This window comes from Rhyacophila brunnea, unplaced genomic scaffold (genome assembly GCF_057557595.1).
Source record: "Rhyacophila brunnea isolate RB1 unplaced genomic scaffold, BYU_Rbru_1.0 scaffold_90, whole genome shotgun sequence".
NCBI lineage: Eukaryota > Metazoa > Arthropoda > Insecta > Trichoptera > Rhyacophilidae > Rhyacophila > Rhyacophila brunnea.
The window spans coordinates 201,743-273,831 of record NW_028233362.1 but is presented as its reverse complement, the minus strand read 5'-3'; the positions used below and the strand labels follow the sequence as shown (position 1 = coordinate 273,831).

The window sequence follows — 72,089 nt, the reverse complement described above, 5'->3', positions numbered from 1 at the left end:
GACCTGGAACTTGACTATTTTATACACAATCGAATCACTTAAGCGAGTATCTGCTATAGTTTATTCCGAAAGAACTAAATAAACTCTAATGAATGTCATTAAGAGAGTAAGTTCTGTAATAAATATGTATTTATAGAAATTCAATGATTAAAGTTTATAAATTTCCATGATAACTATAGGATCACAGATAAGTATTATTTTTTGATACTAATTCTTTAGTTCATGCTCAAAATATTGAGTAGCACAACAACAAGCCCAGCTAAAGCATCAAAAAAGAGGAAGGAACTTAGAGTTGAATGGTTGAAGGTCTTTGTGTTTTTTGATCATGATAAGCGCAAGTTTTATGACACACTACTGAAATAATTCAAATCAAAGAATAAACTTTATGCATTCAATTTCAATATTTAATCAATTTTCAACTATATTCTAATAAATTTACTAAAATATTGTCTATTGTATTATATTAACAATAAATAAATTGAATAAATCATAATAATTGAAATCCCAAAAGAAGCAGAAGCATATTTACACACAATAGTATCGAGGAAACACTTTTATATATGTCGTGAGCTTAGAAGATGTATCGAGGAAGATTGTAAGGACGATGTGCTTTGAAAGAATAAATATAAAATGTGTATAAGATCAATATAAAGTTTTTACGCGCGCAAACATGAAATTCAAAAGAAAAATTTGCTCTTAAATAAATAAAAAAGATTGGTTAATTTTTATTAATTTAATTTACTCAGGTATTCGTCTATTGATCACAAATTTTATTTTAAATGTATTTCTCTATTTAGATAACGTTAGTACATTATAAAAGAGTGCAAATATAAGACTATGATGTTTTTACTGAATTCTTAAATAAAACTTATTGGTGGAAAGATAAATTTCGCATATAAGCGCTAATTCAAAACCAGCATTTAAAGCACATTGGAAATAAACAATGGAATAGAGCAAATAAATAGAGAATATATTTGCGTACATTGTGGCTTTTTTTTTGTTATAAATTAATAAACACGGATAGCTATAATAAACATCATTTATACGCAATAATAATCTGGTCAAAGCATAATTTAAACGATAAAAATATTAATTTATCAAATAAATTATTATTGTGAATGAAAAACAGAAATATGAAAATATCACCAATGCTAAAATTATATTAAATGTGGGTTATCAAGAAATTTCAAGTTAAAAAATTAAAAATCAATTTAAAGGTTTTAATCGAAAAATCGTGAAAAAACCCTACTTTATATTTCCAGACAAATTATTTATTTTATTCAAACAGACGAATACAAGCCAGATAAACAGCTTTTTTTGATTAATAAATTCTGTTCACCATTTAGATTCTAAAAAATATTATGTATTAAGTAAATTTAATCCATTACAAATGATTTTTAAACCAGAACAATCATTCAACATGCATGTGCAACACATAGACAGTTTCATGATAAAAATTAAAAAATATCAAAAACATTTTTTGGTTCCATACAAGTATTGAAAAAGAAAAGATTACTATTTAAAATTATTACTGATTATAAAGGACATTAAACCTTCCATAAAATTATAACAAAACGATGATAGCATGTAATGCGAATATAAATGAACACTTCCCAATTTATTGATAAAAAAATCTATAATAAGTGATGAACAATCTATAAATTTTCAAGATTGTGATTTAAAGATACAAAGAAAGCCATGCAAACTAGTAAACGTCAAGATTCAATCAAAAATTTTCCTCTAAATGAGTATATTGAAATTCTTCTAATTGTAAAGAATTCTTTGAGTCGATACAAAATCAATTAAGATAGAATATAAAATTAAAGCTTTAATGACAGAGAAAACATCAGTTTATGATCGTAAATAATTTATTAATTATTACTGAAGAAATAATATTTTCTAATAAAAATAATCTTGCATGATCTTGTTTGTAGTAATCTAGCCAACACAATGATCCTTAATTATAAACTAAAACGAAAATATTACACCATTTTATTTATAAATTCAACTTTTTTCGACGCTTTAATATTTCATACATATTCATAGATAAATAAGTCTTCTATAAAGTGATGTTCTAACCGTTTTTTTATTTAATTCCATTGTCGATTAAGGAAACCTTGTGTTTAGAAGAATAAAAGAGTGTAAATATTAACACTTATAAATATTCTATAATTTATAGATCGTATTAAATACGGAATCATAATTTTTTTTATAGGGTGGAAAGGGTTTCATAGACTAATGAGGTTCAAAAAATCAAAATTACTATTTTAAGGCACAATTTATCTACTAATTACAATTTGAATAGTTTCTTTAAATAAAATAGTTTATATTATTTTAAAAAATCCGTATTTTTGTTTTGCATCTATTTATTTTGATGTTTATTTAGAATAATTTTAGCATCACTCATATGTTCTGCGGTGATTAAGATGGTATACTTGATTTAAAATTAAACCAAGAGTTTTAAATATTGCCGGGAGCTAGAAAAAAATAGACTAAGAAGTCTCAAATTCCGAGATATGAAAAGATTAGGTCGGTAAATGGGAGAAGAGATGGTTTAAAGCCTACCATTTCTTGTGAAAGAATTTATAAAGTGATAAAATTGAATAATATATGTTCCTACATTTTTCTAAATTGTTTTTTTTAATAAACTATGAAACCTTGAATTTATATTGAGATCTATATTTATACTGCTCAGATTTTCGTATTTGTTATGTTTTTAAAAAATTATAAAATTTAGATTAGACTTAAATAATCAGAATTTAGTTTTTTAGAAAGAAATCTTCGTCGAAGCTCTTTTAGTATCTGAAAAAATAAATCGATAAGTGTTAAATATCAACCTTTAATTCTAAATTAATTGTAGTTATATAAATAGCGATGAAGAAATAACGAGAAATCATCATTCTAACTTGATTTTTTATATTAGTAACCAAATTTTGATCATCTTACAGGAAAAAAAATACTTCGACAGATATCCGAAATAAGTAGAAAAGTTGTGATCGATTATATACATAGTAGATTTTTCATTCCTGAAGTAAAAAATCAGCAAAAAGTCTCTAATATTTTTTTTCATCATAGATTGAAATGTTATATCTATAAAAATCTCGATTAAATCGATTTTCAATATCTTATTTAACAACATAACGCTATTAAGATATGTAGTAGTTATAAGTGTTTTTATATATTCTCAGTTTACAAAATAATACACAAAAAAACCGCATCAATTTATAATCGATATTCTTCATAATGTACGAAAAAAATTGGATAAATATCAATATTTTTTATATAATAAAAATAAAAAAGATCGAAAAATATAATTATAGGCACAGGCAGTATATTTCAGGAAGTGAACAAAAATTTTCCCCAAATCTTTTTTTTTCTATATCATTAAAAATGTGACTTCAAAGTTCATTGATGAACGTGCTGTAACTAGAAAAAAGAAAAAAAATTCATTATTCTTGCATCATTTCTCAAAATAAAATATGAAAACATAAAAAATGATTTTTAAAAGTGAGATACAATCATTATACGTCTAGGCATATAAATTAAACTGTAAATCTTACGCTTTCTGTAAAATTTTTTTAAAAATAAAAGATCTGGGTATAAATAATTTTTATTATTTATTAATTTGATAAAATAAACAATAATTTATCAAATAGTTCTCATGTAGATCTTAATCTCGATCTTTCAAAATAGATTTAAAGGAAAATCTAGACTTAACACAACTGCTGCATAATTTAGAATCACAGGCGTGTTTCAGATATTTCAAAATGTTTAATGTGTTGTATTAAAATAAGTGGTCGCGAGAGAAACTTAATAAAAGCAAGTAAAACAACTAGCTCCCCTTTAATTTAGTATTTCGTTGAGATTTAATTTATGTGCACATACAGAAAAATGTCGGGAAATTTAATTAAATTTTTTTCATGGTCGATAAATAGGACTCTAAATATGAGAATTTCTGACCTAAATTAAAACTCAAAAAAATATTGGTTATATAAAGAGCAAAATAAAAATATTTACCTTTTAGAACTAATACAAAAAAATAATGTTGTTAAAAAAACATATTACCTTAAAATCGAAAAAAAGTATATATCATTTTAATATACTTTATAAAATATATAGAAATGTTTATCTGTAAAAAATTTGTTTTTTAAAGAGTTGAATCCTACAAAGTACAGATTATATTTTAAGAATAAAAATTTACGAATTAAAAGGGAAATTTTTGACGAGCAAGTAAAATATGCCCTTTAAGGTTACAAGAATAAGCATGTGGACCTAAAAAAGACAATATATTTAGATTTTAAATTTTTGAGGCTATACTAAAATAAAGTGATAAAATGAGTATCAATGGTTTAATCATTAACTATGAACAATTAAAAGCCAATTTTTTGTAAAAATGACTAAACTTCTATTTCAATTAGACAGAAAAAAAGTGTGTACATCACATACTTTAGAGAAATAATATAGCATAAATTAATTTTTCTTTAATGCGAATATTTTAGAATATATAAGACTATTTTATTTTCGCCTTTTTTAATCTAGAACTCTGAACTTTTGTAACATGATCTCAGGCAAAATTCCATAGAATCCCGCCTTTAGATATCGTTTTATATAACTTAACCAATTTTATATTATTTTCTTAGGTTATTCTATTATTATTGCGATAATCATAAATATAATTTAATAACAAAAAACGAACTTAAGATTAAACAGATATTTGAAAACTTTATTTCTTTGATCTTATAAATTATTCACAAAAGAATCAATAAAAAGATGTGACTAAAGTATTTTAATGATAAAAAATACAAAATTGTAATGGTGCGCCTGAATTATAAACTTGAAAATACGATAAGACTAAAAATATCTATCTATGTGCAAATGATGCCAAAAAGAATGTTTTTTACAAAATCTAATATTTCTACATTACCAACTAACATTTCAGTAATAGAATCATTATTATGTGTGTGAGATTGATGTCTTGTATGATAAATTTTATTAAAATTTTTTAAAAAGCATTTTGTATCTTTATTTTAAATCTGTTCTTCTAAGATTTTGAAGAAGCATTTTTCAAAATCATATAAAAATGATAAAGCATTTGCATTTTATATCTCGAAAGGCAAAATCCGAAAAATTACATGTTAAATTATCATTTCTGGAAAAATAAAATTAATTAAAAAGGAATTATATATTGCGAGACGCCCAAGGAAAACATATATCTGATAATATCGAAAGTTTTACGCATGGACAAAAGAGTCTTGATTAATTCTAATCCTGTATATAATAAGCATTTTTTATTTTAATTTATAAAAATAATGATTTAATAATTAATTTTTCGATTTTAGGCTTGCTGTATACATATAATACAAAATCTGTCAGGGCTCATAAAAAAGATGATATGGTTTTTTTAGATAGTATGTATCTATTTTTAATATATGAATACTGTGATAAAAGTCTAAAGCACAGAAATATTTAAACATATAAATTTTCTGCAACATATAAGATATATTTTCATAAACAAATTTTGTATTCTATCTTTTACCCGTTTCCTTGCTTGCTTTTTTCTAATGTTTACTATATAAAATATATTATAGTTTCTTGTCCTATAAAACATATTTTACTAGTCTCGCTGAGAATAAAAACAGATTCCATAATCGTTTTAATTGTATTTTCATATATAATAACTTTTCTGCATATAAAATTAATAAATTTGATAATTTTAATTTTGAATATCTTTTATTTTTTTATAATGTAATTTTTCTTTTTTTATTAGTAGCATTGCATTAAAGGTAATATACCTTAAATCAGGTCTCTATTACTCACCATAGATTTCATATGATAGATTATAAAAATGAAAAATATTAATAATACCCGTGATGTGCATTTTATTTGCATGAGTTAAAATCATATCAATGCAAGTTCAGATTAGCATAAATCTGAAGTTTACACTATCAATTGTAGTCAATTGATTTTTTTCTTAATGTTGCAATAAACATATATACAAAATGTATATGACAACATAAAAACATGAGCATTCTCATTATAAAATAAAAATAATATCTTTTTTGGGATGATTTTTATTGTCGTAGAATAATTAATAAAAAAAATCATAATGTATGTTTTTATCAAATATTTGAAAAACCATATTTATATTGATTTCTACATCGATGAAACCCCTATATATACTTTACAGTCAGATAAATATGCCCAAGGCCCTTTAAATTATTAGACAAGCTGTCTTTTATATACCATTTATTACTTTATAAACCTCTAATTTGCATGATTGACTAGATAATTATATAGCTGATTCACAATATTCGCTTCAATATGTAGATGCACCTAAAGGTGGTATATTAATAGGCCGGAATGATTTAAAAGTCTTAGATTCAATAAATTAATTTTCAGAATTTTATTTTAACCATATATTTAGCATAAAAATTTGTTATTATTATTAAGTATACCTTTTTTGTGGTCTCCGCTACTAACTTTATTTCATAATATATTTGGTAATTTTTTATAAACTATTTTAAAATAATTTTGCCAAGCGTTAGCATTTGATGTTAAAATTATTGTCGCATGAATATATGATTGGGTATAACGTGATTTGGATTTTCAACAGTAAGGGAAACAAAAAAAAATAGAGAGCATTTTCAGTAAAATAAATATAAATTTTTATTCTTAAAACACTTGATAATAGATGTATATATTATTATATTTCCTGGTGAAATAAACAATTTTTTATAATTTGCAATTTGGGAATCTGTCGATATTATTGATTGTATTGGTAGTTCTGATATTCCATTTATTAAAGGCTTCTTCTTAAGATCTTATGTAGCTCTAAAGTTTTTAATTTAGTTGAATTTCACAATGCAAATTTCTTTACCTATGTTTCTGTTTTTTTTGGGCTCCCTAACTTCATAATAACGGATTTGTGGTATTTAGTGACCCCATCTCCTTATTTGTGTATATTTATCAATTATAAAAAATATTCTATGTATAATTTAGTTTAACTATTCTATTTAAATAATTTTTAAATACATAAAATTCCTTTTAAGCCAGTTTACTTAATGTATTCGTCTGTTCCGAAATATATTTATTGAACTATATAGTCAATACGATAGAATTTATCCTACCCACCATCTAAATATGTTAATCCGGATATTCATCTATCTACATAATAGATATGGCGCTATAAAATAAATGAACACGGCAGATCGTTAGAATCAAAATTAGGGTATGCTAAACTCATAAATGGGTCTAAAAAATGTACATTTGATCCTAATATAAGTAGATTTTGCAAGGTTGGTATTGATAGATTTATAGTAGAAATTCACAAATATAAAATTAAAAAAATATATGAAATGATGTGAATAAATATACAGTGATTGACAATACTGTTAATATATGGCAAGTTTATTAATTACTTTATTCAAACATTTAAGTGTAATTATTCAAGATGAATTTATTCTAAAAGATTTCTTCTGGTAACCTATAAGCTGGGTTTGAACATTTTATTTACCTTGAACTTACATAAATTTAAGATCGAAATTATGATTAAGGACTAAATATCTAATATTTATGACAATATGATTTAGATTATGATTTTGATGTAATATATATATTATTTGGGAAATTTATTCCTTCAACAGAATTTATTTTACACTATGAATAACTTTTTTTATAAATTAAAGCTGTCCATTACGTGTATTGATTCCATACTAGATACCTTTAACCCTCGAAATATAATGAAATTTATAATTTTACAAAACACCGATTAATTTTGCAACAATATATCCAAACATAAATTTTAATTGCAAAAATTTACTATATGTGATGGATAATATAGAATAAAATGCATAATTTTGTATTTGAGGGAGTAATATTTTGTATAAAATAAAATATGAAAGGTTAATCTTTTAAATTGATTTTATCTATAATTTTGACCAGATGAGAAATTTCAGTTACGTTTTTATTTATTATTAAATTAATTTAGTGTGTTTAGTCGTTCCTATACAGGTTTTATTATATTATTTTAGTTATATTCGAATAAAAAAAACCAGTTTCATATAAAATATATACAGAAAGCTGTTTTACTTTCATTTTTCTTTAGACTATTGCAATGTTTTCATGCTGCGCTTACTTTATTATTTAAATAATCGCTATATTTCCTTGAATTATCTTCTTCTATGAATCTATAAAACGAAAAATAGAAAACATTGCTATTTCGATATGAATTGCAGTGGTCATATTAAGCGTGTGATTATTTTTTTGAGCTTGCTATTTTCATTCATTCGCCAAAAAGTTACCCTGTAGAATACCCCCTGGCTAAAATATTATCAAACAGAACACTTATTATATGGATAAATCACAGCTAGTTGGCATATAATCATGTTTATTCCCCCCTAATCATTTTTGAATTTCCTATTATAGTATTTCCAAGAAGAGTCTATTGTTTAATAAATTCTCGGGCTGGACAAATTCCTAAGGGCCTCTACAACTAATTTAAATGGTAACGCAACTCCATCACACGAATTTTATGACTTATTTTAAAAATATATATTTACTTAAGAGTTACAGTTAAATTAAAATATATTTCTGTATATCCTTTCTCAACCGAATATTTTGCATTTATGTCACAAATAGATGGACGAATCGTTTTTATAATTTATTTTAAAAATATTTAATGCATTTACCAATCACTTAAAAAAAATTAGTTATTCTTAATCAAAATTTTACTGTTTTTTAAAAATTAAATTGGTGCAAATTAAGCTATTGGTGGATTTTTCATTGGTCAAAGAAAAGAAACTACGATACTTTAATTGGATAAGTCGGTGTTTAAACCATAAATTATGTAAAGATCAATCAATTGGTTGCGTATTGTGTTTCATAAGATCGCGTATCCCAGAATTTTATTTTAAAAATTTTTGTTCAATCTTAAATTAAAGTATGAAAAATTACAAGCTGTAACCACTAGCCTTACCCCAATTTAAATTTCATCAAAAATCATTCGATATTGATGAAACGACTATTAAATAATATTATCCACAATGACTTCAAGTTATTTTTTTCGTTGTAAAATCACAACTTTTATAAAACGTTACTGATTTTTATTATCCGTTTATTTACAGTTGATACAGATTATAAACGCATCATTTAAATTAAAATAAAATGAGCAAACATTGTTTCAAATCATTATGATATTAATTAATTTGTTTCACGGATTTACCAATTAAGATTATACACCTAATAGCTCCGAACATTTAATTCCATTTCGAACTCTCAGAAAAAATCTATGCCACCAGTGATGATACTCTTGTTATTTTGTGCGAATTTTTTTGCAAAGCCTTTTATGCTTCAGTCTGCGAGTACAAAATTATTTGTTGGAAACATTGATAACATGCCAAAAATGGTAACACCAGAGCATGCTAGCACCTTTGATATAAGAACAAATAGTGAGCATGAATCTTCATTATGTACAGAAGAAAAATGTGTTTTAACAGATAATCTATTTAATCTTACTTATAGTCAAAGTCATAGCTCCAAGTTTCTAGTGATTGAGAATGAAGATGGTTCATTCAGTTTTATGCTGAAAAAGAATTGTATGGTAGAAAAGGGTCAAAACGTGGTTATAGAAGAGTGTGGTAAATATCCAGATAAATTTAAAAAAATATTTCCGGACGAAAAACTTGAAAAAGATGGAAGAATAGGCGATTCTACACTGGGTGCCATAAACGAAAAAGACGACTTGGTTTTCAATTATGGATTGGAAGATACCGATCATAAAAGAGACACAGTCATAAAAATGAGAAAAGAGGAAGAGAACTATACTTTGATACCCAAGAATAGACATCATAACTCGCATACTCATAGAGTTGGGGGCTTCGGAAACAAGGCATACTATACTTATTATAGCTATCATCCAAGTTCTCGCCATTCCGCTTATAATTTTCATGCTTCACATCATGGAATTCCTAAATCGTGGGCCGACGATCAGCAAACATTACCTATGATTTCTTGAGACAATTTTTTAAAAAATCATTTAAATAAATTTACATAATTTATTGATAAATATTTTTTTCTTATATTTTATTCATTCCGAGATTATATTTTGGAGTATCGAATATTTTTCCAAAAACAAATAAGAATTAGATTTTTGGATCATTTTATTTAAATATACCCATACTAGTAGAATCAAAATTTGCTTATTTGCTATCTTGTGAACTAAATATACTGTGCATGACACATAGGATATTTAAAAGCATAATTAGAAGCCCTAAATATGTGGAAAATATATTTTTAATGAATAAAATTATCAATTTAAATTAATTTGACTATATATCTTGCCTTTCGATTTCCTTCATCATTTATTTCAAAAAGTGCGAAGAACGTGTAATTACGAAATTTTTCCATAAATTATATGCCAAAGGATAATTATTTATATCAAAAGTATTTTAAATGCCAATGGTTTATTTTTCGCACAAATTTTAGATTATCCAAATGTGAATTTATTCTGCACAAAGTGATAGTTGTTTATAAAGGCATAAATCTTATATCCTTTAGTATGCAGAAATATAATCATTTAACCGATTATTTTTTGGGTTTGAAAAGATAGAAGTTTTCTTGAAAATTCTTGATCTCGGTATTATGTAATTTGTATTTTATAATGCATTTAATAAATTAAGTAAGCATCATTATACTTTTATATTATAAGTTTATTCACATAATGAAATCTTTTTTTAAGTTATTGATCGTTTTTATTATATTACAATCTATCAAAGAATTATTTACATTATTTTTTATTTATGGGTTAATTTTCTTTTTATCAATCCGTCTACTATGACGTAGTCAGCCCATTGGAAACATTGTACAACTCCTTGATACATTTTTGACACCTTCCACTGATCTATCTTCATCAGCTGCTCTTCTTCTTTAAAATGAGATGAGTTCAATTGTCTTGCGAATTTTTTTTAATTACAATATTTTTTCACGTGTTATTTTATTTATATTACCAATATGTGCAACAAATTCCGAATATTTTTTTTTGCATCTTTCAAAAATTTATAGAAAAAATGGATCGCATATAAAATAACTGCCATAAACTATCCTTAAAAACAATTTTTTTCATGATATGTTTCATTTTTCAGATAAAATAGCATGCGCATGGTTAAAATTAGTTTACTAATAAGTTGGTATATTTAATATTATCAGTAATGAGATGTTATGTACGCAATATAATATATAAAAGGTGCATTTTCGTATGTTATATAGCTTTTATATAATATTGTAACTTTTAACGATATTTAGGATTTTTTTAATTCAATCGAATCAAAAAGCCAAGTGTATCCTCTTCAAAGATACTAAAAGAAAAATAAGAAAATTTACTGAACTTTTTTTGTCATCGCTTAAGGGGATAGCCTGCTTTTTGTGTTATTTTTATTGCGTGAAACTGCATTTTGTATCAGTTTATATCTTCAAACTAGTCCTAAAGATGTGTGTAAATACGAAGCTACAAATATATATTTAAGACATGAAAAAAATATTGAATATTCAAAAGGTATATTAAAACCGGATATTTCATATGTTTAAATGAATTATAAGTTCTTTATGTGCTTATTTATTTTTTAATTGTAGTATACGAATAATATTCCATTCAAATATTCAAGTTAAAGTTATCATATATCAAGTGTATAGTATCTTGCTAATTAAATTAATTTAATAGTCAGATATGTCATTTTTTAGGATATTAGAATTTAATAAATTAAAAAACTATTATTTCTACACTTTATATATAACTTTAGCTTAATTATAACAGATATAAAAATAATATAATTCTTTAATTTCAGATTCTTTCAATCAAACTTATAATTAAAAAGTTGAACAGTTGTTTTTTCAAAATTTTAACCAATAATCACAAAAATAAAAACTTCTAAGCATATTGCATGATAGTTGACATATTTCATCATATAGATTATAAGTTTTTAATAAAATAATATCGATATCTACACTTTTTAAAACATAAATGCCATTTAATTGACTTCATTTTGTACTTGTAATTGCATATATTCTGAATAAAACATCCCAGTCCATATATCTTAAACTTTCTATATATTTTCTACCAGCGAAAAATCTTTTATTACAAGAACTAATGAAATCATATTAATTTATATCTAACTTTATCGCATTTTTAAATTGAATTTTCTATAATCTAAAATATGTGCTTTTCAATCATATTTTAGATGCTTTTGCAAAAAATTAAAATGTATTTCTGGTAATAAAAATTTTACATAAACTCTTATTTATGTGTTATTTGTAATATAAGAAGTTTAGATAAAATCTATAAGGATAACTGATTTATTATCATTTACATGTTATGTATATACTTATGCTTTAGCCCCTTTCCCAACTTCTCTTATATACCCCTTTCTAATCAAGGTTTATTAGTTCAAGGGGGTTCCCTAATTCAAAATTTATATGTATCTCTCGATTTAGTTTGAAACTTGTAGTTTTTTTTTAAACATATTACGTTATAATAGGTTACTAACTCATAGCAATCTTTTACGCGCAGTATATTTTGACTTAGTAACATCCGAGACACATAACTTTTGTTTTTTTATTTAATCGTATATACCTTCTTTTAAAGAAGATATCTTAGAACTATTGCTTATCGGATGTACATTCTCATGTGGCCCTTCACTTTTCTACAACACTCTTTATCTTTGTGGATTTGACCTACTTTTACCAGACTTTTGTCGATAAAGAAAGTGGATGTGATTCAATCTACTTTCATCGCTGGTTAATTATGCCGAAATTTCCCCATATACTTGCCATACGGAGCAGGTTTTATTTAAAGTTTGGGACACGTTTTGCCGTCTTTAACAGCAATCGCCTAATTTAATCTCTATTTTGCAGTCTTTTTATGATTTTACTTTACAGATTTGAAAGACTGACCTAATGCGACATTTGAATTTTCGGGTAAATTAATTGAATCATTGGGTGAATTGCGGTTAGATTTGATGCCATCTATTATAGCTCTTTCTAACTAGTTGCTCCGATGCACCATTTTCTTTCACAAATCAAAGATTTTTATTCGTATTAATTAATGAAAATTCACCCATATTACGGTTAAAAATTAAATAAATTGGTCTATTTTAAGATTTATATAATAAAAAACATGATTAAAGCTATACAAGGCGAAAACAGATATTTTGTGAAAATATCAATAGTTATAGATCAATTGTGAATATAAAGACAATTGTGAAAATATCAAAATCGAAATTTTTCATATTTTATAGGTTTTTCTAGATAAATAAGTAATTCTTTTTGTGGTAAATGTAGCTAAATAATGTTGTGTTTTGTAATTTTTTGTTTATTTGAAATATTATTATGCACATCTTCATATTTATAAAATAAATAATGGATTTAAAGAAATGTTATAAAGAGAGCAATCTAAATAAAACTGGAACACATACAAATCACTAAAAATCAAATATGTTATAGGTAAATTTGGTTAATGATGTTTCAAATGCAAAAAACATATTCATGATTACAAAAGCGCTATCCATTGTTTCATTTAAATCATGTTTAAAACTTACTATAAAAACCCATTTTTTTCAAGATTAATTTTTTGGTTGCGTGCTAAACTATACAGTGAATATAAATGGTATTCTAATATACCATCTTATAAAATAAAATAGAAAAATATACACATGTGTTAATTTGATTTTCAGACACTAAAATGTGAACAAAAAAAATATAGAAGGCTTTATAAAGCATATTTGCCTAGAATTTTTTCTTTATCATATTCTTTACGATTTTTATTGGTGCAATTTTCTTCACAAGACTTATTCATATAAATGTTTTAGTGCATCATAAATTTTTGTGCGTACAGTTCATCAGAATTCCTAAATATTTACTGTGCAACACGTGGTATTACTCCAACCAATTCCATCTTATTTTATGGTACTACTTCGTTTTCTCCATTTTAAATTGGAATATTTTGTTTTCCAGTAAATTAAGGTTTTTTTCGTTAAAATTTGAACATTATTCTGTGTTTCTTTCTTCTATATATATGAACCAGGTTTCTTTTGTTATATTAAAAAATTAATTTCTTCCCTGCGAATATTGTATTTCTGATCATGTAATGAATCTACTTGAAATTTGTGAGTTTTTTATTACTTTTTCTTGAACAGAGCAATTTCAGATTTTATTGTAGTGACTGAATAAGATCTGCTAGTTTTTTCTATTTGTAATTGAATCGATTAATTTCAGCTTTTCTTTGATCTTTTGAAATAAATGATTCTTAGAGCATCAAGATATGTACCTTATCACTTCTTTGTTTCTTTGTGCTTAGTCATGCCAAATTATTCTTTTACATCTAATCGATAGTGATCAACAGTTTTATAGGCCTTATCACTGTCTTACTATTGCTTTTATTTCTTCAAAAAAATTTCTTTCTATTTTGCATAGAGCCAAACTTGCTTCAAGAAAAGATTAAAACAATTTAATATTAAAACACATACGAAAAGAAACCTAAAAATAAATAGTCAAATAATGTAGATTGACAGTCCAATCTAAAAAAATATTTAAGGCTTCAATATATCAGAACGGAAATGTCATAAACTATAAACAGGCACTTATACAAAACAGTAAACTTTTATTTAGAGTTATTTCATTTATTTTTGTCTTATTAAATATTATTCTGAAGAAATTAGGAAAGACAAATTTATTTCGTATTTTTTGGTTTTTAAAAATTTAGGCTTATATATTTTAAAAATTGTTGTTAAATTCTTATGTAATATTAAAAGTGGTAATCAGTAGCATTAATATGAATTTTATGTATTTGAATACCTTTCCCCACAAATAATCCATGTAGATGAATACCTTTTGAAAAATATTAAAATACATCAGTGTGCGTTATTACATTTTTAAATTTTTTTTTTGTATAAAATCAAACATGCTTCTATCTATAAATTTTATATATATATTTTGAACTACAGTTTTTATAACAGAAATTTTCAGATAAAATTAAAATATTAGTATTCAATCGCTTTAGCCGTTTTTCCCAGTTTTATAAATTAAATTACGCTAATTAGAGGTATAGATGTGTTTCTAGTTTTTAGATCAGTAAAATCAAGATAAATTTATTTCCTCAAAATTTGCTCTAACCCTTGAATTCTTGATTGCTTAAATTTTTTTTTTAAAATCTTATGTAGAATTAAGATAAAATTATTTTCGCCTAAATTTTTTCTGATCTAAGTATTCATGATCAATATTAATTTTTTTTTTAAGTTTTTTTAATCTTGTGTTGCACTAAAGAGCGTGTTATGGCTTATTAATGTATTATATATAAAATAAGAGAACATGAATTTACAAAAACCATAAACAAACTTGTCAATATATTATTTAGACTGCTTCTATAAAATTCTGTGTTAATACTTGAAGGTGCATGCAACCTTAGTAGATATTGTGGCTAGGATTAAATTATAAATTTAATATGTAGCTATGTTTTAAGCTACTAAAAATACTATATACATAACTTAGAAATATTTTAGACATCAAAGTAGATTAGGGAATATAAATCGCAATATTTTAATATAAGAAAATTTCATTTTATAAATTTGTTGTGTAATTTTTTTATGTTTTACGCACATAATATCATAAGTCATATATTACAGAATAGTGGATGCTGATGGAAGCGGAAGTATGTGCACAAACAATAGTATAAAGAAAAATACTTGAATGTATATTTCTTATGGGTAGAATATGCATTAAAAAAGCTGTAAGAAATATGTTTACGAAAAGGTAACACAGAAAATCCTTAATGTAAAGAATTTAAATTTTTACGCAGGCAAACATAAAATGTTAAAATTTAACCCTTAAATAAATGTATAAAAATTTTAGGCAATTTTAGGCTGTATAAATGCTTTAAAAGCCTAAAATACGATAAAAGATATCTGGATTATTTATATTATATTAATCTTACGGGTTTTGATTTCTATCAAGGAGAAACAATCTATGAAATTAGTCTCATGGTTACCATATAAATTTTTTATACTGGTTTCAAAAGGATATAAAATAAAGTTTCATTCTATCTTAATAGATTATTGTTCATATTAAACCATGAAAAAAATTATAGTCCAATAATATAAACCAATAATTGATATCCTCTTTGATATTTAAATAAAATTTTTATTTATTTAATAGTTGTTTTTTTTTAATAAAAAGGTTTTTTTTTGGTATATCAGATTTTTAGTTTAGGATATCACATTCTATAAAGTCGTGTTGACAATTGCAGTTTCAAAATTAGACAGAACTAAAAGCTCGACACATAATACATCAATGAGCACTTAAATTTATATATTTACCAAAGAAAGATGCCTTTCCAAATAATAAAACTATGCTTGAACTATTCTATCATAGAAATAAGATTCATCTGACAAATAGTGTTAGATTATCAATTAATACTGATGCGCATAGCGATGCTCAATATTTGGACTATCACTTATTCAGCGAAACAACTTTCAAAAAACTATGGCATAAAATAGACGATATATTAAATAAATTATAAAAAATCATTTTATAAATAGTAGGTCTGTAGTTATAAATCGATATCCAACATATTTATCGATAATTTGATACCACCCTTTACAAAAGAATAAACTCAGATGTACAGAGACAAATTTGAAAGTGATCTAAAAGGATTAACAAATTATGAAGGTTTTATGGAAAGTTTAGTGTCCAAGCTAGAGTCGTATTTAAAAAATTCTGATTTCTCTTCTAAGTTTGTTGAGATGAATGAAATGGTAGAAAAAAATCGAGAAAATGGATTTGATGATGTTTTTAAAAAATGTTATAGTTTTATTTGTGATAATATTCCGACTGAAGTGGATGCAAAGATAAATAATGATGTAATAGAATTTTTGAATGAAAATATAAATTAAATTGTTTTTGTATGTTCCAAAAATAAATTATGATTCAAAGAATTCTTAAATATTAAACTAAATTAAATTGTTTTTCTATGTGACAAAGATAAATTCAGATGCAAGAGAATTTTGTCATATCAAACTAAATTAAATTATTTTTGTATGCGTAAAAGTTCCAAAATAAATAATAATATTAGAGAATTTTGTCATATCATACTAAATTTAATTATTTTGTATGCGTAAAAGTTCCAAAATAAATAATAATATCAGAAAATTTTGTAGAAACTACAAATTGATTTCTTTAAGTAAATTTTTGTATGTGCCGAGATAAATTCTGACATAAGAGAATTATTTATTGTAAAAACTAACAAAGCCTAGAAAATTTAATTTGGTGTTTTAAATTTAAAATGGGTGCAAATTAACATTTACTTAATTACAAAGATGCAATCAGAGTTTAGTATAAGTCTCTGGAGTTTGAATAAGGAAATAATTGTAATAAAGCTGAATATTCTTTTTAAAAAATCGGATTTTTATGTGTTTTGAATAATCATACAGAAAGTATAAAATGAAATTTCATTTATAATTCTTAATGCTATATAAATGAATAAATTATAAATTATTTACAACAAAAAATTAAATGTATCGAATTATATGAATATTTTAATTCATCCATACGTTAATTTACCTTAATACTTTTTTAAACTAAGCAAAGCTTTTAATAGCTCTATAGATTAGGCTAATAATGTATAGTTCATTAAGAATCATGTATTGGTTAAATCTTATTTTTTAATTCATATATTGATAAATAAATATATGACATCTTATCTTGTTTTCAATTAAAATATTAAAAACAAACGATTACAATGGAGGATAAAAGTTGTTCCTTCCGGGGATTGAACCCGGGTCCTGTAGATCTTCAGTCTAACGCTCTCCCGCTGAGCTAAAGAAACTTGAAGAAGTAGTTTTTAATAAACTATTTTGTATTTTTAAAAAATATCTTATTCAATAAAACTATAATCAGAGATACAGCAAGCTTTTGATGAAATATTTCTCAGTAAAAAAATTAAAGTCTGTATAAGACAATAAATAATATTTTACCATTCAAAAAATACTTTTTACGAATCCCACTCTAATATATTAAAAAGATAAAAACAATACATCAAATTTTATTAGAAAGACGATCTCCAATCATTCATTGGTATATCTTTTTTTATAATATAATATTTAATCTTTATAAATTCTAAATATTTATTGGATCTATGATTACAGGCTTCAGATTAACAAAATGTCTAATCAAGGTACACGATTCTGTTCTATAAGGCGTTTTTCTGGTTCTAGAATGAATAATTCTCATTTGATCTAAAGAAGGTATAGATGTCTAAATTATATTAAATTTTAGCGCCATTCGAGCGCTATGTACTGAAATTTTGTAGAGTGTTTATGGTTGAATGATATGAATATTTGATCTAGAAGCTTTAATTAAAATAATTGAAGATTCGAATAAACCGTACACAATTGCATTACTAACCATTCACAACTGCATTATTAATATTATCAAGCAAGTGATTAGTGCCACTTAGCTGCAAGGGATACAGCAAACATAGTTAGGCCGATCTATAGTAAAGGGAAGTTGTAGCGCTTAAACGACTTGACTCAACTTACGAACGCAAGAGCTGTAATTAAAGCCATTAATAGCATAATAGGTTAAATTCCGTGCAGCGGGGATTTGATTTACAAAGTCAAATTGAAACCGTTGATTTTTTTCTAAAAAAATAATACTTTTAATCAACTTCATCACCTGCAAGACTTTCTTTATTCTATTACTCGAGTGTTATACTCCCATCATGTCTTACGGCTTCAATTACTGTGACTTTTTTCTATTGGTTTTAGTGTCATTTATTTAAAAACCTTAAATTGGCAGCGTTATGAATGTTATTTTATTTTTTCGTTTAGTAATATTTAAATAAAAAATGAATATTATATATCGAAGAATATGGTAAAGAGAACAATTAAAAAAATAATAATTTAAATGATAGAAACAGCTATAAATAGGCATAATATAATAAGAATTACAGCGTATATTCTACTTTAAAATAACTAATCTTCTTTAAATCACAACAACACTATTTAAAAATTTGAGTTGGACGTATTATGTTTGCTATTTCTGTTTAACGCCTTTTTTGTCATTTTAAAATTTTGTGATAAATGAAATTAAAATCATGAATAAAGTATTTCTATTAAAATAAAAATATATTCTGCTAGATTTATTTGTGCTACCAGTTTTACTAAAATTCTGATGAGAATTCATGGAAAGCCATTATCCAAATTAAAGATAAATAAAAGTACGTGAATAGTTTAAAAACTAAAAAAATTAGTCTAAAGATATATTCTGAAAGAAAATAACAAATTGCGGTTGATAAAAAATGAAATATTTGTGCTATGTTTTTTTTGACAAATATTAGTTTTACATTATAAATTTCAATTTATAGGCTTTAAATGTGCCTAATGAGATTTCTATGGATTATTCACATTAAAAAAATAAAATAAAAATACTATTTTATACAGATCATCAATATTAAAATAGAAGCTAGAAGAAACATTTTTTCGTGTTTCTTTCCTATTTTTTTTATAATTTAATATAATAAAACAGAACAATTTGTACTACCAACCATCTGCGATTATAAAAAACGAGGAAATTTTAGAAAATTATTCTTTTATTTTAATACCAATTTTTTTTGTTTGTATATTATACGTGGTATTATCAGTTTTTTTTATAAAATAAAGTAATTACAAGAAAAAATGGGAAAAATGTGTGCACATTAAAACAAAAAAATGAAAAATTTTAACTTTGATTATATAATATGTTTTTTTAGGTCTAAACAAGATTTAAAATTTTTCAAAAATATATTCATGATAATTATACACACTAGATGAAAAATAATATATTTTGGGCTTATTCATTAGATCTCAAGTTCTTTTAAAATGTGAATCTTATTCTGGTCTAAATGACCTCATTGTATTTATATATTTATAAAATGTTATCAATTAATAAAAAACTTAGAAAAAACTCTTGCATAAATAAAGTGAAAATCCGTTTGTGGTTTCGATTCCTCCATCTATACAAATAAAAAAACAGTAAATAAGCATATATCATTAAAAATAACCAAATAAATACAGAAAACGATTCGTATAAATTTTTTTCTGCATTTTTTGCTTTTGTTTATGATATTCGTTGTGAAATTACTAGAAATTCTCTTCTGTTTGTAATTTTCAATCAGAAGATGAAATAAAAATAAATATATGTGATAACCATGCATTTTTAATACGTGATATGAACTATCAGTAAAAATATAATGTTTTATATGTTTTTGCGTTTTTAAATCTGTTATTAAGACACAATTCAATAAAAATATCATAGTTTTATGAATTTCATACATCAGTACTATCAAATTAATATTATTTTCCGATATCTAAATTTTTTCTATCGTTTAAGTTATAGTATAATTTATAAACTTACCCATTAACAACATAAATCTAGTTTTGATTTAGCACAAAAGAAATTGGTTTTTCCTCTTTTGCATTTATGGGTTAATTCGCACTGTAATTATATATTTTTATTTGCCCATGACTTATTGATTTCCTCTTGGTAAATCAATCTATACTATTGTTTTATTCCACATCTATTAAATCCTTTCAACACATTAATTCTTTTAAGACTTTTTAGTATTTAGTTTTTCCCAATATGAAGTTTAATTATATGCTTCAAACCCGGATAATTGGATTTTTAAATGTTCTTTATCAATAAAAAACAAGATTTTTAATCTAGGAAACTGCGTTTTTTCATTAAAGCATATTTTTAAAGAGTAAAAATAATAAAAGAAAGCAAGCGAATCTTTTATTTTTGAAAAATACTTTAGTCAATTTGTGAGAATTTTTTACAAAGAGGACAATTATTATAAAAGTATTTTTGTTCCTAAATATTTCTCCTTTATTTGTCTCATTTATTCACAGAGATTATTGAAAAGCTTAAAAAAGATGATCTGAAAAAGATTACATGGAGTTTATATTTGATTTAAAACCTTAGAATACATTTCAAGAAAGAATATTTCGTGGCTAATACATAAAAACACAAGTAATACTATTTATTAGAGGAAAATAACATTATATACAAATATAAAAGATCATGAAATAACTTTATATATGCATTGTACAAAATATATTTAGGATTTTTACTTTTTGCAAAAAAAGATATATAAATTAGTAAAATATTCGATTACAAACTAATAATTCACAATGCACAAATTTAATGATGAAAACAGTACACACATATGAAAGTAAAAATATTGAATCTTTCTTTATGACTGTTGATACCTACAAAAAATCTTATATATCCTCTTTTTTGCATTATTTTTATAAGTGCTAATAATAAAAACATTTTGCGCACGTAATTTTATAAGAAATTGTGTAATTACCAAAAACTAGTTTATTTAAAGATCGATAAAGTTGTTTCCAATTAAATTTATTTGAGAAAAACCATACTTATCACGGCTAATATAAGGTAAATTATACGATATTATCATGTTTATAGCTCTTCTTCGTTATACTACAATTTAAAGAGCCATTAATTTAAATGTAAAAAGTAACCTGTTGCTTTTGTACGTATTATTCTGCTTAAACTTCTTTTTATAACCCAGTAATATATGGATTATAGTATTACGTAACCACAAAATCATATGTTTTGACACTGTGATCTATTACCAGAAATCCTAATTTTTCATGTATTATATCTATTGAAAAGCCTGATCATATTTATGTATTCCATCATGAATTAAATATATTTCGTGATTAGTTTTATCTTTTTAAATCAAGCAATAGTATGTATTTTTCTATATAGCAGGTCAATATTATATATATTAATTCGATAATTAATCTAAATTTATTTATATGCTAATTTCATCCTACTACTTTTTACCCCATTTTCAACCAAGCAAAACTTTATATATATAGCGCGGGGCATTTATAAATTATTTAAATATCATACTCTTCAATACTTTCTTCTAGAATTCGCCTTGTTTTTAGGACTTATTGATTCGGGGTCAATACCCGAGTTTATTTTTTGTGGATATGTCACCGCACCAGTTGAAATTTGACTGTATATAATGCATATCATAGTATTTTTGTGATAGATACCTGATATGAAACATGTTATCATTTTTATTGGCTTTCAAATTATCAAGTATATATTGGTAAGTAAATAATATGATCTCATTTTTAACATTTATAAGCCATAAGCAGAAAATGATTTTATTAAATATAATATAATCGATAAAAAGACAATTAAAACTGATTACCTTTATAATATAATTTGGGTTTAAAAATTTTTATTTTTACCTTTTGAATTTTCGGAAGATCGGAGAAGCAATATAATAACTAAAAAAACCACAATATAAGTGTTGCTAAAAAATAGAGTTTACAATAAAAATAGTTTATTGTTGCTATACGCAACCACAAGTTAAAATATTAGGGAAAACCCCCCATATACCAGCATTCTTTTTATCAAGTTTAGAAATAATATATTGTAATTATACTTTTATTTCATATGTGGAATCTATTTAATTTTTTAGATCAAACGCATAAAAAAATACAAGTTAATAAACACCCCTTTTTCGATTTACTTTGAGATATTAGTGACAAAACGATCTTAATATACTATTCTTAACATTCAATAAAGTTTTAAAAATAAATAACCAAGTTTCCCTATATATTTCAATAGCCTATGTGTCAAATACCAGTAAAAATACACGAAATGCTCCTGTTTTCTATTCGACGCTTCTATTATGAATTCAAAATATTTTTGCGCGATGTTTTAATTCTGTGCGCCAATTATACAATATGTGAATATAAGAATATAAGGTACAGTCTATGAATGTATTTAAAAATAAGAATAAATGGTAGGTCTATACTTTGAATTAATTGTAATAATAATTCTGAAATTATATTTAAAAGATTAATATTGTTTTTTATAGTATTGCTTGAAAATTTATTCTCTTGAAATGCGCATTAGTATAACACCATAAGCCAAAGTGAAATGGTTATAAACCGATCGGGAATATCGGTAAAACCATGATATTTTTGGATTATAAATCGATAAATATTTTTAGACTTTTTTTCGATGCCAGCAATAAAATATATGCCAAAAACATTCATTTAAATTTTCCAAGCATTTTATGAAGTTAAAAACACGTATATAAAAAACTTTAGTTTAACTTAAAAGTGCCAGCTGTTTGTTATGATATAAAAGTCATGTATAATTTAAAACATATTATATAATAGCATATTTTGCTTTGAAAACAGCTTAATGTTCAAAACTATTTATGCTTAATATGCTTACTAAAGCAATAAAAAATTTTAATTTCGCAGCGAGAAAAATAAATAGCTAAAATATGATAGTTTAGAAATCTTTTTATATATACATGAAGCTTTATATTACACAATTTTTGAGCTTGTAATAAAATTTGAACTTTATGTGCTCAAAATGCACTTTGTTCACCCTATAAATTTCTTATTTATCAATATATATCAATTTAAAACCAAAAAAATTTTGAACGTTTCGGTACACAAAATATTTCACCATATTTTCTCCAGTGGTGAAAATTTATTATCACAATATTTTACATCATTTCCGAAATACAATAGTGTTCTCTTTAACAAAATTTTATTGTCCCCTTCTCGTATGATTCAAATGACATTGATTCAGAAATTAATTGATGTGAATGAGAGATTAGATGGTCGCAATTTTCTTGAGCAAAGAGATTTTACGATCGAGAGAATCAGCAATACATTTACTTTAAAATCAGCAAAAACATTTATAGCGCTTAATTATGTTGTAAATATTCGGGAGCCACATCCTGACAAACCACATCAAGGAATAGTAAAAATAAACGCCTTTTACCAACGTTCTATGGACAGAAGCTTTTCAGATAAGATGGTTACTAGATCGTTGAAAAACATATTTTTGAAATCGAAGTGTATTGATCTTGAAGGTTTATCGTTAATTTATAACCAATTATGCTTAGAAATATCGTTTGAGCTACGAATAATTGAATTTGACGGTAATCCTTTGCGGTTTTGTGTTGAAATAATATTAAATGCGATAGAAAATATTAATTTCTCAGATTTAAAGGATCAATTTAAAAATGGCCTTTTCAATAACGAGGAAATAAATAAAAAAAGCAATAGTTGTGAAACAGAAAATAAACTTGCAAAAATGAAGATTATAGGGGAAATAAACTCGGATACTTACCTGGTAAATGAGAGTTTGCAGGCGAATAATGATATTACACCACCCGAAAAAATACTGATTAATTATAAGCCTCGGGCTTATTATATAATTAGTATAAATGATAAGAAAGTAATAGATCCAGTTGCAGAAGAAGAAGAACTAAAAGAATGGTGGAATTTTATTGTTATGGATCAGAGAAATGTATTATATTTTGAGAAATCTGGAAAAGAATGTGGATTCGACGAGATTGTAGATGTTATAAGACAGTGTTCTGAAATTAACTAATTCCTAAATTAATAATAAAGCCCATTTTTATTTTTAGGATGTTTCTGGCTTTTTTTCTTCAATGCTGTCAAACTATTCTATATATTTAGAATTGTATTATATAGATGATTTGTTTGTTAATAGTATCTTTCAGATTTAAATATTTGTAAGAGATATAAATTCATTAGCAATTTTTTAAATTTAGTTTGTGTTTTCATACTACTGTAAATAATGATAAATTTTACAATTAATCCATCAGCAATATTATTAATTTAGTTTGGGTTTTCATATTACTCTATATAATAAATAATTTTACATTGAATCCAACTGCATTATTATTACTTATTTTCACTGTTTGTATATTTATATGCTTTTATATATTTTTTTATGGTCTTTATAATTTAAAACGAATGCGACCGATATTTTTAGGGTTAAATTATGATGAAAAAAGTTTATTTTACAACAATATCTATGTATTGAAGATTTAGCAGAAAATTAAAAATGTAAAATACCATTTTTTATTTATGGGTTAAGTTTCTTTTTATCTATTTAGATGTGTTCAGCTCATTGGGAATATTGTATAACTCCTTGATTTATATTTCGATACTTCCCCTAATCCATCAACTGCTCTTCTTCTCTCAAATGAGTGAGTTCAAGTATCTTGCGAAGTGTGAGAGCTTGCATTTATGCTTCTACCTCGTCAAGGATTTTTAAGCCCTTAACATAATTTTTATGGAATTTTGTAACCACACCATCCCAAGTCATCACAATGGTATTATTCTTGTTTTAAATTTGTAAATTAAACCAAGTTCATTCGCCAGGATGTCATACTTCCTATATTTTTCATTCTCAACTTCAGTTAAGTTATCAAGGCTAGTTATACCTATTTCAATCAGCATAATCATATTTTCTTTTTTATCGTATAGAAAAATATCAGGTCTATTTTGTTTGATAAAAATATTTGTTTTTATTCGGGTGTCAACTTTTATTTCTGCATTTTCGTTTTCGCAGATCTCTTGTACTGAGTGAAATCTGATCTTTTTGGTTTTCTTGAAGTTGTATCGTCTTGATAGGATGAAATGAAGACACCTTATAATTTCATTGTGCCTTCACGTGCTATCATGCTTTAACATCTTCTTGCATCTTGTTACAAGGTTGTCGATTGTTTTCATGGCTTCGTTATAATGTGGGCATTTTATTTTCGCACCGAAAAACACATTTCTGTCTGTATAAAACAGAATTTTCCTTCTTCACTTGGTTTAATATTGCCGTCCTTTATCCATCTTGATGATCCAACATATCAACCATATCATTATTCTTAGCTTCAAAAGGTTTTTGGTGTTATGGTTTTTATTTTATTTTACACAATAGACTTTCTTGCTGCTTTTTCTGTAGTGTTTCGGAGTCGGTGATGTTAGCATGATATTTATTTTTAAGATATTCTTCAATTAGTGAGAGATGTGTCTTGCTATCTTTTTCTGCTTTTAGAATTGCGGCCCTCCTCAGTGAAATATTTTCAAGCAAAACTGTTTTGCTAGTAGATCATCTTCTCGGCTTATAATTCAATATTACATAGCCCGCGTCCTAGTTCATTTCTATTTATATATAATCTTTGGTTATTACTAGGCTGGAGGTGAATGGAAAATTCGTTTATAATATCTCTTATCTTATCCTCAAGTTCGATGTATTCTTCTGGTTCTGATTTTATATACGCCTATGTGGTAATTTATGAGAGATATATAATGTTAATTAACGGCTTTAAATAAATTTCCAACATTAAGTTTAGTCTTACATAAATTTATTATTCGATTTAGTATTTATCTGCAATTATATCAATAGTTTCTTGCTTAGACTCTGATTTTCTTTTCTCAATTACCCCAATATATTTGTAGGCTGCCGGCCCTTCAATAAATGCTGCTACGTCTGTGCATATTTCATGGTTAGTGACAGACTTATTTTTTTATTATAATACCTACTGCATTAAAGAAAGTTAATGTTTTATTTGTCATGAGTTAAAGTGTATATAGAGTTTTTTATATTCATATGGATTCATTTATAAACAGTAGATGATTTGTTGTATAAGAGTTTTCATCATTCATTACACTTACCCCTGGAAAGCGTTCATTTAATTTTTTTCTCAAAGGACCAATACATAGAACGAATAAAAAAGAAGACAGACTGTCTCCCTGTAGTATTCCCTTGTTTATTATTTTATACATGATTTCCATACCATTTAACCTTAAAGATATACTCCATTTACTTGTAATCTTTTTTTAAAATAAGTTATCCACGTGGGTAGATTCAAATATTCAATACATGGATGTAGGTAGTTATTTTCTATTGAGTCAAATGCCTTTTTTACATCAATCCACCTTGTATAAAGATTATTTCCATGCTCTTTATTTATTGGAATATTAATAAGAGCTTGTTCTTTTGCTCCTTGAACGCACCTTATTCTTCCTAACTGATTTTCTGCATCTAATTCTCTTGTCTTCACCTCATATTGAATGATTTTTATATCCTCTTTTTTCGTCTACATATATAAATTGAACATACATGTGATTGGTCATAATTCATGTTCTATCTTGACATCTTTTTTAAGTATAAGATATGTCGTACTAGAGTAAAATATTCTTCCTGATTTTCATTTTTCAATTATTCATATGATATAATCTGATATATGAAATATTAAAGCTCATAATATTTAGTATGAAGAAATTAAAGATTCATCTGGTCCAGCAGTGATTTTATTATGTTTTTAAATTCAACTTCTGTTATGATACCTATTTTTTCTTTCATTGGACTGGTCTAAATGAGTATAAATATTCGTATTAATTGTCTTTTTGTTGTGATTTTCCGTATCTTTCCCCTTATTCTCATCCAAAGTTATTACTTTCTTTATTTGACGCTTCGCCTGTATAATTCTTGTTTTCACTAAACCCTCTATAAAAAAAAGTCTTCTATTAAGCTCAAAGCAGTTATTTTCTTTTGTAAAATAACATCTTTTTTTGCCCTGTTCTATCATTTTATTTAATATTCTGATTTTTTCTGGATACATATTTAACATTGTTTTTAGATGATCATATACTTCTAGGATCACGTTTATTGATCGCGTAATTTTTCTTATTTTTTATTACTTCCTCTTTCTAAACTTCACTGCGTCGATTTTTATATAATTCTAGTCCATCTCTTATTCTTTCCAAAAGAGCAATTTGTTCTAAAATATATTGGTTATCTTTTTTCGGTTTTTTTGTGAGGCGTTTGCAAGTTTGTTGTGCGGTTTGTAGCAAGACTGGAACATCGGTCATATTCTTGGGATTTTGGGTTGACGTAATTGTTTCTTTTAACTTATTAATAGTTTGGAGAATATTAGAGTCAACTTCATAGTATGGAATTTTTCTTGTCCTTTCAATTTCAACGATGTTAGCCTTTTTAAGCTTATGTATATTAAATTATATTCCCTTTTACATTAGTCGACTCTTCTGTACTCTTCAATTCCAAAACTGGATAGTTCACTTAATTTTGTTATTTTGAATATTTTGACGTTTTCGGCATCAAATCATTTGGCAACCGACTTCCTTCCATTTTGGTCTATTAATATTCTCATCGCTCTTCTTTTGAGTTCCTGTTGGGACAAATTATATTCGAATTTTCCGTTATTATATTTTTCGAGTTTCTCCCTTCCGAAGAGTGGTATACGATGGAAGCGTATTAGTATTGCCGCATAGGCATCTCGAACCAATTCATCTAAAGAAAATTCTGTTGACGTGAATATTGATTCTAACTTTAGATGTCTTGTTGATGTTTTCAAGGAGAGTTGCGCATCTTACAATGCCACCACATATTTTTTCTCGGTTACAGCCGCAGTTTCAAAGTATTTGTATTTATAGTCCTCTGCTTCTGATTTTTCTGCATCATTATCTTTTATTGCTAAAGTGATAGAATTCATTTTATAAAAAAGTTTTATGCCTTTAAATAGCCTCTTAACAATAAAAAAGTATAACTACTTTACGAGCGAATATTATGTGCACCTTTACATTTTTTATTATTGAAAAGGTAATTATTTTTGACTTTATGTACTTAATATTCTATATCTGAATTTCTATTTGCTTTAGAAGGGTCTCGGATCTTTATATATGAATAGATTATAAATCGCATATATTAAAATATGTTTCAGGGATTTCTAAATTTTGTAAAACCTTTGAAAATATATATAATGATAACAAATTTATATGTTAAAATTATATGGCCAGGTATAAATAATTATAGATACATTTTTGGCTGTTTTTCTTGTTGGTTTTATATACACTTTCGTATATCTGAGGCGTTTAAACTTTAAAATATTTGTTTAAACCATTAACTTCTATAACTTGATTCAAATTTACAGGATAAGAGTTGAATATTTGTATATTTAAATACATAACCGGATTTATATTTTTTTTTCACGTAATATTCCGAATGTAATGATAATTATTGTGCAAGATTTAAAACAGCTACAATTTATAAACTTAAAAACAATATATAGTTAGCGGTATTGAACATATACTAAAATAAAATTTGTAATTTATTTAAAATTAATTTTTATTTATATACCGTTACATTCAAATCAAGGCTGAAACGGATAGATCAATGTCAAAAAAAAATTTTTTAAAGTGTCGGAATAATTTTCTTTATGTGAAATTTTATTCTACTATGTAACTGATTCAGAATCAGCTGTAATTTTGCAAAGAAATAAAAGATTAAGTAACCTTTTAAATATAAAGATTTATAATCATACTATGCTTTATAGAAACAAACTAGCATGTGCGCTTTAAAACCCACATTTGAGAATATTCTTATTTTTTATTTTGATATTTCTAAACTTCGAATAATATATTTATCATGAAAAAATGTTAGTTCTTATTGTGGTGAAAATTTAATATTTCATGATGAGAAATTATATCTAGTTTAGGTTAAGTGTGTATCATTATAGTAAATGATCTATTATATTTACACCAAAAAGCTACATTTTTTTAGATAAAAAGGAGAATGAATATTCTTGAAACTTTATTTGGCCATTAATAATGGTTAGTGTATGCAAATGCTGTTATTTTATAATGTTGATTTAATTTAATAATACAAATTCTAATTTTCAAATGAATAATAATTATAAATTCACCCCAAAGTAAAAAGTTATTCAAAAAAATAAATCCATCAACGCAAATTTTTTTATGCATCGAATTGATCTTAGTTCGATTTTAAGTGAATCAAAATATTATTCATTAAGATTTCACAAGTTAAACATTATGCTTTGTTTTTATAAAGAATTATATAAAAAAACTTGCAGATATTACAATAATTCTTTTTTTCAATTAATATATATGGAATATGCAATTATGCGCAAAAGTAATAATAACTAAAAAAAGCATATAAAATACTTAAATTGTATTTTCTATTATAATTTTTTTACGGCATATTTTAAATGAAAATTGAAAAAAGCTAATTTAACTTTTCGATTTAAAATGTTTAAATATGGATCTCAAAAATATCCTGCGATGAATCTGAATTTTTTTTTGTCTGTATGTTACATTTTATCGATTGAATCATCGAACCCATTCGCCTCAATAGATGTTATTGATTTACAACAAAATGATGAAAAAGTAGGCGAATGTATTATCGAAAGCGAAATTAATTCTTTCCCAAAAGCACCAGAAGTTAATTATTTAGTAAATGGTGTTGAAAATATTAAACTTGAGAATAAAAATAACGTTGTAAAGTTATTTATTTCAGGACTTGACAGTCAAAAAAAAATAGATGCTATCATGAAAAATGAAGTGAGCTATGTTTTATTCTATTTATTAATTGTCACTTATAAGGAAATTAATAATGAAATTATTAATACATTTTATCCGGATAATCCCAATGAAATGTCTGAAAAGAAGGCATTTATGGAAATCACCAATAATATTCTTACTGCGGCGATTGAATGTGTTTTGGACAAAGATTCGGTGAAAATAGAGGAGCTAAATCATATTTTAGAAGATAAAATGACTGAAAAATCTTTAAACTTTATGAAGTGTATTGAGGCATTAAAGCATTACGTTTCCGGGCCAGAATTTAAAGAGGTTTTAACCAATGTCACGTCGAATGAACTAGAAAATGGAATAGACGAGGATGAATTTTTTTCATCAAACAAGAATTTATTTCAAAATATATTTTTTAAAGCCATTTTCCCGACATTTAATAATTTTTTATTAGAGGAAATCATTAAGATGGATACTTTTATCGATATATATAAATCTGGATCGAACGAAAAATTTTTTATTTCCGAAGGAACATGGATCAATTGTGCTGATATTTATGGCAAAAGTCTAGATTATTCGAAACTATATGATGAAATATCCACGAAAATCGAGCTAGTACCGGAGAACATTTACCATTTTACTTTTATTTTAGATGCTATCGACTTGGAAAAAGAATATAAAGAAGAGTGTTTAGAGAATGGTAAATCTTCAGTCGAAATTTTGAAAAGTAAATTTTTGTACATGCAAGATTTAGAAACACGATTTAAAATTGAAGAATATAGCCAAGAATCGTTAAATGCTATTAGAGAAATAGTTGGTAAGAGTCCTAAATTTTTGGAGATCAAGATTAACGATATAAAAAAATTCAAGGCATATTGCAAGGACCATAATATAAATTGTAATCTGGACTTTAAAATATCTTTTTCGTCTGTTCATCAATTTTATTGTGAAAACTTGTTAAAAGATTTATTTGACAAAAATCTCGGTTCGAGTTTACCCGATGATATTGAAGATCAGCACATATTTTGGTTAGCATTTGAAGCTTGTTTTTTAGCTTATATTGATGATAATAATATTTTTGAGGTTATTTGATTGACATGCTTTTAATTTTATTAAAATGTAACTAAAATTATAAGGAGAATGTTTTGAAATTTTTAACATTAATACCTATTTTTATTGTGTTTTTTTAATCCATAATAAATCAAATTATATACATTATTTTATATAATTAAAAGATATACCTTGAACAGTCGGATGAAACATATATATTAAAATTGTATTTATAATGACCCCTACAAAATTGATGTTATGTATTTCAAAAATAAATATAGACGAGTCTTAAAACAATATTTGAATTTTTTTTTGAAATATAGTTCTCTGAATCAATAATAACTAAAGAATATTTTTTTTGTGCTAGGTGTAGGTGTGTTCACGATAATCGGTATTATTTAGAAAACATAGTTTTTTGAATATTTTTATAGCTTCATGATATATCAAATAAATTTCTTTTTAACACATTTATTTTCATAAAAATCGATAATAAATTTGTGGTAAATAAATTAATGCTTTTTAATTTATATCGTTGTAACCTCTCCGCGATTATAGGAAAATAAGCGACTTGATATATTTCTTTAAAAAAAAAGAATACAAAGGAAATTTTGCTTGGAATAAATTTTCAAATTATTTATAAAAAAAACACGTATATTACTTTTTCTTGTCATACGGGATCTAATTATTGGCAAATATTATTTTATCAACAAGCAACAATACCTTTTCCATAAAAAAAATATGTGGAAATTAATAAATAAAGAAGGTATACTGATCTTAAAAAAGCTTTTTCTATTAAATTCTTGTATAATAATCGTTTATATTTAGGTATAAAAAAAATTAAAGATAAATTTGTTTATCATACAGCTTCTAAGTTTAAAATTCCGGACGAAGTAGAAGCATACATGTAAGCTCTCACACTCCGCAAAACACTTGAACTCATCTCATTGAGAGAAGAAGAGCAGTTGATGAAGATATATCAGGAGAAGGTGTCAAAAGATGCATCAAGGAGTTGGGCAATATTCCCAACCCGCTGATCACGTCTAACTAGATAAAATATATAAAAAGAAAATTAACCCATAAATAAATATTAATAATCATATAGCCTCTATATATACAAAAAGTTGAAATTTAGTAAAATTTATTAATAATTACAATATTAAAACAACAAAAACATGACATTTCGGTAAAGTAAAAGCGATATGAAAAATGGAAAAGGGAATATAGTACTATACGAAAATAATATATAAGCAGGATGGCGGTATCACAATATAAATTAATGATTATTTAGAGCTGATAGAAAACTATTTTTGGATCAGACAAGTGAAAAAGGCATTAATACCTATATACTTTCATATATATTCCATTCGATCTGATCAGGAATCCTTAAATAATTTCCAACAATTTTTATGATAAGGATCGTATACATGTTCAACTTCAAATTTTAGATATATATTTAAATTATAGATTTGATATGTATTATAGTAAGCTAATATGTTCAGAGAGCCTAACCTACACCAACACATTCTTGCGGCATCAAATTTCATGATTATTATGAGTTTTAATGTATTATAAATAATGTTCAAATAAATTTAGGATTTTAAAGTTATTAGACCAAAAATTTTATCCATAATTGCCGCTATTTTTTAAAATCTCTACGAGGAGTATCTGTAATCATACTATCTGCATCTACCATGCACAAAGAATATTTTAGATAAATATATGATAAGATACTGCACGATTTACTTTGGTGTTAATTATCCTACACAATTCTTACCATAACCTAGAGGCACTTGTAGATAATAATTGATGTCTATCTTTATAGTAATTCCTTCGATTTTTGTGCAGTATATTTTTATTACAATAGATGTGTTTAAGATTGGATGTGTAGCTTTTATTGAATCCCAAACCAGGCCTTTATAAAATCTTCAAAACTAAAATAACCTATATATCAAGGTTATTCTTATAAGTATTATTATATACCTTCAATTGATAGGATTTTTTTATCAAATGTTCTATTAAAATTTTCTTATGCTAAAATTATATGGTAAAATAATACCGTGAATCCCACACTATTTTTTTCTGTACAAATCAAAATCTAAAAAGAATCAAGAACTCGTATTTATTTAAAATTTACATGAATTTTCTTATTTCAGTTTATAATTTTTATTGAAAATATTATGTGTTATTTATGGTGATAAATGCGACAATTGATTCTAAATAAATTGTGGATCTGTATTGTATTTTTATGTATTAATTTCATACATAATATTTCTTATTATTGAAAAAAAATTCAAAAAATCGGCCACTTATATAGCTTATAAATTTTGTTTATCTTCCAAAGCCATTCTTTTGTTATATTAAGCAATTTAAAGTTACATTTTATAGAGATCAATGTTTTTTTCAACCCAAATTTGAGAATCACAAATTACATGCAATAAATTTTGTCCGTTTAATTTATCTTTATTTGGAACCGATCATTTTTCTTTTGGAATCGCGTGGGTAAATGATGTCTGTGATTTTATTATATTTTTAAGAAATGATTTTTCACTTTTGTTTTGCAGCACAAAAAAATTTAAAAAACAAATTTTGAAACACGTTGTTCATTTTTTTTCAATAGAAAAATAACTAGTTCATTACAGGTTCTATTGAGCATTTATTTGCTGTTTTAAATTACCATTCTAGAGTTTTATGATTATCAAGGCATTTATACTTGATTTATTGATTAAAGCTGTAAAAAATCAAAAAAATAAACGAAAATAATATCTAATCATTAAAGTTCCAAATAAACGCAAAAAATATTTTTATTATGCATATTTAAAACAAAAAAAAGAGTACGCGAAAATCATTCGTAAATTAAAGCTAGAACCACATTTTAATATAAGCATAATTGAAATAAATGTAAAATCCAGTAAACATTAGATTTTTTTAAACATTTAGAAGGTACATGTTTTCATTCTTTATATTATACTTGGTATATTTTAGTATTTGTTATGTTATTATCCGAAATTAATATTAAAAAAAAACTTTATCTATAAAATTATTAAAAATGTTAACGGTTTAAAGCTATACATCGGGTTTCCATACTATCTGCTGCATATATCCTTCAGTATAAAACTAGTATAATATTACCCCCATGTCGGTCACTAATTTAATATAAAGCAACACCAACCAAATTATAAATAAATTATCCGCTCAGTTTTTGTGTTTATTTAATAAAAAAAAACTTCATGCTCATATAAAAACATAAAAGTTTTTGTTTCATTTTTAAGTCTATCAAATAAACAGTAAAATATTATTCTAAGATACTAAAGCATCTTCACATAAAATCTAACTCAATTATAATTTTTTAAAAAACACTACCCTACTTCATAATTTGGGTTGATGTGGTTACAAAATACCATAAGTCGTATATTAAGGTGTTTTATGATGCAAACTGAAGCGAATGCATACGCACAAACAATAGGATTGAGGAAGACACTTGAACTAATAAGTATTGAAAGAAGAAGATAAATCGAGGAAGATTGTAAAGATGACGAGGTGGAAAGAAGTATCAACAAAATCTGCTATATGTAACAATCTAAAGTTTTGCTTGAACAATTATACAAAGCTTAAAATCAAATATATCCACCTATAAATAAATTAAGAATACTTAAAAAAAATTTAATCGAATAAATTTAAAAATCGTAAACAATTAATTGGTCGTATGACGTAAATATTAAATAAACAACAAAAAAGATAAAAATTGCGGTATAATGCGACTTTAGTAAAGATAATGATTATCGTATCCATAATAACTTCACGAATTAAAATCATAAAAAGTTTACGGTGTAATAAATTAAATTTTACGATTTAAAGGATAAAAAATGACACTAAAAAGATAGATGTGCTTTAAAAAGCACTCTTTTACCTTGAAGCATATGAACTTAAAACAATATGCATATTATATATTTCATGGCTAAATTTTTATATAAACAATATGTTGCGTTCGAAATTTAAGTATATCAGCCATAAATTTTCTTATTCTGTTTGTAATAAGAAACCGAAGTGGTAAATTTGTGGTTATATAACGAGGCGATAAATATTTGTATTTTAAACTTGAGGACTATAATACTATTTCCAAGATAAAACTAGATAAGTTCACCATAATCCAGATTATAAATCATAAACTCAATATTTAACAAAAATGCAGTCTTTTTATATTATGCAAAAGAGAATACTCGAATGCATCTTTACCCCTTGTTTTATACTTCATTAAATATAATAATTCTGCCTCATATAAATATGTTTAATAATAGGTTCTTTAATTTATACATCGATACTTTGAAAGTATAATTAATTTATCTAGTTATTCTATTCTATTTTAATTTTAGTTATTTTCACTCTTTATGTGTCCTCATTTTATGATTTTTTGGGCATTTATTTCAATAGAATGATTTAATAGGAATCAAAGTAGAGTAACTTCTCTGGTGTTATTCTCAACAAACACAAATTCATCAAATTATATATTAAAAAGATACATGACTCTTAATTTTTTATTGAAAAGAAATAAAAAACATATTTCAAAACAGTGCTTTTAAAGTTTCTTAAACGCAATATAGCCTATAAATTTTGTAAATTGTAATCCTTGTGTAAGTATGTAGTAAGTATGAAACCATCAAATATTTACTGGCCTCTCCAACAATTCCTATAGATCTTAATGGATCTGAATTTTGTTATTTAAAAAATTAAATGATAAACTAATATATTCTAAAAACTACGCAGGAATATAGAATATGCATTTAAGTGACTAACCTTTAATTAAAGCTATAATGAAGCTATTTGGCAATTACATATATTAAAAAAACGTTTTTAATTTTAACTATTTTTAAAATTATATATAAAAAATAAATAAAATTAGGTGAAGTTCGATTGTAGGATATCAGTAATATTTATATTTGCGTGCGAAATAAATATAAAATTCTAAAAAAATAAAGGCGTTTAAAAATATAGATTTTGCTTTATTTTTGATTCTTCATGTATCTTGAGCATTATAATTCGGTCCAAAGATAAATCCTTTGATTGGCTCCAGTCATCGGGATAGAGAAATCAATACAGCTTTTTAAATCAATTGTCCTAATTGGTACTTAAATTTATAATTTAAATCGTTTTATAGCCTTAATGTCATTCTAAACTTCAAAAATATTCTATACGAGTCAACATATAATTTGAAAGAGCTATTTTTAGATGATTACTTCCCCGCGCTATGGCTATAATATAAATACCTTTTTTTTGTATGAGTTTCATTTTATGCAAATTTGTGCTATTAAAATACATAGTCTAATTTTCATATGGTCAAATATAAATATCTATAGAGTTAGAATGTATTTCAAATCACTCTATACATCCTTAAGGTAAGTTTTACCCAAGATCGTCAAAAAGGTGCTATTTATTTTGAAACCCAACTATAACTTTCTATTCTTGTCGCATTTTAAGATAAAATTTTCCTTAAATAAATTAAAATTTCATGGTGGAGAAAACTTTTACATATGAATAAAATAACACAAAAAATGCTTCATTAAATATTTTGGGATAGATAATTTTGAGTAAGTGGGTTTTTCATGCATGTATCATATTAATTTATATTATATTTAAAATCTTATTTCTAATTTACACAAAATTATTTGTTTATGAAAATAATTCATTTGTAAATTTTTTTATTTTTAAATGATGGTTGTGGTTTTTTTTCAAGATGATGGTATTTTTTTATTAAATTTGGTATTTGCATTTCAATATGCACAAGATTATCCATTGAGATGACCTATAAAAAATAATATGATCGAATGATATTAATTTACAATGAATTATTCTGTTTATTATACGAATTCATAAGTTGTGAATATAGACGAACATAACCCAACGTTTGGACTTTATAATGGAATTAAATGACATTCAATTGGTTGATTAAGGATATTAATTTTGACAAACTATATTGAAATAAACTTAAACTTTTTATTTTATATAAAGGTTTATAATGCAAAAAAGAATCGAGTATATTACGTATTTGTAGTTTTATTTGATTTATTATGTTCGTTTGAAAGTAAGATTGTTAGCATTAAAATAACAACACTAATTTTGAATCTTCCTTTACTTAAGACCATACAGTTATTAATATGATCTTTTACAAAATTTAAAATTTCTAAAGTTGAATGGTTCGAAAAATTTCCCAAAGAAATATATATTGTTGCGTAATAATTCATTTTTAAAAAGAGATTAAACAACCCCATAATTTAGAAATAATTTAGATTGCCTCTTTTGTCATATCTAAAATGATAATTTAAAATCAATTTTGATTTTTTTAAGAAAAAAGTATTAATAGATGTAAAAAAATTATAATATGAATTTTTGTTATCTTGATTTTTTTTTGTCTGTATGTTTAATTTTATCGATTGAATCTTCGAACCCATTCGCCTCAATAGATGGTATTAATTTACAACAAAACGATAAAAAAGTAGGCGAATGTACTGATGAAAGCGAAAGAAATTCTTTCCCAAAGGCACCAGAAGTTGATTATTTAGCGGAAGGTGTTGAAAATATTAGACATTTATATCAAAATATCATTGTAAAGCTATTCATTGCAAGACTTGACTGTCAAAAAGAAATAGATACTTTAATGAAAAATGAAGTGAGCTATACTTTATTCAATTGCTTAATTGTCGAACATAAAGAATTTAATAATGATATTATTGAAACATTTCATCCCGATAATCCCAATGGAATACTTGAAATGAAGGCATTTGTGGAAATCGCAAAGGATATTCTTACTTCGACTATTAAATCTCTTTTTCTGTACGTAGATTCGGTAAAAATAGAGGAGCTAAATCATAGTTTAGAAGAAAAAATGACCGATACATCTTTAAACTTTATGAAATGTATTGAGGCATTGAAGAATTACGTTTCTAGTCCAGAATTTAAAAAGTTTATAAACAATTTCACATTGAATGAACTAGAAAATGTAATAGACGAGGATGAATTTTTTTCATCAAACAAGAATTTATTTCAATAAAATTTTTTTAAAGCCATTTTCCCGGCATTTAATAATTTTTTAATGCAAGAAATCATTAAGATGGGTGCTTTTATCAAGATGTATAAATCAGGATCGAACGAAAATTTTTTTATTTCCGAAGGAACATGGATCAATTGTTATGATATTTTTAACAACCGTCATGATTATTTGAAATTATATGATGAAATATCCACGAAAATCGAGCATATACCGGAGAGGATTTACCATTTTACTTTTATTTTAGATGCTATGGATTTGGAAAAGGAATATAAAGAAGAATGTTTAAAGAATGGTCAATCTGCAATCGAAAATTTGAAAAATAAAATGTATGCGATAGCAGATCTAAAAAAACCATCTGAAAATGAAGAATATGCACGAGAATCGTTTTACGATACTATTAGAGAAATACTTGGTGAGAGTCCTAAATTTTTGGAGATTATAATTAAGGATATAAAAGAATTTATTGTAAATATATATTGCAAGGATCATAATATAAATTGTAATCTGGACTTTAAAATATCTTTTGCGCCTGTTCATCAATTTTATTGTGAAAACTTGTTAAAAGATTTATTTGACAAAAATCCCAGTTTTAGTTTACCCGATGATATTGAAGATCAGCACATATTTTGGCAAGCATTGGATTCTTGTTTTAAAAATTATATTCATTATATCGATATTTCTGATGCTATTTGATTATCATGCTTTTATTTTATTAAATGCGTCTATAATATTTATAAAAATATATATGATCTTTATTTTCCCCGTTTTTTAATGACTAAAATATGTTTTTTGTTATTTTATTTATCTGTTTTAGGGATAAAAACATATGTATAATTTTGAACAATTATGTGATATTTTAATACAAGTTATATTCAACATCGGAATATAAATTACACAATATTGAGATGTTAATTTTTCATAATATGCATTAGAAATGGTTTGTTACGATATTTTATCTAATTTAAAACTTCAGTGTGTAACTATTATTTCGAACGGATTTTTGCGATAGAAATTTTTCGCTTGGATTTTTTTGAATGAACTATTCGGTTCGAGTTTTTCAATAAACCATAAGAAATCATCGCGGTTCACATGTCGCAGATATAATGAAGATGTGTTTAAAAAACTTCGGTTTAAAAAGGATCTAGACCCTGAAATACATTATGGATACGGTTTCATTAAAAAATTATATCTTGTGAATGATTAAAAATTTAGCCGAAATAAACAAATTTTCTGATTTATGCTGCTTCTTAGCACGTATTTTACACACAATAACTTACATATGCGCTTATATTTAATTCAAAAATACAGATTCATATCATTGTTGACTTGTTCTCAATCCACTAATTTAATTTTTTTAGCTTTTAAAAAACTAGAGTAAGCAATTGTTATAACCATTTCACATAAAATTTTACTATTCAAATATAATTTTCTTTATAATCATATTATGCTTGTTTGCATTATGTGCGGCCTTAACAAAGAAGAATTTCTGACTGTAACTTCATTTCAATTAATATTTGTAAATAAACTTGGAAATATATTAAAATAGTGGTCAGAGCCTAAGATTTTTTCGATAATTCAGAGTTTTTTTCTTAAAGCAGTTCCAAGATCGATAAAGACTGAAATTGAAGGTTATTAATTGTTATTATACTTTACATCACTTTAATGAATTCACTTATACCGCCATTTTTATGAGTATATGATGAAAAATCATTTTCACAGCGAAAATTTCTTCTTCATACTATTCAATACAATTTTTCAAACATATTTCATCAAGGAACTTTAATGACATGGGTGTATTGAGTGTATTTGATCTAAAATTACCAAAAACATTCAGAAGGACTGGATCACAAGTAATAAACGGCATGCGTATCTTATATTTTAAAAAAATTATAACTCACCTTAAGAGCATAATTTGATGCCATGTTTAAATATAACAGTTGATGCGATATATGTAAAATTACATATTATTTTATTTATGAGTTAATTTCGGAATTCTAATTTTTTATTTTCGCTTTACATATAATGTGATTGATTCCCCGTGGTGTATAATATCCATAATCTCGGCTATATTTTCATCTCTCACATCTTCTTCGATATCTATTCTCTTTTCAAAGCCTATTAGTTTAAGGATTTTTCCCTGTTATAGTTACATATATAAAAAAAAATATTTATAAATAATTTTAATATTTGTACACTTTACATGCATAATTTATCAATTCAATCAAAATGCAAATAGATTTTAGTTGTTTTGTATATGTTTAGATGTAATTATTTACAATTAATCAAACAAAAAAAAATTTATTTTTTATATTTTCAAATTTTATTTCATATAAGCTTATATTCTGATTTTTATTTTATCCCGCAAAACATAGTTCGATTTTTTTATGGATTCCTTTTTAATAGCTTTTTTTATTCATAATTCATCATGAAGTAAACAAAAACATCTTAGCAATTTTTATTTTTTAATAATATTATTATTTTCAAAAAATTATAACAGTAAACATTGGGATCATATGACTCCAATTTTATTTTAAAAAAATGAATGTAAATTTGCTATTGTAATTTATAATTTAAGGAATTAAAAAAGTTATAATAATCTCCATATTCTTGAAGATACAAAAATAAGATATAAAATCATGTTTAGAAAATATAACTAGGCGCCATTTTCTATACCTTATTTTTGTGCTTATGATATTAACAATTCGGTTTATTTTTTTATCTGAATTATTAAACTATTAGAATGCAAATTTTTGCCAGAAAATTTTATGAAAATACCGATTTTTTTAATTTTTGTAAAACCTTTTTAGGCATAAAACCACAGTAATATATTAAATGCACATTTCTAATGGCTTTAAACCCAATCTTATAATGATTTTACAAAATAATTTTAGGTTTTTGATGCTTAAAACTAATTTTCCTTAGTTGATTTTGGATATAATTTTTTTTAGAATTCAAGTCCGTACCACATGTTTTTTTCGGCATTTTACCCTATTTACCTCTAATTTTTTAAATTATTTTAGCACAATAATAAATGTCTTATGCTTATTAACAAATAAATTAATATTTAATCATATTTTGCAAAAAAAACAAGGAAAATATTGATTATTCACGGTAAACCTAAAAATCACACTTAAAATGTAATATTTATTTTAATAACCATTTAGAAGCGTCTATTTAAATTTTCACCCATGTTTAACCCCAATATATCTTAAAGCTTGTATTGCTGAGGTTATATTTATCCATCTTCTTATCAAGATTTTAAAGAATATATGTATCAAATATATAAAAGACTCGAAAGTTGATACTGATCAATGTTCATGTATAACGCACTAAATTTATGTGAAAAAATTACCAATTTTAAATACACTACAATTAATGTTATATAATGAAGTATTCATCCCTATTAAAGCGATTTTTAGGCTTAGAATCTAAAATAATATTATGTCGATTCATATTTTTATCCCTTTTAGATTGAACATGCTGCTGTTAAATTGTGAATTAATAGTATATTTATCAACGTGGCAATAGTGCATAAAAAAGCATAAAAAATGAAATATTTAAAGATTATGGGGCTAAATCTCTTAATTTTTATAATGGTACATGAATCGACTTTTTTTGCATTTTTTAAATTCAAAAACATTTAAAAAAACAGAAAGTTATTTCTGGCGCGAATACTTCAAAATCAACGCACAATTTGCATATAAAGGTTCTTTTAATATATAAAAAGAATGTGAAAGTGTAAATGGTTGAGTAGTGTAAATATTCAACCAGAGTCTACAAATTAATGAATGAAAGTTTAAATTCATCTCAAGCAAAGGCATCGATGATTACTATACTGTAAAATAATGCCCCCTAGCTGTAAGGGGGACAGCGAACGTTGTCAGGCCGACCCACCAGTAAAAGAAAGCTTTCGGTAATGAAAATACACTTGATTGTGACGCCAAAACAACCAGAATCAATTCACAAACGTATTTGCAGGTAATAAAAGCCAGTATTGGTTTAATATCGATATTTCCTATAGCGGCAACCCGATTAGCACGGTCAACATAGTTAATATTTTTATAGAAAAAAGTTGTGAACAAATAAAAATAATTTTTCTCACAAAAAACATTTTTAAATCGATTTTAACAAAAGGTGATGCACGAAAATATAAATGCTTTTACTTTACATAATAATAAGAGCACATGTCTGTTACGCTAATAATGGTATTGCAAGTTATACTTGCGTTCAGGAATCGACTTAATTTATTTCTATTCGTATATCAAGTCTATATTGGTGATGAAAGCTTTATTTTACCGTGGGTCATCAAAATGGTTTTTTACATTATACTATGCAGCTAACGGTATTAATTAATTGTTTCAAGATTTAAAATACTCTTTAGAGAGAATAATTTGAAACTTCAAATATATAAATTGAAGTCACAGACCAAAGAACTATACTACATAACCATCGCCATTAAAAATCGATTAGAAGATATAAATCTTAAAAATATTTACTTTCAAGATTTATTTATAAGTCTATAAAAATTATATTCACGTTAAGGCACTTAATTTATATTATAAATTTTAATAGATTATGCATCTATTATTATGTCTATTCTAATTTATAAATTGAAGTCAGTCTTTTTTAATTAAAAATTATATAAATTATCCCAAAAACGTCTTTTAATCTTATCAGTAATGATTTTTGCCAAATTTTATTATTATTTCTTTTCAAGGAAGCTTGTTTTCAAAATATTTATATATCAAGAAATTAGACCATAAACTAATTTATCAATCACCACTTAAAATGAAAGCATGATCTTTTTAATGATACGCATAATTTTTGCATCTATTCACTAATATTTTTCTGTCGTCTTTTTGGTATTTTCTCTCCAGAATAAATGCGTTAAAACCTGGTACTTTAAAATATCAATCAAATGTGATTTTATTTATCTAGTTAAAATAATATATGTGCAGATAATACCGTCAAAAATACGGGTTTAATTTTTTTTGATCTTTTTTTCTATGTAAAAATATGATAGAGAAATTTAAAGAAGAATTTTTCGTGATTCTTGATATCCGGAGTAATTTTTTTGTTACTAAATTGTAGTTTTATTAAAATTCCAACTTTTTTTTGGATTCAAGTATTTATACTATCATTAAATAATAAAATTTGCCGTCGAAGTATTAGATAAAAATACATAAAGATATATTCCCTCGTCGATTGACATCCAGAAATAATATTTTTTTGCCTTAAAACCATTAAGAACATCAAATGCAAGCTTAATTGCCCAAAATTCCAAATGCCTTTCCACTTATACACAGAAAACCAAAGATAGAATTTGAAATCTTTCAATAGATCCTTCAAAATATTATTAATAGTTTTATTTCTGTTTTAAGCGATATTAAACGAAAATTTAACACCACATCTCCATCTTTTCTAATTATTTTGCATTGTATGCTGAAAAAACGGTCACAAATAGCTTTCAAGGTTTTACATCCTCATATGAGCTAGATCGTGCAATTCAAAACACATGTCTTCATATTTTCTATATTAAAATATATCTAAAATTCCAAGATTTTTGCATGCTCTATTTTAATTATATTTTTAGCCATTTAAATTCGTTAAATCAAAACTTAAATAGCTCTGTAAAACATTTTTCTAAGAAATTATTTGGTTTCAATCCGTCTTAATGAATCTTGTATTTTAAAAACTTATGAATATGAGTTTTCTTCAATTATATTGTTTGTGCATAATATCCGGTTCAGTTGACATTGCCAACTTATACATTTATACTTATGGTTTTTCTATTCTCACCATCCCATGTTTCTTTTAGATAAACTTTAAAGATTCATGATTTAATTTTCTTTTTATCTAATTAGACGTAGTCAGCCTTTTGATAATATAGCATAGCTCCTTGATGCATCTTTTGACACATTCCCCTGATCTATCTTCATGGACTGCTATTATCTCAAATGAGATGAATTATAGTGTCTTGCGGAGTGTGAGAGATGCTTGCATACTTCTACTTCGTCTGGTATTTTTGACTATTATACATATTTTTTATAAAATTTGTAACAGCCCCATCACAAGTCATTATATATGTTATTTTTCTTGTTTTCATTTGTGAATTAAACAAATTCATTTGCCAAGATGACATACTTCTTATTTTTTTATTCTAAATTTCAGTTAAATTGTCAAGTCTAGTATTACCTATTTAAATCAACGTAATTTGATTTTTTTTATTGTATAGACCAATATCTATTCTATTTTGTTTGATTAATATATCTGTTTTTATACGGGTATCAACTTTTATTTCTGCATTTCGTTTTCGCAGACCTCTTGTACTGAGTGAATTCTGATCTTTTTGGTTTTCTTGAAGTTGTATCGTCTTGATAGGATGAAATGAAGACATCTTTTAATTTCATTGTGTCGTCGCGTATGTTCATGCCCTAACACTCTCTTGCATCTTGTTGCAAAGTGATCAATTGTTTTCATGGCTTCGTTACAATGTTGGGCATTTTATCCTCTCACCATAAAACACATTTCTGTCTTAATAAAACAGAATTTTTACTTCACTTGGTTTAATGTTGCCATCCTTTATCCATCTTGATGATCCAACAATATCAACTATATAATTATTCTTAGCTTCAAAAGTTTTTTGGTGTAATGGTTTTTATTTTATTTTACACAATAGACTTTCTTGTTGCTTTTTCTTCAGTGTCAAGGAAGCGATGCTATTAACATGATGTTTATTTTTAAAATATTCTTCCATTAGTAAGTTATGTGTCTTGTTATCATTTTCTACTTTTAACATTGCGGCTTTCCTCGGTAGACTGTTTTTAGAAAAAAATTCAGCTAGTAGATCATCTTCTCGGCTTCTAATTTTCATTACAAAGCCCACATCCTTCATCAATTTCTCTTTTTATAAAGTTTTTTTTCTTTACTAGGCTAAAGTTGAATATGCAATTCATTATTAAATATCTATTATTCTAATGTCAAGTTTAGTATATTCTTAAGGTTCTAATTTTAAATAGCCTATATTATATTATAATTTAAGTGTTATGTTGCATACCCATTTATCGCTTTAAACTAATTACCATGATTCATTTAGCCTTACAAAAAAATTTTAATTTAATTTAGTGTTTTTCCTGCAATTATAACATTAGTTTCTAGCTTTAATCAGAATTTATGTTCTCAAAAACTATAAGATATTTATAGGCTGCAGCGCCTTCAATAATGAATTGTTTTCATTCATTTTATTTATATAAAAATTAATAAGAACTTGTTCTTTTGCTCCTTGAACGCGCCTTATTGTTCCAAACTGATTTTCTGCAATAAATTCTCTTGTCTCTACTTCATATTGAATGTTTTTTATATCCTCTTTTTTCGTTTACTTATATAAATTGATTATACATGTGATTGGTCTAAATTCATGTCCTATCTTGACATCTTTTTTAAGTATAAGATATGTCTTAATAGAGTAAAATATTCTTCCTGATTTTCATTTTAGAAACATTCATATGATATAATCTGAATTATGAAATATTAAAGCTCATAATATTTTTAATGAAGAAATTAAAGATTCCATCTGATCCAGCAGGTTTTAAGTTCCGCAGTGATTTTATTATGTTTTTAAATTCAACTTCTGTTGTGAAGCTTATTTTTTCTTTCATTTGACTGGCATAAATGAGCATAAATATTCGTGGTAATTGTCTTTTTGTTGTGATTTTCCGTACGTTTTCCTTTATTTTTATCCAAAGTTATTACTTTCTTGATTTGACGCTTCGATTGTATAATTCTTGTTTTCACTAAACCCTCTATATAAAAAAGTCTTCTATTAAGCTCAAAGCCGTATTTTTCTTTTGTAAAATAACATCTTTTTTTTTGCACTGTTCTATCTTTTTCTTTAATATTCTGATTTTTTATGGATACATATTTAACATTGTTTTTAGATGATCATATACTTCTAGGATCACGTTTATTGATCGCGTAATTTTTCTTATTTTTTATTACTTCCTCTTTCTAAACTTCACTACGTTTATTTTTATATAATTCTAGTCCATCTCTTATTCTTTCCAAAAGAGCAATTTGTTCTAAAATATATTGGTTATCTTTTTTCGGTTTTTTTGTGAGGCGTTTACAAGTTTGTTGTGCGGTTTGTAGCAAGACTGGAACATCGGTCATATTCTTGGGATTTTGGGTGGATGTAATTGTCCCTATTAACTTATTAATAGTTTGGAGAATATTAGAGTCAACTTCATAGTATGGAATTTTTCTTGTCCTTTCAATTTCAAAGATGTTTGCATTTTTAAGCTTATGTATATTAAATTATATTCCCTTTTACATTAGTCGACTCTTCTGTACTCTTCAATTCCAAAACTAGATCGTTCACTTAATTTTGTTATTTTGAAGTTTTCGGCATCAATTCATTTGGCAACCGACTTCCTTCCATTTTGGTCTATTAATATTCTCATCGCTCTTCTTTTGAGTTCCTGCTGGGACAAATTACATTCGAATTTTCCGTTATTATATTTTTTGAGTTTCTCCCTTCCGAAGAGTGGTATACGATGGAAGCGTATTAGTATTGCCGCATAGGCATCTCGAACCCATTCATCTAAAGAAGATTCTGTTGATGTGAAGATTGATTCTAACTTTAGATGTCTTGTTGATGTTTTCAAGGAGAGTTGCGCATCTTACAATGCCACCACATATTTTTTCTCGGTTACAGCCTCAGTTTCAAAGTATTTGTCGTTATAGTGCGCTGCTTCCGATTTTTGCGTTTCACTCATAAAGTTTGAAATTATAAAATGCTTCATTTATACTTTTTTGTCGACCCACACGCTATATTCAACCTTTTTATTGATGAGATTTTATTTATCAAAAATATTATGAGATCGTTATTCATATATTAAAGAGTTATGAATGCCAATTGAAGCGTAAGAATACGCACAAACAATAGTTTTAAGGAAGATGCTTGAACTAATTAGTCATGAGGCAAGAATATACAATGAGTAAAAATTTAAATATTATGAGGTGGGAAAAGGTATCAGCCAAATTTATTCATTGGAGAGTTTAATGTTTTGCTTGAACAACCATAAATAGCTAAAAATGCAATTAACCCATTAATAAAAATCAAATGTGATCGATATCTGTTTGAATTATGAGAAAATAGTTTCCATATTCCGGTTCGATTGTAGTTATTGAATTCCACATGCTTATAAATTTCGTAGGAAGTTTTAATATTATTAAATTATTTTTGGGGAATATCTTGGACTTTTTAGCCTGGGGGTGAATAATCTTGTATTATTCAATTATTTAGGGTCAGCGTTAAATACCTTAAAAATCGGTAGGCTTTTTTTTATAATTTAGTAAAGCCTTGAATTATATTCTAATGGTATATTTATCAGCTGTTTTCTATATTATAGGTTATCAGGCTCATAATAATTGTAAACTATGAAAGATGGGTTTCTGAATTTATTGATATGAGTTAAAATATATCAAATAACGCATTGCGTTTTTTTTAAATAAACTTTGTTCCGTTTGGTCTTTTAGGAATATTAACCCAAAAATATAATTATTAATATTTTATGAATAAATAATAATCATTTTTTTTAGTCTTTTATAAACGAAGTTCCGTTTAATAATCAATATTTTTATTTATGGATTAATTTTGGCATTGTAATTTATGATTTTGTGATTGTTTTCCGTGGGCGTATTATATCTATAATTTTGGCTATATACACGCTTCTTACATTCCTTTGATACCACTCCTCTTTTTATGAGCCTTGGTTCATGAGTTTTGCTATTACTATAGTTCGAACTTATGTCTTAATTTGATTTGTCACATTAAGTTCTTAATGGTGCATTTTAAGATATTTTGTTACCATTATATTATGCGTTCTATGAAATATAATGTACCAATAAAGGATCTTGAATATTAAAATATTTATGGTGTGTGTATCATAACAAATTAGGGGGTGGGGATCCGATAGAAATATTAATTTATGTCAAAGCCTTTGGATTGAGAAAAACAATATAAAACAAGTCTATTTAGCTGGTATTATAAGAGACGATCAAGGGAAGTTTTGACTAAATCTGTTCTATAATCTAAATTATAGTTTAATTTGCACAAATATAAAATATGTCGGAACATAAAAATTAGTTTCGTGTTTTTTATTATTCAGATATAAGTTATCAGACTTATACTATTTTTTTGATATTTTATCAACTTTAAGACGCTAAATAAAGTCAGGGCAATATAAAAAGATAGCAGCGAGATGCTTTTTTTATTGGTTGCATTCGTTCTGCACAGAAAACCATTCGTCTAGACGTTAAATAAATTATATAATTTGATATCTTTAGATTTTTTTCATTCGTTTATACTCAAATTTTTTTAGGGAGATAAAAAAAATATCATGCGTTTTATTATATTATCAGTGGTTATACCAATTTATAGCCAGAAATATGGAAGGAACATTAAATATAAAACCTGAATCAATTTCCTTTTATTTTTTACTGGCTTCGTTGGTTTTCCAAAAAAACAATTTTAGGTTTTAAAAAAAATATAAAGGCTTATATTCATTATTTTTTGATTGTTGCATCGATTTCGCCACAAAAAAATGTAGACACATGATAAAAAAACTAAAATTATATTTTTTGATGAGATTACCTATTTTTAATATTGAATCTGGTTCTTTATATTTTAGACAAGGGTTCAGTATTTTCCATCAAAAATTTATATCCTAGTTCATTCTCTTTGATAAATAGCTTTAATATAGATCTAACACGAATGTTGAACTTATTTATATACTCAATTTCATCATTATTCAAGAATTCGATATGTATCATTTTTTGTTGTAGGGGTGCATGAGTGAGATTTTCGAAGTAGAAGTATTCTTCGTTAAAGGTTCTAGAAATTACGAGGTCTTCTATTCGAATTCCGTATTCGTTTTCTTTATAAATTCCAGGTTCTATGCTGAAAACATTATTCTCTTTGAATGGTGTGCTTCCGCCGACAGATGGTGGTGATTCGTGGACATTTAAGAAGTGGCCTACACCGTGACCTGTTCCGTGTCCGTAATCGCTCAGTTCATTCCAGATAGGTCCTCTTGTTAGTGCATCTAGATATGAACCGCCATATTTTTTAGGGAATTTTTGGCGCATTGCATTGAGTTGTCCTTTTAGTACGGTGGTAAAATCTTTTTTCTGATTTTCTGTAGGTTTGCCGAAGCATAAAGTTCGCGTTACATCCGTTGTTCCAAAAAGGTATTGAGAACCAGAATCTATTAAAAAGAGATTGTCAGTTTTTACTTCCTTTAACCCACCTTTATGGTGAACGATAGCGCCGTTTTCTGCAAATGCGCTGATGGTTTCGAAACTTGGGCTAACAAATCCCTTAATTTTTTTCTTAAGATTTAATAATATTTCTGTGACTGCTATTTCCGTCAAAACCTCTTTTGGATTTTGATTTTCGTTTAAAACTGTATCCATTTTATCAAAAAGTTGAGAAAGACATATGCCGTCAAAAACGTGAGCAAATTTAAATCCAAGAATTTCTATTTCATTTTTAACAGCCTTCATTTCGCTTATTAAAGCACTTTTCTCTACGTTATTATTATTACTTACCAAAATTTCATTTATAAACTCATTACAAGAAAAGCTTATCAAAACCTTTTTGCCAATTATACCTTTAATCTCCTCTTCAAAATTGTCATAAGCCATAAAAGTAATATCTGCGATTTCCAATTTCTCTTGAGAAAAAAGAAAAGCATCATTTTTAGTAATAATAGCATATGAATAAAAAACTGGATTATATGGAATATCGCTTCCCCTAAGATTAAACAACCAAGCAATTTCATCCAGTGCAGTAACAACAAAAACTTCACTATCCTTCATGCCTTCTCTCAGTAACTTAAACTTTTCTTTTCGATAAGATCCACTAACATTCGCATCTTTCTCAACAAAACTATTTTCTTCTGTTAAAAATCTACCTAAAGGTTCATAATCTATAGCATCCATAAAAAGAATACTTTCAAGATCAATAAGACTATTAAATGTTCTATGAGGTCGATGAATCCAAACCTCGTCAATAAAGTTCTGATCACCAACAATTTCAACATCACCAATCTTTTCTTTAATATTCAAAAAAGTTTTATTCGAAAAAAATCTTTTATCGATTCCAAGTTTTTTGCAGCTAGATTCAATCTTTTTAAAAAAATCTTTTGTTTCTTTTATTAATGTCCAATATCCACTATCTATCTCATTTTTTGCCTGGATATAGTATCTGGAATCTGTCCATAGATATCCTGCGCTCTGTGTTACTAATATAAGACCGTTTGAGCCGGTGAATTGTGATACTTCTTTTAGTATTTCATCGGATGGTCCGATATATTCGTTGCTATGGGGATCTGATGTGTTGAATAAAAAACCATCAAGATCTTTTCTTTTAAGGTGTTCTAATATTGACACAAGCATGGGTAACATTATTTGAAATTACTTATTGTTTTTTTTTATGTTTTGTTTGTAGAATCGTGTTTCATATATGGTTCGGATATATTAATTAGTTTTGTGATTTATACACGTGATTTCATTTGCGATTTATTTCTATTGCTTTTATTTAAAATTCATTGCGTATTTTTTTTTAATAAAAATCTTTATATGATTTAAAAGTGCAATTTTCAGCATTGTATATTTTTAATTTTATTCATATGGATTTGGAATCGCATAATCGAAATAAAAATATCAAATTAGTTTTTTTTTAAATTTTTATAAAATTAAATTGCCATTAATATTTAATTTTATTAATATAAATTTGGAACTATTATAATCTAATTAAAATGATTTAGCAAAATTTTTAGTAATTTACATAAAATTAAATTTGAACAAACTGAATATCTTTTTTATAAAGTAGGTATTTGTTAATTTAAAAAATAGAGTTATGTGTTTTTAAATTTTATTGGTATTTTTTGTAATTTATTTATAAATTTAACAATATGAAGAAAGTGTTTGTTAATTCAAAAATAGAGTTATGTTTTTTTAATTAAATTAGTATTTTTTATAATTAAACAGATAATTTAATATTGCCATGATCTAAACACTAGTCTAAGTCAATTTTATAAAATAACATGATAAATTTGATTTAAATTATCAATTTATTATGATAAATTTATATTAAGCGATCTTAAAAACATATTTAAAATGTTTTTAATTTGAATATAATTCGCATTGATTTATAATTTTAAGAGATAAAATATTATAGAATTTAATTCAGATAAATTTTGTATTATATGATCTAAAAAAGAATATAATCAAATTATTTTTATATTTCCATGCATCAAATTTGAATATAATAATTTTATTTATGCTATGTAATCCTTTATATTATAAAGTGCTAGTTTTATGCTATAAAATATTTTAAAAATTATAATCAACTATTATCTTTTTAGAATAAAATAAATATTAATAACAACAAAAAAAAAATTGGTTTTTTTGTGTTTATTCAGTCACTATGTGAAAATATATGCACAAAAAATTTACTTTAATATATAATCTCATGAAATATATGCTAAAATATTGTTTCTTTCAAAATTACATTAAAAATGTCAATATTATTTTTTCGTTAAAAACCTGGCAAATCCCCTTTTTCTGCTGAAATCAATGAACAAATTTTATATATCTCTAATAATGCTCATCGTAATTTTTTATAAAAGTGTAAAAAATGTTCATAAATGCTCTAAGTTAGATAATTTATTGATATTAAAATATGTAACATAACTTTTTGTTCAAATCCACCACAAAAAATAGAATAAAGTAGAAGTCAACTTTTCAATATTCAAAAAGCAATTATTCTTCTTTATAAATATGATTAAAGTGTAATTTGTAATAATTATGTGCCTTAATAATCTAAAACAGTAATTTAATCTTTAAGGACGATCGATTAGTAAAACTTTATAACAAATTAACAAAATAATTTAATTTTAAGAATAAATTTTCACAAGTAACGACAAATTTACAAATTAGGGGCAGCTTTTAGCATCTAAATAAATTTAAAGGTTCATTTAATTTCCCAAAAAAATGATTCCTGTACCGAGCTAAATTATTGAATAAAATAAATGAAATAAAAGATACCAAGAATATATTTTATAGATTAAATCATGTTTTTTTCTTGCATATATCCACTTATTACGAATAGTTACATTTAACATTAAAAAAATTTGAATATTTTTTAGAAATAATACCTATTTTTTGACATATTTATAAATTTTTATGATAAAATAAAGGATCCTTTCTGCTATAATAAAATATTTCATGACATTTTAAATTTTTTTTAGTATTTTTACAAAATATAGTCTGTAACTTCATTTATGTTTTATTTACCCGACTTGAACAATTAGGTAAATTCTTATATTCGTATTTGCAATGTATATAAAAATGCACTATAAATCAATTTTTTCTAGATTATTTTATCATCGGAAAAATATTATATTTATTTAATTTCTAATATTTTTGAACAAATTTTAGAAAAAATGCATGAATTCATATCATATATAATTTTATATTGAATAAACGCAATTTTTTTGTACATTCTCAAATATTGGTAGCACTTTTAGGTCTAATCACGGGCAAAATATTAATTTATAGATTATTTGGAAAAATCTTACCCTTATAACATTGTTTTGTTATTAATATAAAATACAATAAAAAGTTTGAATTTAGATTCATTCTAAATATTCAATCCATTTTTTTTTATTTCTATATATATATTGTGCTGATAAGTACCCACAAAAATGCAAGGTTATTAAGGAACTGAAAAAATTAATGTTTTTTTGATACATTATAACTGTTGATAAATTATACAATTCTAAAAACTTATAGGTTTTAGAAAGTATATATTTTTTTAAACCATTATGATAACTTACAATATAATTTTATATATATATAGATAATTAGTGATACAAGTATATATAAAATTCTTTTTTTAACAAATTTTGTATTAAAATGTATTTTAAATTTTCAAAAACAAAGTATTGAGCTTATATATTAAAGTTTCAATTCAAGATGGGTGTGTAGCGCTTCTTTACCGTGCTGAGGAAAACTTTGTAAGCCTTTTTTTTTATTTAAACTAATCCCAGGGTGCCTAAAGACTGGTAAAAATCTTATAATTTTGGAAAGATCTTGTCAATATAAAATGTTTAGATGGTAAAATTATATTTTTTTAATCCATATTTTGAACGCTAGCACTATATTTTATTTAAAATATTGAGAGGGTAGATGAAGCTAGACATTTTAATATATGTAGTAAATACACAATCTAATTCATGAAAAATAATGATATTACTTGGATTAGTTTCGTACAAATTCATCATATGAATTTAGGTTCATGCTTTATTTTAACTAAATATGTTTTTTATATATTTAATAAATTCAATATTATATAAATTCTCGTGTATTTTATATTTAATTCCATTAATCACAATTTTTTATGTAATTTCATCATTTAAAAGTATCTCGTGGAACATTACGCTAACCCTTTTTTTAAGACAGTTACAAGAAATTTGGGGATAAATAAAAACAAATATTTTTATCGATACATTTAATTCACAATTAATTGAAAATACAAAGTTCTTTTAAACTTTTATGAAATTGTGCTGTATAATATTTTATGAACATTTTAAAATTTTATTCTAATATGTAAGATTCCGGACTTATGTTTTTATATTTTTTAAAAAATAATACAAAAATTTAAATTCATTTCATAATATTTAAACCTCCTTTATACATACATATTATCAATACCTTTGAAATTTACTACCATTAAATAAAAAAAAATCATATTCTAATAATTCTTGTTAAAATAGCCATTATGTATGTTGAGAGTGTAAACCTCAATGAATTTATCAAAGCAGGTTGCATAAGTATATATTTTTGTATGGATTGACAACAAATTTTAAAATTTCAGAAGTTATAAAAAAAGAAATATTAATTGCCTTTTTTTTATTTTAGCCTGTAAATTATTTTGCGATAAAAGAAATAATTGATTTATTGCTCGATAATCAAGGGAAAAAATTTAGTTGTTTAATTTGTGTCATAAAATTTTTTTATTGAAAACATTATATTAAGGGAGAACGAACGAAAAAAATAAGTCGAAGAAGCTAGAATTATATTAGAAAATATCTTGAGAAATTTTGATGTCAAGAAATCAAAAAAATTTGCTTCATAAATCATGTGTATAAAATTTTTGTATTTCAAAAGTTGGGTTAAAAACATTTTATCTAGTACTATATAATCTCCAGTGGACTTTAAAAAAACAATTATGGCGTCATTGAGCATAAAGTTGCACAATAAAATATATATTTATATCATGATATAAACAGTAGCATTACAGTTTCTTGGAATATTACTAAGCAGGGTGCCGAACTAACACACAAAAAATTGTATACAAGGAATAGTAAAAGTCATCTAAAGTGGATTAAAAAGTTGTTATCTAAATATAGTATATAAAAATACGAAAACTCGCATCTATCATGCCTTTATTTCCTTTTAAATGTTAATTACTTCTGGAATAACCTATATTTTTCTAATATCAGTGGCTTCTAGATGTGTTATTTATATTTTATAACAGCCTTTATGACTTAGCAATTTTTTCAAAATTTTCGATTTAAGCATATTTATTACACTGTATTTTATATATTTTACTGTTTAAATTTTTTTTTGTAAAATATTTTGCTCACAAAAATTCAAATTTTTATGGGATGCTATTTTATCGAGTGGTTTTTATCTTACCATCATCTCGATATAAACTTTAAAATACCAAAAATTTTGGTTTTAGATCTCGTGATTGTTTAGAAGATCATATATAATTTTTCCAGCTCTTTATTCTTTTAAAAATTATTTATAAATATTTTTTATGCACGAAAAAAATCAATCTAACGCGTAAGATAAACTGTTTTTACCAATATTTATATCCGTCTTTGGTTTTTTATAAAGCAGACCAGTATAGAGTTTGTGTATATGCTATTATCTATTTAAAATAATTTACATAGGAAAATTATCTTAATAATATAGCGAATCAAATGTTTTCTAATATTTATTTGCGATGATTCGTAATTTTTGTACACATATCTACAATATATTTTAAATAATATACCATATAATCATTTAAAAAATATAAAAATTTGTGTGTTTATTTTTATTCACTGGTAAAAATTTGAAATTTTTTTATATTGAGCTATTTTTGAGCCTCAGAATCTCGAGCCGTATACAATTTAAAGGGTCCTTTTGGTATCAACTATTATTTTACATAATCACAAAGCTATTTTTAGGTTTGTAAAAATTTATGCGTAAAAATGGTGTCTTTAAATATGAAAAAAATGTGCTCTGATTTCTCACTCAATATAAAATTAAGTAAAAATATTAAAACATGCATTGATGTATCTTTTCATTCGATATATAGTAAAGTTATGTATTTGTGGTACAATAAAAGACTTATTTTCACAAAAATAACACTAGGAAATCAATTGTTATTTTAGAATCAATTTATTTTTATAATTAACATTTTACCAATGTATTTCTTTTTCTATATAGTATTACAGTGAAAATATCTAGATTCATTCCGGAACTAGAAAGTTTTTGTATAAAAATATTCAACATCAGAAATTTTCTGGTCATAATCATTTTTTCAGATTTAATTATAGTTTGCAATTATATATGTGCATAATTTTTACTGATATATTCAGAAAAGAGTTACGTTTATATTAATATTTAGTTTTTTTTAGATATATAGGAACAAAAAACCTTGTGATTAGCAGTATATTTAAGATACTAAGGTAATATTGTAAAAGTTTTAAAATTTTAATAGAATATTCATATATTAATAAATTTAAAATAAGCCAAGGGCCCTATAATTAGCATATGCATATATCGTAAATTATCCTTCTAAAAGGCTTGATATTTATAACAAAACTCAAAAAGAATTTCATGGATTTATGCATTTAAAGGACTTTACTTGTATAAAATTCGATGTGTTTACCGCATATTTATATTCCTTTTTATATCTATTCCCTTTCGATAAGTATGATATGACGTATACTCCTGAAATTAGCGAATTTGTCATTTTTGGATTATATTAGGCATAAAAGACGCAGTTAAAAAAATGCATTTATTTTTTAAATCAATTGTTCGGATAGGAATGGACAAATAATAGAATCTTTCGAAATGAATACCTAAAAAAAAGTTATAAAAAAATAAATTGCTAAAAAAATGTGCCTTATAATTTTTATTTGCACATTTTATATTTTTGCAAAGCTATAATATGACGTACATTGATGTATATTCATTTTCTTTTTTGGCATCATCTATTATCTGAATTTAGCGATAAATTGTTTTTTTTCCAAATAAAATTTTTTTAATAATATATTAATTTAACAAAATGGTACAGGAATTTACAGATAGAAAGTTTCCTAATATGGTATCGGTTTTATATATTGTGCATAAAGCTTCAGTACCTTTCTTAAATTGATGTTTTTAGTTTTATTATTACTATCATTTTTCAGTGCTTTAAATGCGGCTGATATGAATTCGACGAATAAGCGCAAAGATCAGAGTTATAATGATTCAAACGTTCGTGTTCGCGCACGTAGAGATACAGGGACAGCTGAAAGTAATAGAAATACAAAACTTGTCGATACAAATCAAAAAAGCTGTTATAGTTCTGGAGCGAACAATAAAGGTAACCCCGGTCATAAAAAATTTAAATCTATCTAAATAAAATTAGTTAAAAATAATCGCGTTAGTTTGTTTTTATGAATAAAAAATTTTAAATATTATGATGTTTTGAATCCAGTAAATTTTGCTGACTATGAACACAAATAAATCATTATCTTTATTATGATTGAGCGCAAAAACTATGCTTAGGCAATAAAAATAATAAAAAACCTTAGCATATTCGTCTTTAAATTTATGATTTTATATAATTTCAAGCAAAATAAATGATTTTTTTTGAATATAATAGGATTAAGTAAATTTAACAGCCTTTTTTATGATTTATTAAAAAGCCACAGAAGGAAAATCATAATTATATCGAAAAGAAAACCCCATAATCGATAATATGTTTGCATTTCTTATGTTTTTTTATTTCAATATGTTTATTTATGTGCTAATTATATTTTAGCTATATAGTTCTTCTGGCAAAACCTGTGTTTCGTCTTTAGAACAGAGTTCGCTGATACTCCGTTTCACCCCATCATATTTATAATCTTCCTTGATATATTCTTTTCTCTCAAGACCCCTTATTTCAAGTTTCCTCTTCAATCCCATTGTTTGTGTTTATCACTTGACATTCCTAATTATGTTGTTCTTTTTAAAAAATATGAATTTTATTTGTGGGCTAATTCTTGATTTGTTCGCTATATTCTGCCATATAATAACATATAACACAATGCTCGATTCAAATTCATAATACTTCTAACATCACGTCTTCTGCTAAATCCTGATCTGTAACATCATTTTTTATTAAGGTTTATCGGTTCAAGAGCTTTCTTGGTCATAGGGTTTGAATATATGTTTAGAATTCGTTAAATATCTCATGTTTTTTTAAAAAAATTCATGTAAAATTTTGAATTCCTCTATCCCATGTTATTACCATGAAACTACATTGGCTTTTAATTTATAGATTAAAAAAAATTAATTTTCAAATATGTTATGTTTCTTGATCCTTTATTTTCTGCTAAAGTAATGCTATCTAGGCAAGTGAAACATACCTCTATCAACGTCTACAATTTTATCTTCTATGCATAAAATTGCCAGGACGATCATTTTTTTTGCATAATATTTGTTTTTTTTATTATTATTATTATAAAAAAGCAGCTAGAAGCAGTCTTTGTCTTTTCATGCAAAAATGACATCGCACTGACGCTTTTTTGATCCTTTAAACACCCAAACATATATTAGAATGTAATGAATCAATATATAATAGATAAATATTCAGAATTTATGAAGATGCAGTTTCTAAAAATAAGTATAAAATAGCTAATCCGATAATAAATTGAAGAAAATTCTTATGAACCAAATAACATTTACTTGACGACCATAGTATTTTATCGATTTTACAAATTAGAATCTGAACTTATACTATATTTGAAAATATTTTTTTATAGATGATTTTAATAGAAATACAATATACGTTTCATTACAGTACACTAATAGGATTTAGAATGAGACAAATAAATTTATCATCCTTTAACAGCTTTTTGGAATATTTAAACTAGTAATTATTGAATATACACACCTAAAGGATTGAAACAACATTAGTGGGGCTAGGCTAATAAATCAACATTATCATTATAAGAATATAAAAAGAAGACACTCATATATTAAGGGTGGTAATTATAATCATATAATCTTGGAAGCGTTATTTTATATAATAAATATTATAAGCGCAATTATTTAAAAAAAAACAATAAAGTATGGTTTAATCTTTTATAATAAAATAAGGCGTAAAAATAATAAGCCGTGTTTGTGAAAAGAAGAAATGATTGCTATTATAATTGCAATAAATTAAAAAAATCAACTAAAACATGATAAACCCAGTTTGAAATATCTTAACACATTCAATATAAGTCCTGTGTGTATAAATATGAGGTGTATTAAGAGCCCAAATATTTTTTTAAAAAAGTCTTAAATATAAATTGAAATATAACAAATTAAAATTTATAAATATAGTTTTAAGAAAAACCATATAATTTTTTGCGTCATTGGCTAGAGGATTAAGTCTTTTAGAACCGAAAAATATTTTTTAAATAATTTAAAATAAAAAAGAACGTGTGATATTTTTTACAAAATTAAAATAAAATTCGATTAGGATTGTACATTTTTAGAGGAATTACATGTTCAATTTTCTAGAAAATATAAAGCGAGTTCCAAATTTAAAAAATTAATATTTGTAAATACGGTCTAAACTCAAATAAGTATAATGAAATGCTCATATTAACGACTTATTAAATTTATACATACATCTTTGTTATATTATTATACAAAAATGTACAGTATGAATAAAATAATATAATAGAGTTTATAAATTGTGTATATTACAGAATAAATAATATGAAATCAATGAAATATTTCATGACTCTCACAATTAATCCTTCGTTTATTTGAATTATAACAATTTGTTTTCTTTTCCTAATACAAGCCTTATAGCATATGAAATATTTTACGTATGAACAGCCATAATATAAAATACTCTCAACGGTGTAAACAGATTAAATTATTGTTATAAAATCCGAAATTTATTTTTGAATATTATATAAAACCATGAAATAACCTTTACACAAAAAACATATAGACATATACAAGCGTGTCGTTTATGATGCAAGCTTTATAATACAGCTAGATTTTTTTGCAAAGCTTATGATTTATATTATAAAAAATACAGTTTTAATCATGGAAAAGTATATCCAAGATATATTCGTTATTTTAATTTCTGATTTATGACGTGGGCCATACCATCTTAAATAATAAAAATAAACTGGAAATATAGCACATTAGGTTTTAAATATGCAAATTTAAAATTTTTTAGTAGATAATATAAATTTCAGTTCGGTAAACCCATGGTGTTCTACAAAATTTAAACTAAATTGAAATTAAAAAAATATATATTCCTATTTTATTTTTTTGCCCCCCCCCCCTTTTAAAATACATAGAATTATATAATTTTTTTAAATATATGCTATTATACTCCCCCGTAAATAAACACTTTTCAATTAACGAAGTTTTTCAGTACTTTTTATTGAACTCCGATAATTTTGTTTTCTCTGTATATACATAACAATTCTTTAAAATAAAAATTAAAGAATTGTATTTTCTATGGTATTTCAAAAGGATAATATCCCGATGATCGGATCATTCACTAAACTAAAAAAAAACACAAATATGTGTTAAGAAGTAAAATATAATATAATAAAAGAGCGTAAAAAAAACAGCTTGATCCATTAGAACTTATACAAGCATAAAAAAGTTCTATGATATGCAGAAGAACATAAATTTTTTTTCATCGTCTAAGTTTCTTTTTATAAATTCCATCTAAAATGACGTAGTCAGCCCATTATGAATATTGCACAACTCCTTGATACATTTTTGGCATTTTCCTAAGATCTATATTCATCAACTGCTTTTATCTCTCAAATGGGATGAGTTCAAGTGTCTCGACGTTTAGATTGATCTTAACGTTAGATGCCTTTTTATTTTTCAAGGTCTTTTGTACATATTCTAATCCTATTACATCTTTTTGCTCGGTAACAGCCGCAGTTTCACATGATTTGTCTTTGTAGCGCTCTGATTCTGATTTTTCTGCTTTACCTATCCTTCAAATTGGAAACTATATATTTTTATTTATACTTAAATCTGATTGTTGAAACTTAATCTACCATTGGATTTATACATAAATTCATGTTAAATAGGACCATTTTTTTAATAATCGTAATATTATTTAGGTCGAAATTAAGAAGTAAATACATGCTTAATGTTAAATACACTGATATCTTATCATTTAATCCAAATTTAATACATTATGCATAATAAGATAATAAAAATTTGGAGTTCTAATGATTAAACGATATATAACTTTATATAATTATTTATTTTTACTTCGGATAGAACAAGTTCTTTCTTTATATACCGTAATTTATATTAAATCATAAAAGAAACTTTCGAAATCATATTTATTTAATTATGTTCGTAGATTTTATAACGAATTATTGATTTTAAACTTTTGAACTTTCAAAAGTTTTATAATAAAAAATTACAGACTTCTATGAAAATTGGTATAGCTTGTTCAAATAATATATATGAAAAAGCATCACAAACATGGCATCAAACAGTTTAGAAGGATTTTAAACCGATTGTAATTGTATTCTTACATTTTTTCGCAATTAATTTGCGTGAATAAAAAAAATGTGAATAAAAGAAATCATAAGTAAGAAAAAACAACAGTGGGAACTTCATCAAACTTTTACCGATTTACTGTATAAATTTTTGCGACCTGTTCATAAGTTCATGATATATATATAAAACTTAATTGTGAATTTTATTGTTTTAATAGATCTTCAGCAACTACATAGTACCTAGATACAAACTTGTAACAATTATTACATCTTTCTGGCTTCTCACACTGCAGAATCTTTCTATTTATACCTTCATTTAAAGTATTTGTAATTGTCTTTTAAATATTTGAGCATTAAGTAAATTTGGATAAAAACATGCAAAAGAACCCACTTAACTTTTCTACGTTTGTAAGTATGGTGGACAAAAAAACAAATCGATCAGTTTAAAGCGTTAAAGATATAAATTTAAAATTTAAAAAGAAAATAGGCAATATTATACTTTTGAAAGCGATATCATAATTTTGTGTATATAACATTTAATATGGCTATTGCACTAAAAAAGCCCCGTTGTTTACGAAATTAAGATGAAATTATTGGCATAACCTATAAAGTATTTAAAAAAAGATACACAGAATTCTGTGTCATTGCTAAAATATAATTGATAATTGAGCATGAATTCCACTTTTACACTATTATTAATACTATGATAACCTTCTATTTCATGCACAGAAATATCTTTGTAAAGATGTATATATTGATATCGTAATTTAATAATTATAAACTATAAAATTTTAGCATTTTTTCATCATTTTCTTTTAATACAATAGTTAATGTATTCAAGGCATAAAATTTGGGTGGTTAGTGCATTGAAGTTCTTCGGTGAAATTTATCTTTCAGGTCTTTTTATAAATTTTTAGGTTAGAAACAATTATTTAGTTTTAAATGCGTAATTTATGGCTTTTAATAAATTTAAAATCGATTTTTCGTTCAATTTATTTTCTGCCGTATTATTCATATGATCCTTTGATATATTTTTGTGGATAAACGTCTCGTTAGTTTTCAAATATACGAATAATGTCAACCACCCCTTTCTTATTATAATATATGTGGTATGCCGTGTTTATTTTTAGACTCTAGTAAATATACAAACGAATTAATTACACAGTAAACAAATTTTATGGCACAACACTAGACTTTATATATAGCTATAATATAGGTATTTGGATTTAAATAATATCGACATCCGAGTTTCTATAGACTTCCTGATTGTTTTATACCCTGATTGAGCAAGAATTTTTCTATGTTTTCTAAGAATAAAAGATAGGGATCTGAATATTTTTTTTCATTTATTCACGAGGCAATGTCACGACGTAAAATACATTTTATGAGTATATTGCTCTTAAAACTAGAATATTTAAATGTGCTTGAATGTTATTTTCAATTCGAATTCTTTTAATTTAAAGGTAGTATACTATACCTACATTTCTGGATTCTTTTTTATATTTAATCCTTTAAAGTTTATTTAAAGTCATATAAAGTACAAATATGTGATATTCTTTGTTCCAAGACTCTAAAAATATCACCGCCCAATTCATTTTTTTAGTATATCTATTCCATTTCTGAGGATTCCTGACCGAATCACAAATCAAAATTTTATTATACAAATTAAATTTACTAAAAGAGACATCGAAATACAAATAGCCTCCAAGGAAAATAAAATTACAGATCCATATTATATAAATACGTTCAATTATGAATAAAAAAATCAAAAGTGATTTATCTATTTCTAAATTTTACATAATTTTTGCGCTCTAAATGTTTTATTTACACATTATAGAGGCAAACGATAATAATTATAAGAAACACGATATATACCTTTTTTATAATTTTATAAGAGCTTATTAACCTTTAGTTCATAGAGCCAAATAAAAATCGAGAATAAACTTTGAAGTATTCAACTGATTCATTGATGAATTACCATGAAAATTTTAAAAAAATCTAATAAATATTATTATGTTACAAAAAAATATCTTGATCATCATATTTTTCAAGTGTGAAAATATTAACATGTAAAAGTTCTAAGCCTTTATTTATTTATTTCAGCAGATATAATCTATAACAAAAACTAATTTTTTTTTGCTGATTAGATTTTAGTTTCGAATTTAGATCAAAAAAATCCGAAAAAAAATTTAGGCAACATATAAATCATCTAATTATCTTCCAATAACAATAGGCTTGATTTTTCACCCCAAATGTAGCTTTATTGGAAAAGAAATTACAAATTCGTTTGCTTATGTGCAGAATTTTTAGCCTAAAGCGTAAATACAGAATCGGGTATATTTAACACATTTGAATTAAATATACACAGTTTAATCTTCTGGTGCGTTTATATTTTGGATAACATGACATTAAAATATAAAATTGATATGTATTTATGATAAATAAGATATAATGCTATTATTCGATCATATAAAAGACGAACCGAATAAAATTATGTATAAATCATATTTGAACAACACATTAGAGAACAAATATACAGAAATACAATTAGTAAAAGCATTTTTTAGTTTAAAAGGTTTGATTCTCCGGTAAATTTAAATAAATAATTTTCTCTGCTTTATATAAGGTGGTAATGTTGTATGCAAAAAGTTTTTATTTATAATATATGCACGAAGATGATTCGATAGATCAGGCTGAATCTAAATGTACCCTTAAATAGTTTATAGTCTTGTATATATTTTAAAAACCCCAATTAGCTTCTATCTATACAAAAAGAAAAGCCAAGAAGCATTTTAAATCTATTGAATTACTTTAAAGTAAATTTGGGATCGATTATAATATTATACAATGCACGAACTTTATTTTAACAAAGTTTTTCTTTAGAAATATTTAATAGAACATGAATTGTTAAGTTAAAATTAAAATTACGGCAAATTTACTATAATTCTAAAATAAACCAGCCTCATAATTATAAAATTTACTTTGAATTTTTGGCGCAATTTATTTAGAATCAATCAAAGATTCATATATAATACTGCATCAAGAAATCATGCGTATCAAAAACTGCAATGACCGTATTTTTAAAGGCTAAGAAAGCATAGATCTAAAATTCGGAGCAATTTATCACTATAGTTTCATTTTACGGCTTAAAAAGACACATTATTTATAAATGAATATGTATTTTTAACATCGGAAATAACCGATGGTGTATTTTGTAAATATTTTTAACCTTTATAAACACTAAATACTATTCTTATGGTTTCAGCAAAATTATCTATAGCTAAAATAGGGGATTTTTCCGTCTTTTGATAATTTATTAGAACTATATAAATTTTAAAAACCTTTTATTGTGCTAAAGTTTGATATTTTTAAGATTTTGTTTTCTTATGGTTTTATAAGAAGTAGTATATTGTAATTTTTTTACTTAACTAAAAGTCTCGAAAATAAAATGTTTGTTTTTAAATAATTTATATGAAAGATTTTTCATGTGAAATTTTGTTTATAGATCTTTGATTGGTAAATCTAAATGCTATAAATTAAAATCCAATCGAATCGCACAATATTATGAAAGCTTTTTATACTTTTTAAAAACACATAAAATTTTATATTTAATGTATAAAGACTTTTAGGGGATATTACAATGTAAATTTAAAAGGGAATAAAAAGATATATTAAAAATATAGGCTTTTATAAATATTAAACTTATGAAATTTCCCAAAGAAATATAAGGTTGTGCTAAGTTCATAAATATAGAAAAATTTAGGTAGAATAATAGAATTCACCAAGAAAATATCTAAAGAATGCATATTTTTTGGGCTATATATCCTGTTTTTTGACTGAATTTATAATAAACTTCATAATTTTCATCTATTCCTGTCCGCAAGCTATTATAAAACTTCAATATAGTTTAAACACCTCTACTATTTGTAATTAAATGTAATGTCGTTCAAATTTTAGCTTAATGGTAAAAGTAGATTGTTAATTTATTTAATTAAATATTTTAAGCCATTACAAATATTAAAAATATTAAATAACCGCCGATATATTTGTATATTTCTTCTGGATCGAATACTATATATTGCGTATTCGCGATGCTTCTCTTTTTTGCTAAAACATCATGTTGTGGCATATTGCTTTCCCTATACTATATTTAACACAAGTTCGATAATCTTTATTCTCTAAACTTTCTCAAATTTAAACTCTGAATTCTTAGACGTTATTTTCATATAAATATACTACAAATAAAGAGAGAGAATAAAATGTAGATGATTTGCATGAAAATTAGCATAAAAACAAATTTTTACATCCCAAATGAACAGATTTATTGATGAAAATCATGATTTAAACTATTTACTTAAATAATGACATTTAAAATTTATATTAAGAATTTTATTGTCATTTAAAATTTCTATTAAGAATTTTATTTGCATATTAAATTTTATAGCCTTGATCTACATAATAACCATTAAAAACCAAATAACATAAAATTAGATTTTAAATAGCCTTTGAATATTTAAAGTTATTTCAAGCTGATTTGTTAATTCTATGCGCAAAATAACATTAAAAAATATAAAATGTTACCTGGAGATGATATAGAATTCATTCTGCATATAAACTATATAAGTTAAAATTTGAAAAGAAAAATTGCTCTGAGTCTTTTCAGATTTTTTCGTAGATCTTAAATACAATATGCAAATGTGACAGCTGTAATTATAAGATATCACACATTTATTCTATAAATTTTTTCACATAACAACAAATTTAATGGCTAATCATTTATTTTCGTATAAAATTTTTATTTTAATAAAAGAAATATATAATAAGATCAAAAAAATAGTGAAATTCCAATTTTAAATTAAAAATATGGCACTGGTGCTGGGTTTTAAGAGCCAGATAAAAAGCCAAAAATCCATTTTGATTGGAATTTTTAGTGATAAATGAACTTAAGAAGATCTTTGAGATAATAGTTTCTGGATTTTTATTTGTTTAACTTTGTATATTATGTTCATAAATGTCGTGTTATTTGACTTTTTAATTATACAGATGGTTATTCTAATATAAGCTTATCTGACTGTTATTTTAGAAATCGAATATTATAGATGATTAGTAAGTCCATTTGAAAACCTTTGTATTATTTTTATAATCATAATTTTTATGGTGATACATTCAAGCACTATAAAGCTGCGCAAACAACTGCTAATTTCTGGTAAAGAAATTAAATTCAATTTGAATTTGTTATTTCAAGCAAATAAAACTGCTTTTAAATGTTTAGAGATTTTTAATTTCATTTTATGAAAAATAATCATATGCGAGGCACAAATCTATTCGATGATAGTCTATATGCAACTTTTGTAGATGATTATATATTATATTCGTCTTTTAATAAAATATTGATAATTAATGTTAAAAAAAATTACAAACTCCAGTTGAAGTGAATTCTGTGATAAATAAAAAGCACTTTTTTTTGAAGGTATTGTATATTTAGCTACTTTATAAAACTTTAAAAAAATATATCTTCGCATAAAAAAATTTGAATTCCAGCGAAATTCTTTTATCAGCAATACTATGTCAATATTAGAGAAGTCAATAAGCTAGATTACAGAAATATTTTCATGCAGTCTTATATAGGTTTATCTTATGTTGTTAAGAATAAAAAAGAAATTCGAAAAGTTGATATCCTAAAAAACACTTTTTTGATATTTATTTTTTCCTAGATATTTAGCATGTTTATTCTGGTCAACATGTATTTACTGGTGTCTCTTATTTGAACGTTCTTAGTATGGTACATAACCCTTAGTTAAAATGATTATTTATTTAACATCTATCTGTGAATAACATAAACTAGGATTGGTTTTTTTATTCTAATAAATAAGATATTCAATTTGGTATAGTTACATTTTATAATTCAAATTTGGTAAAATACGATAGCTATTCACACGAATCGTTCACTATTTCAATAAGTTGTATCATGCGATTTATCAAATAGAATGACCTTTTTTATTAAAATATTGATGAATATGCTTATGAATAAAACGCAAGTAGTCATCTTTGAAACATATATTTTTTGAAAAAACTTATTACTGGAATTAGTTTTACTATCGATTTTTTTACTTGTATATTTTAAATATATCTCTTAATGCAAATTCTTACAAAAAACAGCTAATGTTTATCTTAATTGTTTATACAAATGTAAAATAGAATATAAATGATCAGTACCATATGAAATAATTAAAAAAAATAAAATATAAAGGGTTTAAAAACATAACCGCCTATTTTATATATCCAAAAGTATTATGAATTTATTCTAATCACGGTTTTTATGGTTATCAGAATAGAATCTCTATATTAAATTGATATGATTTACTAGAGATTACAATTTTCAGAAAATCATAAATAAATATTTGTCAATATAAATCGCATTATACAATAAAAAAGGCTTTCGAAAATCATTATTTTATCTTATATGGCAACTTAATTTATATTTAAACAATAAAATAAGCAATTTTGGTTACCTTTTTTATTTATGTATTTTTTTTTGATAATTTAACCATATAATTTCAATTTAGTTTTATAGATATACTTGAGAAATAAATAATCAGTCCGTTAAAATTTTTAAGTGCTCGAAATCATTTTCTATCGGGTAAAAGAAAATATTGGGAAGTTTCCTACTATAATATTTATATTACACTTGACAAATTCTCAATGAATGTTTTTTTGCAATAAATTTCTTTCTTATACACATTTAATATACAATTTATATATTTCAATAAATAGTAGAAAAACACATAATGTTTTTTATTATTCTATATTGATTTCTTTTTTATACCATCTTATCAGTGTCTGTAGCATACTTAGATTTTTATCATTGGAGGTCTTGAATGTTATTAGAAACTATTTTGAATATATGTAAGCGCTTCATCTTCGTTGTTAGTACTTTTAAAAATGTGTTTTTAAAATATAATAAAATTATAAAAACCCAAAGCATCAAAACATAACACTATTGAATCAAAAAACATGATTCTTTCGCCATAATTAGGGCCGATAATTTTATAAATTGTAATTTGAAGAGAGTGATGATGATTGAGTAGTGTAAATATTCGACCTAGAATATATTTTGTAAATGATTATTGGTTAGAATTCTACACACACAAGGGCATTAATTCTTTACCAAATAGCCAATTAATATAACCTAGCAGCAAATATTTTTAGGCTGACTCACATCAAATGAAATATTTCTGCTTTAAACATACACTTTATCGTGGAAACATAACGAATTTACTCGATTAACGATCGCAAATGAAAGTAATTAAAACCAATATTAGTATCATGGGTACGTTTCATAATAGCGGTGACCCGATCTTTGTAGTCAACACCTTCAATCTTTTTATAATTAGAAAAATAAATGAATTCCCGGAAGATTTTATGATATATAAATAAAAAATAGAGATAAGCTTGAATAATCTTTTAAACATATAATATTTTTTTGCTATTGTAAGATTAGAATTCCATAAATAATATTGTATTATCATGGGGGAATACCTCTAAAAAGGAATTATAAAAAAATTCAAATCAAATGGTAATTGTAGCATTTATAACAAAGAATTTTGTATTTTATTCACGTTTATAAATAAATTATTTTGAAATTATTGCACATGTTGCAAAATATGGAATATCATTAAATTGGAAATAAGTGTAATCATAATTTCTTTTTTCAGTGGTGATATGGCCTATTTAACTATTTATTTTGCAAATTAAAAAAGTAAATGTGCTTTCCTATCCATCTAATTCTTTAATCAACCCAAAAACGTTGTTTTTTATAGCTAAAAAAACAGTAAGATTATTTCTAAATATAATATGTATCATTAGACCAGCTTTATGCCGATATATAACATCCTTTCATTCCCAGATCTTACTATACTTTTTTAAGTTTTGTTAGTGACCCTATGTTTTGAGGCAAAATTTATTCACAGCATTCATTTTTAAACTATTTCCAGTTTTGTTTTAGTCATTTGACATCAAATTTAGACAATTTGGTTCCGATGTTAAAATATAGAGATTGTTCTATATAGAATGCTATATCTTGAATTGAAGAAAGAATCCAAGACCATGAATTTTGGTTATAAAAATTCATTTTAATAATCTGATGCAGAAAAGAGAAATTCCAACTATAGAATATTTTTTATCCACCAAATAAAAGAATCAGTGTAGTAAAAAATAAGTCGCTTTCGAAAAAATATTTTCAACTTATGGTTTATGTTTCTTTTTTCATCAATTTTATTTACTAGACATAGGCAGCCCGTTGGGAATAATGCATAACTTCCAGATTTATGTTTTGACATCACCTACCCTCTAATATATCCACATAAACTACTCTCTTCTTCCATATGATATGAGTTAAAGTGTTTTTCAAGTGTGAGAAATTGCATGTATGCCTCTATCACCTTCTCAAATAAAGTATTCTTAGAGAACTATATAATGCATTTGTATTCTATAGTATCATCATCTATTATTTTTCTTATTATTGAAAATGATCCAAAAAATCGTTACTATGTTATTTGTTTTTAAATTCAATTGTGGTTATAATTGTAAATATTTTATTAATCAATTTAAAAATCATGACTTACTTATTTTAAATATTTAAAAATCCAAGCTGTGAAAATGAAACTATATATTTATTTTAGTGTACTAATGGCTTCCAGTGCTCACGTTCTAGAAGATGATGGATTTGATGATCTTCACAGACAGTTTACCAACATACATCTATTACGTTATTATCTTTTGCTTGATCTTAAAAAAATTGATTCTGTCTTTCCAGAATCACTTAAAAATCACACTTCTAAAGACAATGAGAAGTTTGAATATAAGCATGTATATGTGTTTTTTCTAGATATATTTTTAAAAATCGAAAAACGGAATGAAATCTATCTTTTTACCCGTTTTAAATTACACAAGATCTGTTCTCTTTTAAAGAAATTTATTAAAAAATTCGAACAAACTATTTTTGATAAATTCAGACACTATACTTATACATCATTCTGATAAATTTAAAAAAATCCTTTGCGATGGATCTGTAAATGCAAAATTGTGTTCTTTAACCTATATTTTGTGCCAAATTCTTATATACGATTCAAAATTATTTGATGATTTATTTTATTTAACCACTAATAATAAGCATAGTATCAATAAATATGAATTTGAAAAACAAGAATCTTTAAAAGAGCATCATGAATGTTCGAGTAAATTTAAATTCACGTATTTTGTTCATCTAAAACAACGAAAGAAATTGTAATGGATACATTGAATGAAAGCTTAAGATTACAAAAAGGGACACCTGTTCAATATTATTATATTATTTTAAATAATACTGGAGATCTTTATTCTAATTGCGATGAAATAGATGCTAAAATTCTAGGATGTGCAGATAAAAACAAGCTAAGATTATTAAATAGAATAAGATCTAAGAAAATAAATGCAATAATAGAAAAATTAAAGGAAGCAGATACATTGCTACAAGACGAATCTTTGTTATCGTGGCTAAGAGAATACAGTGCCACTAACAGCATTAAATTACGTTTTCTATTGCCAGGAACCTTTACTAAGTTCGAACATTACTCTACAGAAACAAAAGCCGATTTGGATAATTTTAAAAATAGAAATTTATATTGGCCTTCGACATTAAACATTGAATTTGAAATTTGGGAGTCGGAGAGGGAGATGGAGATGGATATCACTTCACAGGAATTACAGCCATCAGAAGAATTAGAGGGTCAAAAAACTTCCGGTGAATCTAAAAACAGTGTACCGGACAAGATTCTATAGAAGATAAAAATTTTTTTTCGATATTCACAAAATCAGATTTGTGTGTTGACCCTAAAAAAATAAAAAAAAGTATAAAAAAAATATCATTAAAAACTTTATGTATTATAATAAAACGTCTTCTGTTCAATTTTAAGCAGAATTTCTAAATTTTTGAGGAATAGTCGGCCTAAAACTTGACAAGGCTATGATAATGAATGCGTGGTTAAACACATACAAGAAAACCAAGACGCATGATAACGGCAAAAATAAAATTTTAAATAAAATAGAAGATAATAAAAAGATTTTTCGTAATAATCATAAAATTATAGAATTTCGTATTCTTTTATGCATAAAAAAACATTCATATAAACTTTCCTTTAACCTTCCACTTGTTTATAATAAATGTTTAACCGAGAAGTATTTTCTATACAATATTAAACGAAATTACCAACTTCTATAGAAAAACAGAATCTTTTTTATGGTAGTATAGACTTATTCTAGCGCGAAGCTTTTCCATCAAAATAATAAAAATAAGGTTCAAAAATATAGTCTCATATGAAAAATCTAATCGATTTTTCAGACTTCATATAATATTTATGTACACATTTTTAATCTAATGAGTCAACATCAAAAATTCAAAACACACACAAAAAAATTATTGCATGTTATAAAACAATGTTAATGCGAAAAATGAGTTTAGGCAAAAAAAATTTAATGAAGGAAAATAAAAATATTATCTTGTCAAAAAAATATATTTTACGCCAAAACATAAAGGATACTTTATTCTCTAAAAAAATAAAGGCCATTCTAGTAAAATTGTGTTAGATCATATATTTTAGTTCTATATTTTGAATTACGTAATTATATTATGTCATTTATGTGAAACAAAAATAAAAAAAGTTTTCGATAGTATGTAACTTAAAAGAGAAGATGATATAAATTTTATCGTTTGAAATTAAATGAATAAAAAGCTTCTTCAATGCACAAAAATACGTGTAAAATTCTAATTTTATCAGTAAAAAATTATATGGTGTTATTCACATATAACTCACATGTGCAAGGCTGAAAATCGTAGTATCTTAGCTTTAATCT

General features: G+C 24.9%; 1 non-coding gene and 1 pseudogene across 1 annotated transcript; both read right to left on the bottom strand.

The window, feature by feature from the left end:
* Positions 1-17,794: 17,794 nt before the first annotated feature.
* TRNAF-GAA (transfer RNA phenylalanine (anticodon GAA)) lies at positions 17,795-17,866 on the bottom strand. The gene has a single exon. It is a non-coding gene; the product is annotated as a tRNA-Phe (tRNA).
* Positions 17,867-37,899: 20,033 nt separating this feature from the next.
* Positions 37,900-50,217, bottom strand: LOC147063144 (uncharacterized; annotated as a pseudogene).
* Positions 50,218-72,089: the final 21,872 nt, after the last annotated feature.